This window comes from Protopterus annectens, chromosome 2.part0, assembly GCF_019279795.1.
Source record: "Protopterus annectens isolate FY-2018-M chromosome 2.part0, PAN1.0, whole genome shotgun sequence".
In the NCBI taxonomy this organism is placed as follows: domain Eukaryota; kingdom Metazoa; phylum Chordata; order Ceratodontiformes; family Protopteridae; genus Protopterus; species Protopterus annectens.
Window position 1 is genome coordinate 1,992,283,754 of NC_056728.1, and position 72,089 is coordinate 1,992,355,842.

Genomic DNA, 72,089 nt, shown 5'->3' on the forward strand with positions numbered 1-72,089 from the left:
TTCAGAACTACCCAGGTAGGAATCCATTTAGTGCTAGTTATATTATCATTAGCGATTCTTAGAAGCCTGTTTGAATTTACTATAAAATAGTAAGTTTCAAAATTTGGTAACTCCAATCCACCTCTATGTTTTGGAGTCATTAATTTTTCATATGAGATCCTTGTTTTCTTCGGCTCCCAAATAAATTTAGCTAATTCTTTGTGAATTCGTTTAAAAAATGTTTTTGAAATTACTACCTGAGCAGATCTGAAAATATATAATAATCGTGGTAATATATTCATTTTGATAACTGATACCTTTGATAATACTGGTAGTCGTAGATTCTTCCATCGCCCCAAATCAGATGCTATTTGATCCCAAACTGTTTTAATATTGGTAACATAAAAATCCTTATCATCCGTAGTGAAGCCAATACCCAAGTATTTAATATTATCTTTACACATTATTTGTCCCACAAGAGGCAACAGTGAAAAGGGTTTGGGAGTTCTCAATGGGAAAATACTAGTTTTTTTTTTAGATTAATTTTATAGTTGGAAACTTCTGAAAAATTGTCTATCGCTTTTAGTAACTTTTTAGTGTCTGAGACTGGAGTTGTACAATAAATATTCAGGTCGTCTGCGAACGCTGCCATGGATATTTTTGTTCCGTAAACTAGTGGGGCATTATGGTATATATTCTGTTTAATGTATAGGAATAATGGTTCGATGTATATATTAAATAGTAAAGGCGACAGAGGACAACCCTGACGTGTTCCATTTTTGATTGGTATTCTTTTAGAAAAATTTATATTTATATACAATGTGATGTAAGGATTACTATATAGAATCTTTAAGACTTCAACAGACTCATGAGATATATTAAAATATGGTAAAATTTCAAACAAAAAGTCTATATCAACCCTGTCAAAAGCTTTCTGTGCATCAACTATAAGCGCATACATGTTTAGGTTCTTCTGTTTAGCATAAGCTATTAAAGTATGTAATGTAAGTGTATTATCACTAGTTTGTCTATTTGCCATAAAACCAGCCTGTTCACTAGATACAATATGATGCATAGCTTTTTTAATCTATTAGCTATAATAGAGGTTAAAATTTTCATATCTACATTTATTAATGAAACTGGTCTATAATTGTCAGGGTTTTGAGAATCAGAATTAGGTTTAGGTATAAAAATAGTTTTTGAAGCATTGAGATGGGGATCATTAATTTTGTTTTTCATTATATAATTAAATACACGTGAGAGTATTTTGCCAAAGATATTGTCAAATTTCTTATAGAATTCCGTCATACCATCAGGACCTGGTGACTTATGCGATTTCACATATTGAATTGTATATATCACTTCTTCTTCAGATATCGGTTTAATCAAGTCTCTTTGAATACTGTCCTCTATTCTCAGAAATGTAATATTTTGTAAAAATTCCTTGCTAGTTCTATAGGGGGATAAATCACTGTGCTCACCATATATACTAGTATACATCTGCTCAAAAACATTTATGATATCTTCAGTTTTGAAATAAGTTGTATTTCTAAAATGTATTTCCAAAATTTGTACTGCTGTTCTCGACTGATTAATTATTCTAGCTAATGCCCTTGATGGTGTTTGCACATGATTGGCATGCCTCACTAACATCCTATGTTCCTGAAATGTCAAGTTGCTATTTTGTATTAAGAAGAGATCTTTTTGACATTTAAGTAATTCCACCTCTGTTTGAGTGTTAAAATTTTGAATCAATTCTTGATCAAGTGTCTTAATTTTAGCTTCCAATTTTTGAATATCTCTATTTTGTATTTTTTTATAGTATGACGCTTTTTGCAAAAAGATCCCTCTTATTTGTGCTTTAACTGTTGCCCTATCAATGTCAGGTACACCTTGTTGTTTCTTTAATCTATCTAATAACCCTTTAAGATGACCTATAATTTCATTCAGTATTTCCTCCTTATTTAACAAATTTGGGTTAAGAGACCAGTTAAAACCTCTTTGCCACTGGGCCTCCATTGGATCTTTAGCAAAACTTAATGAAATTTTTGAATGATCTGACAAGTAACGTGCATGTGTAACAACTAAGGGTCCCAAGTTAACCATTATTCTTGAAATCAAAAAGAAATCTATTCTGGACCACATTTTATGACACGTGGAATAAAAGGTATAATTATTTATACTATTACCAGTATTTAAGTACTGAGTAGGATCATATAGTTGAAAGTCTTCCTTAACATCACTTAATACTGATACCACTTGTTTATTAAATGCTCTTTGTGGACAAGATCTATCCAACTTCGGATTCTGATAAGAATTCCAGTCTCCTCCAATAATGATATAATATTTATCATATTGCGTCAAAATTGGATATAACAATGTTATGAATAGATGCTGGTCATTACAGGGTGCATAAACATTTAACAATAAAATAGGTTTATCAAACTGGGTAGCTAAAAGAACAACATAACACCATCTTCCATCTTTATCTGCCTTAGAGTCTAAAATCTTTCCCTTATAATTATTTTTAATAATTATAGCTACCCCAGCACTGTTAGTTTCACCGTCTGAGGCTATTACTTCTCTAATCCATTTTCTTTTTTGGATATCAACCCATTGATCATTAGTTAAATGCCTTTCTTGAAGTAATATAAACATCGCCTTAGCCTGCAACAATAAGTGTAAAATTAACTTCCTCTTCTTTAAGCACTGGAGTCCTTTAACATTCCATGAGTCTACCCCCACATTCAAATAATTGTTATAAAGTAAAAGTTTAAAAGGGAAAACAAAAAGGAAAGGTAAAATAGCTTGAAAAACATACATAATTTGGAAGCATTCTTGACATCCTGCCCTATACCAGTGCCTATCCACTCTAACCCTGAACCAGGACATACATAGGTCTTACATAACATAAAAGACTGAAATGGTCAAAGAAACACAGAAACAAAAAAAACTTAATTTATAAAACCTTAAACACATCCTATAGTGAAGACTTATATTAACTAACCTAACTATTACAAAGTCTATTCTAAACATTATCTAACAAACACTACTGTTGTCTACATCTTGGATTAATTGTTATTGAAAAAAGAAATCATATTAAAGATATAAATTACTGTAACAAAACTTTAGTAATTATGATTAGCACGCTATATATACATACTAAACCTCACCTATATACTCATAAAATAACATTTGAAAAAATACAAATTTAACAAATGGACTAGTTTTCCTTCTATTATAGAAAAAAGCTAAGTTATAACCATATATAAAAACACACATACCTTTAAATAAACATTTTCCTTATTTATACATTATAAACTATTGCTATTTTCTACTCATATAAATTAATATGTAAATAATGTAATATATAGCTATCACCCCTGAGTAAAAGTATAAAGGTTAAATTATATATTATGCAGTTGCAAAATGTATTAAAATCTCTATATTTAACAGTACTGCATACAGCCTTTTAATCTACCATATATAACAGGGTTTATATTAGTAACTAACTGACCAGTGTTTAAAAATGTTCCTATGTGCTTAAATTAACGAAACAGTACATTACTTGATGTTACAATGTCCTTACAAGGTTAAAAACCAGTCCTGTTGGGTTTCTAAGCCTAGAAACCATGCAGAATACTCGCAATGGGGGACCGCTATTACAGACGGACTTCCGGAAGTGCCACATCAAAATCTGCCCCCTCGACAGTCCTAAAGGCATTTCCTGTCTTCTCGTCGACGCAGACAGCTCGTGGAAGCCATAAAACTTCAGAAAACTATCGCAGGTAGCCGAAAACAGCAAAAACAGCAAACCTATTAATCCTGAAGAGGCCTAAAGCATTTCAAAAGAAGACAAAGGATTACCCAGACCGCGAGCCACAGTAATCAGCAAATCCGACCTCAGGCAGCCTGATAGTCCCAACGGAAATACAGTTCAAGTCTCAGAAGCAGGTACACTTTTAAAAACCTTCAGAAAAGTAATTTTTGCTTCATTTTTTGCAGAAACAGAATATTTAATCCCATCTACTGTGAATGTTAATGAATTAGGATATTTCATTTGAAATTTAACCTGTTTATCAATGAGAAATCTGCAGTAAGGCGATAAGGACTGTCTTGCTTGTCTGATTTGCATAGGTAAATCTTGAGCCAGAGAGATTTTGTTGTTTTTCCACATGATACTTCCACCACTTTATTTAACAGTTACCAATATTCTGTTAACATCCTGGTAGTTGAGTATTTTAACATATACAGGTCTTGGAGTATTAGAAGCTTGTTGTTCTCTCAAAGCTCTGTGTGCCCTTTCAATAATGATTTGCTTTACCATGTCAGAGTCATTTAAGATCACTGTAACTATTTGTGTTATAGATGGGATTAAGTCATTATATTGCACCAATTCTGGAATTCCTCTAATAATGATGTTATTTCTCCTGGATCTTGCTTCTAAGTCATTGACTTTGCTTTGAATAGCCTGAATATCCGAATCATGTATACTTGTTTTTTTTGCTAGTAGATTTAGTTTGTCTTCACTTTCAGAAATCCGAGCTTCAGACTTTTCCATTCTTTCAAGTAGTTGGTTGCAAGAGTTTCCAAACATTTGTATTTGGCTAGTTAATTCTTTCAGAGCCTCTTGAATGGGTAATAGGGCAGTTTTGATGTTTTCCATATTTAGTTCTTGATCTAATTTGGTTTTAGTCTCTCGCTTTTGTTGTCCTTGTAGTTTAATAACTTTTTGCCTTTTAGAGAGCACATCTTTTTCCGGTGACCGTAGTTCTGAAAGTTTTGTTTTGGTAGTGGTTGTGTCCATATTTTTTTCCTCTTTCGACATCTTTGTCCAGTACAGAAGTATAAAGTGTATAAAGCCCACGATGCCTTTGTTTGATTTCCTTGTCAGAGCCAGCTAATCTATTATAATCCTGTTGAATAATGTATTATTTTTTTGGATTTTCTTCTTCCTACAAGGTAGTTAGATGAAGTTGTAGTTGTTTTATCGAAGATTTAGTGTTAAAAAGTTCCTAGTATCAATTTAAAGTTTAGATTTCCTCAGGGTATATATATACAGAGATGTAGTTCAGCAGTGTTCACAGAATGGCAGCCATCTTTGAAATCCCGGGTTTCTTAAACTTTTAAGCTGGGTAAATTTACAATCTGCCCATCACAGCATGATGCACTGATGAAATTCATTGTACTTACACAAGTTGTTTATCATTTTTGTCTTGTAAGTTGTTCTGTGTGTTGTGTCTAAGCTGTTTGGTGTTTTGTTCATGGATGAAATAGTGTGTTTCTAGTTATAAGCCAAACCCTATGATATCCAAAATATGTCATTATCATTTGCATTTGCTGAATCTTGATAAATGGAATGCAGACCGAATGCATGCAGTAATTATGTGATTCTGATTTTCTGGTACACTTATTTGTAGGTTGTACTTTTGTTGCTGAAATTCAGTTATGTCCACTCCGTCTTGTGTGCAAATGTGTTTTTACATACACTTGTAGGAGCTAAATTAAGGAAAAGAGAACTACAAAAAAAAAATTCTGACATAAGGTCTGAGGAATGAGGAATGTGTAATTAAGGCTATGTGCTGTATGAAATATCATGACTTGAAAGTGCATCAGTGATATATAATTACTGACACATAACTGCTTAAATATGAATCTCTTTACTGACTATTTTTTATCTTGAAATAATCAATGTAGCATTTTTTTTCTTTGTCCTTCATAATTTGTACACTGCCACTGGCTTTAGACTGCAAACATGCTTGACTTGCAGCTTATATTCAAAATAAGAAGTAAAGATGTTTTATTAGTCCTTGCCAAATTGAAATCCACATCCAACTGCTATGCTGTTTTTGATCTGTGACTCAACCCTTGAGATTACCATCATATTTAGATATCTGCAAAATTCTAACATAAAAGTATTAAAGAAGGTAAAAGTGAAAAGAATAAAGTAAACCATGAGCATCTCTGGGGAAATTTCAACCACAAATTACCCTTGTTGCCCTTTATATAAAAGCTTTGACATTTCTGTGATTTTAATAGGTTCCCAAAGGTCTTGCTGTCGGACAATACAGGAGAAAAAAAAAAGGAAAGAAAGATTCCTCTAAGTAAGGTTTCATCATTGCTTAGGACTACTGTTGGTAGAAAGAACAGCTAATATAGCTGGCGGCAAATGGCAGTCTCAGTAAAGATGTATTATGTATTATGCTTTTCAGGGAAAAAAAAACAAAAGAAAATATCTAATTAAGATGAAACAACCCTAACAGTTAACCAATATAATCACATTGAGAAGCATAACAATAGAAGATTGTTGCCATAAAGTAAGCAGTCAACCCAATTAAACTGAAAAGAGCTTTATTATATTATACAGTTTTATTCATGCAATAGGAAAGCAAGGGATTAATTAGTAAATTCAACTTCCTAAATGTTTATTTATTTCATAGAACACGTAGTTTTGACAGACGGTATCAGCATAGTAAATGACAATCTTTTAAATCCATTTAAGAATAGTTACTGTAGCAAAACATATAGCCCCTGGTGCTTTGATTCTTTAACATATAGCCCCTGGTGCTTTGATTCTTTTAAATATTTAACACCAGTGTCACTGAAATATACAGAAGCAGTGAATTATATGACTCATAAATAGAACTGTAAATATAATACTTGCAAATTTGCAAGAAGCATTTAAGTTAAACAATTGAGAAAGTGGATAGTTATTTGAACTTTGTTGTTGTGTCTTTCGGCTTTTCCCGGTTAGGGGTCACCACAGCGGAACTCCGGTCTGCTAATGATTGGCAGTAGATTTTTACGTGCTGGCTTGCTGGGCCTAATGCACAACCTTCAACGAAGGAACACCCATTCATGCATGTCGCCACACAGAAGATGCTCTAACTGAGAATCGAAAGGGCAACGTCTAACTGTGAGGCGACAACACTACCGCAGCACCACCACCGCAGTAAATATTATTTGAACTTTGTTAGCATTATCAAATCAGTGCCTTTGTCATTACTTTGGCAAATGCATGCATGATACAAACTTTTAAATGACATAGGGGCCCCATTCCTGGCTTTTGAATATTTAAACACAAATGACTTCCATGTTCCTCTTTAAATCTTCACAGTGTGAACCAAAGGTTTTCATGTAAGTCTCTGTACTGGTATCCTGGAGACCTAGGATGTTTACTTTCAGAAATTCCTAATGATGTCACTGGCTTTGCAAGTTGGTGACCAGTTCTTGAAACAGTATGTCTCATTTTAGTAGATCTTGATATTTGTTAGTAAAAAGAAAAAAAAAACAGGAAAAAAAGGATTGATATTCACATACAGAAATGGTCCTGACTATTTAATCCATCTAGTTCCTACCATCAGACTAGAATATTGTCTTTAGTTTTATTGGTGGCCAAATAATTGTTTCTTATTCAATGTAAAATTTGCAAAAGAGAAGGTGCAAATAAATACTTGAATGGCACTGTCCTAGGCAATTGAAAAAGTTTATGGCAGCTACCAATGCAAGCCCAGGGTAGTCATTGCTCATGATCTGAATGCTAGCAGACATTTTTTTTCTGACAAAATAACTGTGCTACTGCATGAAGTAGCAAGTTACATGCATTATTCTTTTGAGGACTGTTCACAGCCAATGCAAAAAATGATGACAGAGATCAAATGAAATCAAGTCAGTATTATTGTGTGACTTTCAGACTCTCAAGGCACAACACAAATAAAAATGATACTAACGTAGAGTAAGCAAGCTCAATACAAAGAACACAAGCATAGAAAATGTCTTAAAAATTGTCATATGAAAAGTAAACACAGTACAAAAATAAGAACAAGAACATGGGACACATCTTAAAATATTACAAAATGCACAAAAACGAATCATGGTTAAATAAGTTTAAATTATGATGTGAACAAAAACATGGTTAATTCCTTTAATGTCTGGAATGACAGGGGAAAATGTTATTGATCAGGGATGAAAAGGATGTTGATGGAAAGATTCCCACAGTTCCAGTGGATTCCCTACAACTTTTATCTGGCTAAGCCAAGGTTTCCAGTGGGGCAGAAGCATCTATTGAATTCACAAAGGTGAAGGTACTCAGATTGTGAAGAGTGTTTGTAAGTATGAAATGACACTATGAGGGTGTTTCTGTATGAGACTGAAGTTATTACAGACACTGAAGGACTGTGGTACTGTGGCCCACAGAAAAAGATGTCTGACCATAGCAGTGTACATCAAGCTGAAAACAGATTTGCATCACCTGCTGGAAAGGTAAGATGGGGGAAAGAAATAGATTACATTAAGCAACAGGACATACTGGGCATTCAATAATCTCCGTGTAGGCTTCCCACAGAGTTTAAGTGTTAGAACGATGATATGAGACAGCACGTAATGCATATTAATGAGGTGCAGCACACCCAAGCTAGGTTTCATGGCTTGCAACAGTGTTGCTGGCTGAGAAACCTTGTAAGCGAACACGTATAGCAATTCCATATAAGGTAGAGCACCTACAGTGAGTAGATTTGCGCAGAATATCACAATAATCAGAAGGTCTTTACAAATAGCTGTCATTCTGTTAGTGCAATACATCTGCACAGTAGCCAACTTAGTGAGAGGACAAATGTCCAGTAACAGGGACATATTTGACATAGGTGTCACATAGGAATGTGTTAGAATGTAACACTCTCAACCACTTAGACCGAGATATGTGTACAAACCCATAAAAGTGGGGGGACAAAGGGCCAGAAATAGGGGCAGATGTTTAATATTGCACTTCCAAAGGAAGTTGCTAGAATACATAGATTGTACATTAGCATGAACTTCCTGAAGAGCATGAAGTTTGAAACTCAAATGTCAGTCTTCAGTTTCTGACTGCACTGTGCAATGACATGCCAATGGTCTGCCAGGAAAAATGTAATGAGGGAAATATCCCAATTATGAGACAAAAACTGCACATGCTGCACAGATCAGGACAGTTGAGAGGTATGCACTCAAATGTATGTAATATTGAGTCACAGCAGTCCAGAGATCATCCCAGTGATATGGCAAAAAGCCACATATTTGATAAAGAAAACACACGGACATTCTGGGAATATCTGGACAGTTGAGAGGTATGAATATGAAGAATATGGTCTGAACACAGTTCAGGACAGTGTACCTACAGTGCAGAGTACTGAGATATCCCATTCCTGGCATGCTGTACTGGAGCTATGTTAATGATCTGTAACAGGACATGGGACTGCCATGTAAAATGATCATTCAGGGGAAATGTGTACATTGAATAGGGACATGCAGATGAAATGTAGGAATGAAAGAGTACAAGTGAAACTCCTGCATATACATCAGAGGAAGAAATGTCAATGGAAGATGGTTGTAGCAGCAGCAACACCAAGCACATATCTATATGGTACAATACAGAGTGCATAGTGAAAATGTGCTGTCTGTGACTGTCACACAAGGTGACATAACAATGTGTAGGATGTGTATATGAAATAAGCATCCTTACATGAACAACGCAGATGACATCAGAGATCTGACATACAGTTGGGGTAGGGTGCATATTGGGAAGCTGTGCAAACTGTTATACCTGAATGTGAGTGTACTCTTAGCAGTGGTCTCCAGCAAGGTGGCGACAGGTAAAGGATTATGGCAAACATTACAATAAACCAACTACAATCATGGACAATATCAGACTAATGCCATCACTAATCCCTTGCCTGTGACGTAACATATGGGATCTGGAGTGATAACAGATGAGCCTACACAAATACACACACACACACACACACACACACACACACACACACAGACACGCACATACACACACACTTGAAACTATTAGGGTACATCTACACTATGAGGGTAGCCATGCACACTGTTTTTGCACTGTAATATCTGCAAGAGGTGTTAGGAGGGACACTGCTATACTTGCATGTGCCAGTATGGGCAATACATGCTAGCTGCCTTCTGTGCATGTCAAATATCTGTGGCACAATCGGCACTGTCATGAATGATATATATGCCACTAATGCCGTCAAACACCTATGTATGCAGTGTGTGCATAAGCTGAACAGATAGCACAAATGCATCTGGTGTAACAACTCTCTAAGTTCAAGAACACTGCATTAATGAGCCTAGACAATATCCCTGGATGCCTTCTAAGTAGCATGAAACAGGACCTATTAGGCCCTCTGGAATTGCTATTTAACTGTAGCCTCCAACCATGCTTCATGCCTCATGAATGGAGAATAGCAACAGTCATCCCTGTGCACAAAGGTGGGCCATTTACAGACCCTGGAAACTACAAAACCATAAGTCTCACTAGTCTTGTATATAAAGCGATGGAAATAATAATCATAGCTATTATTGAGAGTGATATAGTAAACCTCCAGACGGTGGACCCAACCCAGTTTGGTTTTGTCAAGGGCAGGTAATGCCTACTCAACCTGGTGGACTTCATTGAGAAGGTCACCAAAGTGATACATGAAGACAAAATGGTTCACACTGCCTACATTGACATGGCCAAGACATTTGACACAATACCCCACTCAGGAATTATTGACAAACTCAAAATGTTAGGTACAAACCCCATATGTCACCCAGTGGATAGCCAACTGGCTCACAGACAGGACCGAGGAAGTTAGAATTAGGGAGTCCAACTCTGCAAAGAGGCAAGTCACAAGTGGAGTCCCTAAGGGATTGGTCCTTGGACTGCTTTTTTTTTGTCATTTACTTCTCTGAAGCCAAAGTCAATGTCAGTGGTCTCTGGCTGACTACATTTGCAGTTGATTGTAAATTAGGAGCTGTCATTGAATCCAACTCTGACTCAAATGTTCTGCAGAGAGGGCTGACATAGATAAGCAGCTGGTGTTAGAGTCATGGACTAAAACTAAATGCCAAGAAATGCATAATAGTATCCTTCAGGAAGTCATCCACCCAGTTAACTATCATAATGACAACATCCCCTTAAAGTTGATCCAGTAGTCAGGAATTTAGGAACGCACATAGACAGTAATCTAGCCTTTGACCATCATGTGTCCACAGTAGTGAGGAAATCATTCTATGTTGCACAACTTATAAGCAAAGGTATGGCAGTTAAGTCCAAAAAATTCATTGTTTCATTGTATTTGGCAATTATCAGACCTATTATTGAGCACAATGCTCCCTTTGGCATGTACCTAACCAGGCATATCCAACAGCTGGAATGTCCACAGAGGTTCTTCGCTAAAAGAATACAGGGCATACATACAATGTCTGATGCAAACTGCCTCAAGACTCTATCCCTGTATTCTGTCTCCTACAGACTTTTGAGGGGATATCTATGTCTGGCATACAGGGCATTGTCAGACCCCACTCTGCTGAACCTCCTGCATATCCACAAAACAAACAGCACCAGAATTACTGATTCAAAATACTTAAGCCTTACCTGTGATAAAAATAGTACCGACTGGAGAGACAAGTATGTATCCCAGAGACAACCCCATCTCTGGAACAGACTCCCCACCCATGTGAAGCAGACTTCCTCCCAAATCCAATTCAAGTGCATCTTGGACAATTGAATGGGGAACAGGAAATTCATCCCAGTTTTGACACCTATGTCTCTAATGGACACAGGCACCCTGTAAATGTTTCATCTCCCAAGCCCCTGCTTACATTTATCAAGGGTATTAGAACTTGTCAGATATTGAGGATGCATGGCTAGGCTTAAAAAGGCCCTTGTGGTCATTAGCCTAGTAAACACCTAAGAACTTATGAACTTATTAGTGTTCTGCTCCATCAGGCAGTCATGTATATTCCCCAGAAAGAATACCAAGGTATGGCCAATAAGCTGTGTGATAGTGCACTGTGGCAAAGATGGTACATGTCAGTTACACATCACTGGAAGATGTGTAGTGAGGTACATGAAGAAGGGTATATTGCTCACAGTTATTAGTGTGATGACGTCTGGGAACCATGAAGGTATTATGACCTCTGATGTGCATGTCTTTCACATACCAAGTAGTTGCATTACATTCCAGGGAGTATTCATCACTGTAACCTAATGCTGGTGGATGTACCACTTACCCACTACCCCAGGACACAGGTCACATACCTATTGGTCTGATTATAGGGTGTGATGCCCACATTATACTTGGGTGTTGTCATGGCTGTGGTACAAGTCTCTTGTATGTGTAGATACTGTCTGTATTATACTAATTTCATAGCTGGAGTTAATGATTGCCCAAAAGCTGTAGTCCTTCAAGCAGCTGTTTGGACATAGCATGTGCATGTCATCTGTGATGTCCATCACTTAATTAATTGGCAGGGAAAGGCCTAACAGACACCCCCTGATGTACAGAACCTGATCACTGGACCTGAGATACATGTCACGTCACACATTTCAGCATAGTGATATGCCATGTATGTCATACACTGGTCTACCCATTTGGTGATATAGCTTTCATGTCCACATATGACAATGCTGGTTGAATACCTCAGTGTGGATTTTTTTCAGATGCCTTGACTTGTTCAAGTTCCACAAGATAATACTGTCGTCATCATGAATGCCCTTGATGACCTCTTTGAGGACCTCTATCAAATGTAACGGACCTGAGGTAGCAGTAGCAACTCACACAGGTCTGTTGTACACACCTGGAATATTACTAGTGTGCATGTAGAAGAGGTCCATGATGACATGTTGGTCTACCTCACAGTCAAGGAGAGTCAGGATGTCACTATACATGCATGCATCAGATGCTGTTCCCTGGACTCAGGTGGATGAATGTTGATATACACCCTTGTATGGGAACATAGACTGTGTGCAGGGTGTGTTGAACTGTGGATTCAACTGCATTGGGAAGGTGTATGTACTGGGTCATGCCACAGGTGATCGGTGATATTGTCACAGCAAATGGAGTCCATGTGATAGGCTGGATAAAGGTAAGACAGTGCACACTGCCTATTGTGATCTGGCCTAGGGTTTTGACAAAATGACACATACAGGTATCATTGAGGAAACCTCCAAGCTGGGGATTAGTTGATGGGTAAACAACTGGCTCACTGACAGAACACATCATATGAAAGTTGGTGAATCAACCTGTATCTGTAGAGCTGTCACCATTGGCAAACCCCAGGGATCTGTGCTTGGTCCTTCACTGTTTGAACTCGATTTTTTGACAGTTCAGGTAAAAGTATATGGCCTTTGGCTTAACAGGTTTGCTGATTCTTGCATATTGTGGCAAACACTGAGTCCACCAATGGGGATAACATAGTACAGGATGAGCTAACACACACAAATGAATGTTGAGAAAGGTACACAATGTACAAATAAATGCAGAAATGTGTGTTTGTAATGTTGTCCATCTAAAAAGTGGAGTTCCATGTTAATCATAGCATTGACAACAGTCCTGCTATGCAAAAACTCAATGATGCAAGCACTGGGAACACATTTAGATAGTCAATCTGAACTTTGACTACCAAGTGCCCACACTGCTATTGAAAGCCTGTGTTGTGCATGGTTTACCTTTATATCGTTGATCTCAATATGGGCTACACAACTTCCGCGAATGCCGAAATGCAAACATCTCCAACGTCAAATTCCGAATATGCGAATGAAAAACCTCTTCCCTTTTTGACCCATGGTAGCAATGGTGTGGAGGTGTGGTGCGGCCGTAAATGTTGAATGTTTTTCGATGTTTAAAATTTTTCACGATTTCAGTTCGCGTAAACTGCATCGATTAAGTGGCCGTTCGACAAAGTGTGATCGACGATATAAAGGTAAACCATTGTGCACATCAAAAGTCATGTCATCATATTGACATCTTTGGACTGTATGACAGCACTGTAGTCAAACCTCATTACAGAACTAATAAAGTATAATACATATTTTTACATGTACCTCACCACCAGAGACATGTAGTAGCTGGAGAGATCACTGGGCTTTCAAAGCAAGATAACACAGGGCCTACATAACATTCTACAATGTATGTAGATAGAATAAAAGTCATGTCAGTGTAAACTTTACTGTATAGGATGAGGTGACTTCTGCTTGGTCCCCAGGCCAGTCTCTGACCCTGCCCTGGTGGGAGTACTACATATACAAATATATGATATAGCTGATGATGTCAGCAGTGTCTGTTGAGGAGAAGATAACAGTGTCTCAAGTGCTGTAATAAAATGCTGTCTGTAATGTCAAGCTACAGCTCACACACACACACACACACACACACACACACACACACACACACACACACACACACACACACACACACACACACACACACGTATGAAAAGACTAACAAGCCATGCCATTGGAGAAGTAACTGTAGAATACACACATGCACCCAGTTGACTGCAGTGAGAAGAGAGCCCCTACCTAAGTACACAGACTACAGAGCATAGTACTTAACACAAGTGCCACAGCACAAGTCTGATTATACAGGAAGGCAGGTGAACTTATAGTAGATGACATCAGCAGGCCATGTGGGAAAAAAGAGGTCAGGAGGCATGTACGAAATGGATGTGTAGATATGAGCAAGTATCAAAATACTGGCAATCCATGTAATTGGAGAAGTAACTGTAGGATACACATCTGCTCTGATGTCTACCCCCACACACACACATACATTAAGAACAGAACCCCTACCTAAGTACACAGACAATAGAACACAGTACATTATGCAAGCCCCACAGCACAAGTCTAATTTATATAAGTGTGCAGGTGAACTTATAGTAGATGACATCAGCAGGCCATGTGGGGGTCAACAGGTTGTGAGACCTGCATAGGCACATAGGTTCATAGGTCCATAAAAGGCTACTAGCCTAATAGCACTAGGGTGCTTAGAAGTCTAGCTGTATAAAAACACAAGTAACCTTATTGAGCATATTTGGATGTTCATTTTTAGCAGATCATGTTTGTAAAAAGCACCAAATAGAACTGTCTATGAAAGACATAGGTGCCAGCCCAGAGGTGACTTTACAATCACCCAACTTGTTATTAAGGTTGCGCTTAAAGAGAGTCATTGAGGAGCACTGCTTCACATGTAGTGGAAGCCTTTTACAGAGGAGCGTAAATCATTGTGGTATATATCTGTCTCCCCAGTATGTTCTGCTTATTTCACACATTAGATTGAGAACCCTGGGGCAAATTATGGTTGTCCCATTTGAATTGCAGATGCCCATCATTTCCAGAAGGGCATGGTCTGGGACTGCTCTGCAGGATTGTCTGCGTGTTGTAGAGTGATATTTATGTCAGTATTTCCATGTATGTCATGTTTTGAAGTCTTGGAGTCTCAAACATACAACCTTGTGTTCTTTACAATTGATGCAGGTATCTGCTGAGGTACAGAGAGATGTGAACATTGTACTGCATTACTGATGTGATAAGGGTAGACTACAGCAGAGGTATGACTACCCTGGTCTTGGATGTGATGTCCATATGTATGATGTGTGCAATGCAGATTGTGTGTTTCACCACTATGGGCACATATAAATGAAAGTGTAGATTACTATCAACATGTTTTCCCAAGTCTCACAACACAGTGTTGGAGCTTAGCGGGGTACTATGTGTATCATGATTTGCAGGGTGCATTATCGACAAAGGTAACAGAGTCATTGTATGCTTAAAGTTTAGTCCATGAGTTTGTTACTAATCATCAATCTGTGTCAGCCTATTTTATTATGTTACCATCATTGGGGGTCTCTATATGAGTGTGTCCAATTAACAGTCATTTACATACTTGATAAACCACAAGCAATCTACTGTTGCCTGTGCTTCATGGAAGTATTTCCCAAACAGTTGAGGGTCCAGCACAGATCCCTGTGGTATTCCACTGTTGAGTGGGCTAGTGTTGGAGGTACAGTCCCAATTTTGAGAGTATGTGTTCTGCCATTCAGCCAGTTGGCTTTCCATCTATTACTGTATGGCCTAATTACCAGATGGGAGATCTTCACTATGAGACATGAATGGGTGATATTGTCAAAGGCCTTGGATATTTCAACATAGGCAGTATGTCCTGTTATCTCTCATCCAGGTCTTTGGGGTCAGTATCCAACACGTTCACAAGGGTCAATAAGCAACATCTACCCTTGATAAAATCAACATGGGTAGGGTAAAGTGTATTGAAGGTCACCTATGTCCCTGTGGATATGGCTCATGCTGATTCCTGCAGTAGCCTTGCAAATAAGGATTTTTAGGCATATGGTCAATAGTTATAGTTCTGCATGTTACCAGATTGATGTACATTGCATAGCAGACATTTGATATTGCATTTTGCAGTGTGGTTGATATATGTGTGGAAAAAGTACTGAGACCCCAGGATTGTAGTGCTTGGGTGGGGTGCCAACACATGGATGTATTTTTAATATATGACATATAGTTAAATAGGGTACTCATGTTGTAATGTTTTTACATGTAACTTCATGTCGTACAAAAGAAATGGACCGTAAACAGAAGTAATACAGCATAATATATACATTTCCATAGAGTGATGAGCAGCAGTTTGCGCAATGATTAGCAAAGTGTATATGCACGCAAGATGCACATGTTTGTGCACTGTTAAGCATTGTGCAAACGTGAACCACATTGCTGAAGTCAGATAGTTAGTACTGAGTCTGTGGAATATACCCACTGCTTAAATGCCTCTGTGACAGCACTTGTTAATGCAGTTAACGCAATGATACATTCCTTTTTGGAGTGAAATGGTACTGGGTTAGAATACAAGTAAATCTGACACTTTTAAGTACTTTTATATTACTGTTACTGTGCATTGCTATGTGATGTGCACCATCTTGCAATAATGCATTAAAGAAATGAAATGGGGAGTATAGAACAGTGGCGAAATGGGGAGCAAGCAGGGGGGGGGGAGAACAGATGGAAAGCAATACAGAAAATGTGCAGGAGGAAGGTAGGCTAGAACCATAGCTATCCATTTCTTCGACAGTAAAAACTGGTAATATATGCAGACTATTAGTTGAATTGTTGTATAGCCAATTGGACCAAATCAAGTATGTAAAAAAGACACATGTATGAAATGGAGAGCTATGTATGGGACATTTTTTTTCTGGGGTAGGTGCTCATTTCTTTTTTGAAGAGATTGGACTTTTGGAGAAGGGAACTAGGTATGTCTGGGTCTGGTAAGTTGAGTAGGTGAGGAAGCAATTGCAGACAGACAAGACACAGGGATGGTGATAGACACAAGAGGTAGGTGGACAACATGCATGGGGTAAGGATAGGGACATCCATGACCCATGCTCGTCAAGATGGGTGACAGTGAGAATGAGTCCTCACCCACTGTACTGTCATCACTGCCCGCTGACTCCGCCACTGGCTACAGAGCTAGACAGCTCCTTCACCTCCTCCTGCTCCTAAGTGAAATGAGGGAGAGCCAAACCTCCATCTGGAGTAGATGTACACCAACAGTGTGGCACACAACCCTGAGCACCATCTCTGACAGTTAAGCATGGATGATAAACTCACCATCTCTGTCACTACTCCTAAATGGAACCACTGAACTATCCTCCAAGGCAGGACTACCTAAGGGGGCAAGTAGTGCAGGGACAGCAGAGGTGGTGCTGCCAGGTTGGCTCCCAGATGTGCTGGGCAATGGTGCTGGGGTTGGTGGAGTGGTGACACATGCTGTATTGTGGAGCATTTCATAATGTGGTACACATGGATGAAATGGACACATTTTGATGCCACATAATATAAAACAAACAAAAGAAAGATAAGGGTTGGAGTGAAAAATAAAAAAAAGAGTTAAGATTACTACTGTCATATGTAACATGCAATGCATTAATACAATTATTTGCCTCTGTTATCTTAGCCTTTATTTTTAAAACTACCACCCCCTAACAAATAACTATTACTTTTAAGACTACCAACTCCTATTGGATGGACACTATACTACAGATTGCAGCAAGTGCTCCTTTACATGTGCATATATTGCACAAATGGATGTTCCAATTATATAGATTACAGTTTACAGCAGAGCATGAGTGCCACTGGTATAGAGCTTTTACTGTAAACCTTAAAGGTATGCATAATTGAATAATTCACATTATTGTATAGCCTGGAAGGGTGGTATTTGAACACACAGCCTCTAACTAAAGTCTAATATCGTGCTGTTGGTTTGTGCTACAGACTAATGCATGCATACTTGCTTTTACAGTTGAGATATGAATGCTCACTTTGATACAACTGTATAAAATACCAACAAGCTATCTTTAACTTTTAATGCTACAATAACACTACTCTTCTGCTGTATACATGCCACATGCCTCTATCATCCTGGCCAGTCTAGTGCCATTGGTCCTAACATTGCACGTCTTTTCCATGGCAGCTGTAGAAAAAAAAACAGAACAGAGTAAAACACCTTTATGAATAACAGTCTTGCCTATATTCAGCTTTTAAGCCTTACGAGCACTCTCTGTAGTTGATACTTACACATCTCTGGGATGTCCTCCTTCCTAAATTCCTTGACCAAAGCATCATGGGTACCCCTCTTCCTCACCTGGAGGTTATTGTAGTGATGCCTACATTGATCACCACTGTGAGGGATACCTGTGGCACTGGTTACAGCCTGGGCCAAACTATCCCTAGCCTCTGACTTATACTGGGACTCAAATTAGTCCCTCCTGCAGTAGCCTGGCACTGTGATGTTTTACTAGGACTCTAACAAAAAGCTTGGACTCCTGGACACCCCATCTCTGAGACTTAAATCTCACATGCTCTCAGAAAATACCTGCCATGTCTACCATGGATCAAGAGCAATGGAGAATGGTTTCCCACCAGTTCCCATTATTATGTTTACTGGGAGTATACATATTGTTTGAAAATGTTGCACACTACTTACCATCACACAAATACAATGCTTGGGGTTACACACTGCCAACCAATGTTTTTGAGCAATGATAAGAAGTGGACAACAGTGGAAAACAATGCAATTTCAATGTTATTTGATGCACATGCAGTTATATATGTATGTTTGGCAAATTTGAAGGCCATGGCAGATCAGAGAACAGAAATATACTTACAAGAATATAGTACATAGTATACCAACAGTCATACATTTGATAATAAATGGATAATACATAGATAGATGAATAAATAAATAAATGACACAATATTTGTGTCTCAGCCCTCATACATATAATTAATGTCAGCTACACTATGGCAAGTGTTATAAGTGAGAGTGATTATAATGGGAAGTGGAACAACATTAAAAGTGTATGAAATATGCTACACTCAAACCCAGGACCATGTGTATGACAGTTCTACACTTACACCTGTTGCCACAAGATGGTTGAAAATATACTTGCCTGCGTTGCAGTTCATTGCTATAAACTGCAATGTCACAACAGTAAAACAAAGGTTTCACACCCTGTAGTAGAACCCAGGACCATCTGTACTCCAGCCCTACACTGTCACCTGCTGCCACAGGGTTAGTTACATGACATTCCCTATCTTACTATTTATTCTTAAGGTCTCGTTGTTAACCACAGCTCAACATCACTAAGTGGGTTTGCGCGATGCTCAGTAGTATTAATTGAATGCATCCAATTTCTATTTTTGGCTGTCTGGATCCTGTCTGCTTACAGGGTGGGCCAGTATGTGCATTGCTGCACTTTGTGTGCACCAAGTAAACACAGCTAAACCTGGCATTCATTTTTATCAATTTTCCCTGTTTGCACTAAGCAGCTCAGCATGCAAACTCTGGAAAATAAAAAGGAGACAGAAAATGATTTGAACTGAATGCCATCTGACCCCAGAAAGGAAAGTATCAGTTCATTAACACCTGCTGCCAGAGTCAGTTAAGTAGCAGGTGTCTTTCTTAGACTCAAAACCAAGTTTCAGACTTTAGCAATGCGGCTTGCATTTGTACACTGCTTAGCAGTGTGCAAACAGGTGTATCTCACATGTGTATACACTTTGTTAACCATTGTACAATGGAAAACCACATATAATAAAGTGCTGCTGTTGTTTATTGCCCATTTCTTGAGTATGACATGACATTACATGTTGAAACATTAAAAAAGAAGGTCCTATCTCACAGTATGTCACATATTTACAATATACTCATGTGTTGCCCCTCAACACTGCAACCCTGGTGTCTCAGTATTTTTCCACACATATATCACTTGTTTGCAGGTTCAAAGTTCCATGAGTATATTTATGGCTGAGCTATCCAGATAGAAACTGACCAGCAACCTCTAGTCACTATTTTGAAGAAGCCTATGCTGTCTGCTCCAGCAAGACTACAAAGAATGATGCTCAAATTCCAAAAGTATAATTTCAAAATGGTCTATACGAAAAGCAAACTTCTTTATCTGGCTGATACCTTCTCCAAATCACCCAGAAATACCATGGAACAGTTTGACACAGAGAATTTTGACTTTGATGTCATGGAAGTGCATAATTATTCCACCACAGGACTTGGTGAGCTGAGAGATCATATAAAGATTCATCCAGTTTTGCAAAAGCTCAAATCACTTCATCAATGTAGGATGGCAGTCAAAGCAATTTTATGAACTGCCAGAAGTGCAACCTTACTTTCTATACAGAGATGAGATGCTGATGGAGGATGGCATAATTTTCAAAGGTCCAGAAGTTATTGTTCCTACTTCTTACAATGTGAATACATTCAAATTTTGCATTGTGGCTACCCAGGTTCCGAGTCTACCAAAAGAAGGATGAGAGGACTAGTATTTTGGCCTTCTGTATCAAAAGACATTGATAATGTGCTTTCTTCTTGTTTGGCATGCAACAATGATAAGCTGCATTTGCACAAAGAGCCACTTCAGCTAAGTCAAATTCCTGAACTACCTTGGTCAACAGTAGCAACTGACAATATTTGAGTGGAACAATCAGCATTACTTAGTGTTGGTAGACTGTTATTCAAACTGGTTTGAGACTGATTTGCTACTTAACCTAACATCCAGTGCTGTTATTACTAAGATGAGATGCCATTTCTCATTCCATGGTAGTCCACACAAAGTTATTTCTGATAATGGTTCTCAATTTACTAGTCAATTGTTTCAGAGATTTACAAAAGAGGGGGACTTTATTCATGTTACTAGTAGTCCTGAATACCCACAGTCAAACAGCTTTGCTGAACATGCAGTACAGAGTGCAAAGCAATTACTGGAGAGGTCAAAGCGTAAAAAAAGCAATATCTTCTTGAATTTACTTAATCTCAGAAATATACCCAGTGACAACCTACTTGGTTCGCCTGCTCAGAGACTTCTATCTAGGCAAACCAGAACAACCTTGCCTATCAGTTCTTGTTTGTTGGTGCCTAATGCTAAAAGCAACATAGCAATCAAAGCCCAACTTTTTTAAGAAATGTTCTCAGAAGTCCAGCTATGATAAAACAAGCATATTTCTTTGCCTGTTAAAAGAAGAAGAAACAGTGAGGATACAAATGGCAAAAGGCTTTGACTGAATTGGTCAAGTGAGAGGTACATATATTGAGCCAAGATCCTACTTAGTGGAATCTGAGGGTATAGAATACAGGAGAAACCACAGACATCTTCTTCCTGTATCAGAAACAATATCACAGCATCCTACCTGTGATACAGACTCTAAATCTCAGAGCAATCCTGACATTGTTCATACCGAAGAACATGTCTCAGTATCCATTCCTGTTCCTGATGATGTCCCAGATGTCTCCAAAGTTGAACATTCCTTGAAGACAGTCCTAGTTGCAAGATCCAAATCTGACTTTTATGTTACGTGATCAGATTGTGTTTCCAGACCTAGTGTAAAATACACAGCAACCTGGACAAAATTGTTTTATATGTGTCTGATTTTGTATGATTGCATGTCAAATGATTAGTTCTGTATAAGTGCATGCCAAAAGATCTTCTTCTTCTTTCAGCTTTTCCCGGTTAGGGGTCGCCACAGCGGATCACCTTGTCCGCACATTGAATGGCAGTGGAGTTTTACGGTGTCGAGTTGCCAGCCCGGCGCCCAACCTTCTACAGAAGGCACACTCACACGCACACCTAGGGCCAATTTAGAGTGTCCAATCCACCTGCAGCATGTCTTTGGGATGTGGGAGGAAACCGGAGCACCCGGAGGAAACCCACGCGACCACAGGGAGGACATGCAGACTCTGCACAGAAGGCACCCCAGCTGAGGATCGAACCAGAGAACCTCTTGCTGTGAGGCGGCAATGCTAACCACTGCACCACCGTGGCCGCCCAGAAGTGCATGCCAAAAGATAATTTCTGTAAATTGCATATCATCGAGTATTGTCATTTTGTATATGGACTATTTCTCAAAGAGGGAGGATGTAAAGCAGAGCATGTGTATGTATCTTTAAGAAATATTTCCAGATGTAAGCACGTGCATATAAATAGTGAGCATGTGCAGGCAGCAGTACCATTTTTAGAGAACAGCCAGCGTGTTAACATGTCTGATTTTGGTTGTCAGTCTGTTTATAAGTTTATTTAAGTTTAAGTTACAAAGCCTCATTTCCGATGTGTTTGTGTGTAATAAAGCTGCTTGAACTTATCCCAAAAATGTTTGTCTGTTTTATCCTGACCAGACAAGTGACAGAAACTACTTCCCTGAAGTGCAGACAGTGGTAGATGACCTGTGGTTTATCACATTTGCAGATAACTGTTAATCAGACGCACTCACATAGATTCCCCCAGTAATGGTAACATATTACAGAAGGAGCTGACAGAGGCAAATGATTGGTGCTAAACTCACAGACTGAACCTTACAGCAAACAATGTCTCATTGTCCCCTTTGACAATGAAGTACCCCTGCTAATTATGATATACATAGCACCCCTCTCAGCTCAAATAGAGTGTTGTGAGATTTGTGACCACATGTTCATAGCAATCCACACTTTCATCTCTATGGGTCCATAGTGTTGAGACACACATTCTGCATTGCACCCTCATATATATGGACATCACATCCAAGACTAGGGAGGTCATAGCTCTGCTGTACTCCATCTTTATCAGACCACTAATTGAGTACAAGGCTCTCTTCTGCGTGTACCTCACCAGACAACTGCAGCAATTGAAGAAAGAATAGAGGTTTGTGACTGGGAGAATGCAGGTCCTCCAAACATCACATACATGGAAAGACTACAAGGCCTGTCAATGTACTTAGTATTCTGCAAGCTGCTGAGAGGTGACCTATGGCTGACCTACAGAGAAGTCTCACACCCTGTCCTACTGGAAATGTTGGGCATCTACAAATCAAATGGGACAGGAATAACTTGTCCCAGGGTTCTCATCCTAGCCTGTGACATAAACAGAACATGCTGGGGAGAAATATATATATATCCCCCAGTGACTCACACTCCTCTGTAATAGGCTCCCACTGTATGTGAAGCAATGCTCCTCAATGACCCTGTTCAAGTGCAACCTTCACTATTGTTTGGGTGATTGTAAAGTCACCTCTGGGGTGACACCTATGTCCCTGATAGACAGGCCCAGTTGTTGCTGCTCACAAAATCACTCTGTTATCAACGGCCATCTAAATATGCTTAAAAAGGGCACTTGTGTTTTTACAGTTAGGCTTCTATTGCCTCATGTATACTAACAACCATTTACTCCTAAAACTTACAAATATATACCTCTCAACCTCCTAGAGCAAGAAATCTGGACAAAGCTTAAATAAAAGTGGGACAAATGCCCCAAAATAGGGACAATGTTTAAATATTGCTCTCACAAACTTAGAAAGTTGATAGAATAGCAGATTTTGCATTAACATGAATTTTTCTGAAGGGTTTGAAATCTGAAATTCAAATGTATGTCATTATTTTCTAACTTCAGTCTTTAATGATTTGTCACTAAAGTGTCAGAAATAAACAATTGTATGAAAAATGGACCAAAAATATAAAGCAAAAATCTGGCCATTCTGCAAAAATCTGTACAGATGAGAGGTATGTGAGATGCAACTATACAATGAATCTAGAATAAATGCTTTCTTTCTCAGGTAACAACAAAGCATATATCAAACAGGTTATCAGCGCACACACTTCACCTCCTCAGCAAACCAAATGCACAACACATAACCCCACATACACAGGGGCACTCATTAGAAGCTTATCAAAAGAGCATAGAACTCACAAATGCAAACCTTCTACACAAATTACAGTCCCAAAGGATCATACAACACATACAAACAAATGTATCATTGGTGTGTCACCCATTTAGCCCTAAAGGCAAAACACCTGAAAACCAATGTTTTGGTCATAATTGAATCCATAGTGAAACACACAGATGTCTCCCTCACCAGGCTGTACAATTAGAAAGTCACGGTCAGCTGCCTGTCGGGTGCCAGGATCCAGAAAGTCATGCATGCACTCAAGTCTCTCAACAAGCACAGTTACACCTCTATTGTACTCCAGTCCATGATGGAATAAAAGACTTGAGACGTACCTCACTGGATTATATGAAGAGAGATATGACTGAGCCCTAAGATTGTGTGTCCAAGATAGGTATGTCCATAGCAGCATTCTACCTTCGCACAGAATGATGCCTCAGTACAAACAAAAGAATTATCACCTTCAGCAGTTGGCTTAGCTACTGGTGTCAGTCCAGGAGGGACCAGCATTTCTCAGCCTGGGATGATGTGGTGGACAGACCATCACTGCTTTATCAGGGATGGTCTTCATCTGTCACCTCTTTCCTTTTGCTTACTGGCCAAGGTGTTTGCCTCCCCATAGTTCCTTTTTTAGGTAATGTGACAAGATCAAAATTCCTGATGTAAATATATTCCCAAAGACAAACTCAAGGTTATGCCGTTTAATGCTTGGAGTGTAAATCAGAAATTACACTCAATGGAGGCACTACTTACCTGGGAAGATGTTGATGTCTGTGCAGTCACAGAGACATGGTTTAGGGCCACAGAGAGTACTCCAGCCATGAAAGGCTATAATGCCTTTCACACATGCAGGCCACAAAATGAACATGATAGAACCAAAGAAGGAGGTCTATCCATCTTCATGAAAGACAAACATGCCTCAGGACTGGTTAAGCAGTACAAATCCCTAGAGTTACTCCAAGTCCAACTAACTGTAGAAAATATCCCCCATCCCCATCATTGTTATTTACAGATCCACCAACATGAACCATGAAAACCACAAAGTGTCTTCCTGGACCTACTTAAGTCACTCACAACAGTCGAACACCATAGGCACGGGTGACATTAACTGTCCTTCCATTGATTGGGTTACATACATGAGCTCAAACATGCTCACCCTAAGGTTTCTGCACTTTGTTAACACAAATGCTCTGGAACAGTTAGCCCACACCCCCACAAGGAGATGCAATGTCTTTGACTTAGCACTCACTAACATGGGGCATCGCTGCACCACCCCATGTGTGACACCCTCTCTGGTAAGGTCTGACCATAAATCAGTCATGTTCAATGTAACAATCATATCTGACCCCCCTCCTCCCCCAAGGATACAGAAGGATGAAAAGTTTTTCCAAAGCAAACTGTAGCCTCCTAAGTGATGGCATAAGTAGTTTCAAGCCTCCTGCCACCAATGCCCTATATACATACCTTTACAAGTGTATAGACTTAGCCGTATCAGAACGGATCAAAACTTGCTTACAGAAACCAAGTACCCTGGTGGACATCTAGCATAAACAGATTATACAACAAGAGAAAGAAAATGAAGTCCAGGAGTTAGAGGGAACAGTCCATAGCTTGAACAAGCAAATGAGACATCTTGTAAAGTCCACAAAAGCTAATTATGAAACCAAATCAGCATCCATAGCAAAGAATGATCACAAGGCATTCTTTAGCTATGTCTGTAATGTAAAAGAGAAGGCCGAGCTTTGCAATGAATTCATAGTGGGAATGCTTAGCTTTCCACTGAATTCATAGGGAACAGAACCAGTCATACTGAACCTGAGGACATTGCCAACCTGTTCATAACTGCACTCTCCAAGGACAAAAACACAGCCTCTATGGGACCAGATAACATCCTAGGCTGCTTACTAAATGGTGTAAAGCAAGAGTTAATGGAGTCAGTGGGTACTCTCTTCAACTACAGTCTAAGTACTGCCTTTGTCCCAACAGAGTGGAAAACAGCAACTGTAATTCCTTTGCACAGAGGGGTCCCTCAACTGACCAGGTGAACTATAGACCCATAACCTTGACCAGCCTTGTCTGTAAGGCCATGGAGAGAATCATTTTGGACCTTATCAACAAGGACATTGGTGACCTTCAAATTCTTGATCCAACCCAGTTTGTCTTCATTAAGGGCAGATCTTGCCTGTTAAACCTTGTAGAATTCTTGATGGGTGTCACCAAAGCCCTGGATGAAGGTAAATTGGTACATACTGCCTATATGGTCTTGGCCAAGGGCTTTGACACAAATCCCCCACTCAGGCATTGTTGAGAAACTCACCCAGCTGGGGATTAACCCATACATCATTAGATGAGTAGCCAACTGGCTCACCAACAGAATGCATACAGTGATAGTTGGGGATTCCACCTCTACCAACAGACCTGTTACCAGTGGTGTTCCACAAGGGTCTGTGCTGGGCCTCCTACTGTTTGGAATCTAGTTCTCAGAAATTAAGGTGATAACAGATTGCCTGTGGCTCAGCAACTTTGCTGACAGCTGCAACTGTGTGCAATCATTGAATTTCCAAACAATGTTAAACATAAATGATTGTTGCCAAAACCACAGACATAAACTTAACCCAACACATATATTGTTATCCTTTTCTGCAAAAGAGAGGTCCCTATGAATTACAATATTAATAATACCCCCTAAGTTCCAAACCAATGGTGACAGATTTGGGAATTCAGTTTGACAGCAAGTTCATCTTTGATCATCATGTGTCCACAGTGGTAAGGAAGGGCTTTTACATTGCACACCTCATAAGTAAGTGCATAGCATCCAAGACTAAGGATGTTATCAATCCACAATACTCATCTCTCATCAGACCAATACAATGCCCCCTTTTGCTTGTTCCTCACCAGACACCTTCAGCAGCTGGAGAGACCTAAGAGGTTTCTCACTAAGAAAATCCAGGGATTTCAACACATGACCTACATGGACAGTCAGAAAGCCCTATCACTGTATTCTGTATCATACAGACTGCTGAGAGGCAACTTGTGCCTGGCCTACAGAGTACTCTCAAACCCTGCCTTAATGGAAATGCTGCTCCTCCACAAATCAAATGGGACAAAACTCGCTCACTGTATTTACCTTAACCTAGCCTGTGACATCAATAGGACATGCTGGAGAAACAGATATATCTTCCAGAGATTGCCACTGCTATGGAACAAACTCCCAATATATGTGAAACTGAGCTCCTCAATGACCCTATTTAAGTATAACTTGGACAACTGGATGGGAAATCATACATTTATCCCAAGGGTTTCACCTAGGCCACTCTTAGACAGTGGCAACCAGTGCAGATCATGGCTTCGCAAATATGGACTACATATTTTCGTCTATAGGGAATGATGGAGAACTTCACTAGGCTTGAAAAGGCCCTAGGGCTATTAGTCTAGTAACCTCCTATGAACCTATAAACATAGGGCCATTATGCTAGTAGCCTCATATGAACCTATGAAGCTATGAACCTATGCAGGCCTGCCAACATCTTGTCTCACACATGGCCTGCTGATGTCATGTACTATAAGTTCAGGTGCTAATTTGCAAAAGTCAAACTTGTACTGTGACATTTGAGTTAAGTAGTATGTTCTGTAGTCTTAGATAGGTAGGGGTTCTATTCTCACTACAGTCAAGTGTATGTACTATTGCTTGGTATTACAGAGAGGCTTTTAGCACAGCATGTGGGAAACTATTATTACAATATTCACAACAGACACTGCTGGTGTCAACAGCTATCAGGTTTTTGGATATGCAGTCATCCCACCAGGGCATTGTCAGACAGTGGCCTGGAGGCCAGGCAGATGTCACCTCATCCTATACAAGACAGATTACAATGACATGGCTTTTAATCTAGCCACATACATCATGGTACGGTTTGTAGGCTCTGTTATCTTACTGAGAGAGCCCTGTGGTCTCTCCAGCTGCTGCATGTGTCTGTTGAGGTACATGCAAAAGAGAGCATTATATTACTGTTCTGATGATGTTTGACTATAGTGCTGTCATACAGTCCTAATATCTGAATATGATAGTGTGACATGATGTGCACCCTACATTTATCATGGAAAATCATTAAAGAGAGAAATTAGAAAGTAATGATACACATTGCAGTTTCTGACTTCACAACCCTTACAAGAGCATTCACTATAAAGCTGTGAAAATTTGATGCTATCAGTAGTATAACTTTCCAAGGCCAATATCCAAGTCAAAGGTACAATGAGCAGTTGTAACAATGCACATGCAGATATACTAAGCACTAAGTTTTCTATCCACCCTGAGTATCAGACACAAATTTTGTATCCCTGAATACAAAATATAGAAAACAGGGATATGACACAGTTATCATCACTTGCACAAGGTATTGTGTGCGGTTATTACAGAGAGAAGTTAGAAAGTATTGACACACATTGCAGTTTCTGACTTCACAACCCTTACAAGATCATTCACTATACAGTCATGAAATTTTAATGCTATCAACTGTCTAACTTTCCAAGGCCAATATAAGTTAAAGGTACAATGAGCAATTCAGCAACACAAATCAGATATACTAACCATTAAGTTAGCTATGCACCCTGAGCATCAAACACAGCTTTTGTATCCCTGAATCCAAAAGACAGAAATCAGGGATATGGCACAGTTAACATCACTTGCACAGGGTGTTGTGGGGGGGGGGGGCAGTAAGCTTAGACTGACCCAAAAGGTTGATGAGTGTGTGTGAGTAAGAAGGAGAAGAAGGCAGACATTGAGATAAAACAATAAATGGCCAGTGAGACAAAATGAGTAACTGTTGCGTGTGTCTGTAGGGGTTCTCTCAGAGAAAACTGGTGTGTAAGTGTCTGCATGAACACAGCCAAGCTGTATTTTAGCTGAGGTGGCAATTCATCATCGTCGCCCCAAACCATGAGAACTGGCTCTGCCAGGAGTTGCACTGGCACCTCCATTCCCAATATTAGATGCAATGCTGGTTCCTGAACATGACTGATGTCTGTTGGATGAGCTCCCATGATGGGGGTGCCCAGGACCATGACCCCATGTCCTGTCACATCTGGGTGTGGACAGCACACTCATTGATAGAGCAGTGGAAGTACTGCCACTATGGGACCATGATCAGGCATGGCCATGTTGGCTGACAGTGGATGATGTGACTGATCTATGCTCATGACAGATGTCCTATCACAGACACTTCTCATTCCATGACAGACACCCCTCAGTCCATCACAGACACCCATCATTCCAATATGTCATTCATCCTATCCAGTGAATCAGCAACATGGTGGAGGCAGTCACGCATGTCAGTCTGTCACATCCACAACCTTGAGAATTTTTCTGGTGCACGTATGGAAACATGCCTGTGCCTCCATGATGGGTCTAAACATACACTGAGTGGCCCGGGAAGTGACACCTGCATCAGGTGGAGAAAAGACAGCAGGCCCCCTCTGAGCCCCCCTTCAATCCTTCTGTGTGGCACCTCACCCACACTTAGGCTATGCCCAGACTCAACAGGCACTTAAGCCACAGTAGCTACACTTCCCTGATCAATGTCCTTACCTCCACCTGTCCAATATCTGCAGGCTCAGTGGACCGGGTAGGCATAGCCCTACTGGCTGTGTCTGATGGAAATGCAAGGGATGACTGCATATCAACCTCTGTCTCAGATTCAACCTCTGCACCCTCTGACTGTAGCTCAGTTTTTGGCCATCATCATCATCAGAGTCTGCTGATACACTGAAATCAGGTGGCACTGTACCCACACTCCCACTGTTCTGATCACCTATGATAAAAAGCAAGAAACACATGAATATATTAATAAATACACCACTGTAATGCAATATATGCTAACAAACTAATTATGCTGCCACTATTACAGACAGTACAGCAATACACACAACTGGCCTGAGATCAAAATCACACACTGCAATATTTCTTTAAATTGCTCAGTAGTACTGACATAAAAAATATTTGGTCTGCCATCTGCAGAAGACATACTGTGCTGTAGTCCAGATGGTCCTGGAAAAAGTTAAGCAAGCGGTAAGGGAAACATCATCACAATTAACAGTAACATGTTGAGGTAATACATTTAGCCCTTTATATGTGCAGTAAGTCTACTTTCAACAAGAACATGGCTGACAACTCCAACCTAAGAATATAACTGTAGGGGTTTTCAATTATCCCCCAAAAAGACATGTGACACAGAAATAACTTATTTATTTCAATTGTTTTACTATACAAGAGTATTCAACTGACCAGATAACAAAGCCTACCTAGAAGCTCCTCCTAGTCCACATCCAGTACATGCTGTTCTATACTCTCCTGCCAGCTCTCTGGATCTCTGATATTGGCCAGGAGCTGTTCATTGGAGTTTAGTGGTGGTTCCCAAGCAAGTCCTCCCCTGGTAGCCATTTGGTCATGGCCCACTGCAGCTTCTTGCCTCCATGCAGTTGTGATTATGTCAGTGGCCCTGTGGTGCACCTGTTCATATTGTTCTGCCATGGCCACGCATGGCATTGATATTCTGGAAAATTTGCTGCCATATTTGCATCCTGGTTCATAGGTTCATAGGTTCATACTAGGCTATCTGCCTGAGGGCATTTACAAGCCTAGCCCATAGTTTTGTGGCTTACGCCACCCCTTTAGTATGGGGAACTATACCCATTATTTTGCTGTGCCTCTGTCGAGCAGTGACACTGAGGTAATCCCTGGGGTATATCTGCGATCTCCCATCCATTGGTCAAGATTTCTCTTGAACAAGGCCAGTGAGGTGCTCTGCCTCACATATACCGGGATTTTGTTCCACAGCATAGGGAGTCTTTGGGTGATGAATCTATCCCTCCAGCACATCCTATTAATAGCCGTGTCGAGGTTTAAGTCTCCCGCTCTTGTGGCTCTGACTGATCTAGATTTTTTGAGGTGAAGCATATTCATCAAATCTGGGTTTGACATGGCCTTGTATGTTAGGCAAAGGTCACCTCTGAGCAAGCGGTAAGCGACTGAATAGAGCTGGAGTTCTTTCAGTCGGGCAGCATAGGACAGATGTTTGAGACCCTTTATCCTTTTGGTGAGGAACTTTTGTGGCCTCTCCAGCTGCTGCAAGTGTCGGGTCAGATACATTCCGAATGGGGCATTGTACTCAATCATTGGTCTGATGAGTGATGAGTATAGGGAGACTATGACCTCCCTTGATCTAGATGAGAATCCCTTCATGATAAGGTGGGCAATGTAGAAGGTCTTCCTAACTACTTTAGCTACATGGGTGTCGAATGACAGACTACTATCAACCTGGGTCCCCAGGTCCCTGATAACTTCTTCTGTGCTCAGTGGATTGCCACCTATTTGGTAGCTAGGGGTAACCTTGTTTTTCCCGAAGGGTATGACTATGCATTTTTTGGCATTTATCTTTAGGCCATGGCTCTGGCACCAGTTATCCGTTTCTGTGAGACCCTTCTGAAGGATATCTGTGTCAGATGTGTTTTCTACTATGGTGCCCAGTTTGCAGTCATCTGAAAACTTTGTCAGCCATAACCCTCCTGTGTTTGCTTGTACTTCGGAAAAGTAGATGCCAAACAAGAGTGGGCCCAGGACTGAGCCCTGTGGTACACCACTTGTGACAGGCTTTGAGTCTGACATGGCGCCAGCAACTCTGACCCTGTGGGTTCTGTCACTCAGCCAGTTTGCAACCCATCTTGTGATGTATAGGTTAACATTTAAGCTGATGAGTTTTTCAATGATACTCGAGTGGGGTATTGTATCGAAGGCCTTCGCCAGATCAAGGTAGGCTGTATGGACTGCCTTTCCCTCATCAATGGCTTTGGTGACTGTTTCGAAAAAGTCAACCAAGTTTAGAAGGCATGATCTGCCTTTGACAAAGCCAAACTGGGATGGATCCAAAGTCTGCAAATTCCCTATGTCTTTATTTATGAGGTCCATTATGATCCTCTCCATGGCTTTGCAGATAAGGCTTGTCAAGCTAATGGGCCGGTAATTTCCAGGGTCGGTGGAGGCACCGCCTTTGTGAAGTGGGACCACAGTTGCAGTGCGCCACTCCTGGAGTGCGTATCCAGAGGTAAGACTATGATTAAACAGCTGTCCTAGCTGTGGGTTTAATTCCTCATTGAGTTCGTGGAGCACACAGCCGGGGACACCATCAGGTCCCATGGATGCTGTGTTTTTGCTTTGGAGAGAGCAGTTCTCACTTGGGCATTGGAGATGTTTGGGGGCTGCAATCGCTTGGTATAGATATCTCTCCTTTTGGGGTGAGGGGAGAAGTTTGCACTGAACCTGTCAGCCAATATGTTGGCAATGTCTGTAGGATCAGTAATCTTCACATCATTTTGAACTAGTTCTGAGCATATCTGGGAGTTTCCTCCCAGGTTTCTAACATAGCTAAAGAAGGCCTTATGATTGTCTTTTGAGTCTTTAGCTATTTTTCTCTCAAAATTTGCTTTGGATGATTTTATGAGAGCTCTTAGTTTTTTACTTATAGTGATCAAGGGTGTCTTACCTTTTAAGGATTTTGCTCTATCTTGTAGTAGCTTCCTCCTTTTCTTGTAGAGTTTGTTTATGGCTGGGGTCCACCAGACTGGACGCTTGCCTTTGGTACAAAGAGTCTTTGTTTTGCTTGGGATTACCTTATCCATGCAGTCCTGCAGGTGCTGGTAGAAGGCATTTGTAAGTGATTCAGCGGCTTGAGTACTGTTTTCCGCGGCTCGGGGCCTTAAAGGAGACCACACTAGTCTTTAGAAGTGTGAAGTGGGCTTTCGAGAAGTTCTTTACTGTGGTCTTTTTATTTCAGGTGGGGTGGGATGAGGACCTCCAGCGAGATTAGTTTGTGATCTGATCTCACCAGTGAGGGGTATACTTCGGTGTTGAACATTGTGCTCCCATGTTCGTGATGATGAGATCAAGTATGTTTTCTCCTCTTGTGGGGATGGTGACTAGTTGTTCCATGGCATTTGAGTTTATGAATTCCAGGAACTTTTGGGCTAGGGTGTTTGGGCTTGAGTAGTGTTCCCAGTCTATATTAAGGTAATTGAAGTCACCTAGTATGATGGTGTTTGGTGATACATTTATCCCCTCTAGTGTTTTCAGGAAGGCCATGTGAGGTTCCTGAGTTTGTGAGGGTGGCCTGTAACATGCTACAATTTGCAGAGCAGTCTTGCCTATGGTTAATTGCACCTGGATGGTCTCCAATGCATTGTGCGTTGCCACCAGTCTTGAGGTTTGGGTGTCCTTGATGAATATGGATACCCCCCCTCCTTTCTTGGTATTGTCCGGATTTTGGGGCCGGAACGCATGATATGAGGTAAAACCTGATAGTGCTGGGGTGCTCTCAGGAGCCTTGAACCAGGTTTCTGTCACAGCACAGACATCGATGTTCTCCATACCGAGAAGGGCCTCGAATGCGTGCATTTTGAGATTTAGACTTCTGGCATTGAGCAGCATTACCCTTAGTTTTTTTCCTTTTTTGTGTTCTAGGGTGGTAGGTTTAGAATTTGAGCCTTGCCTAAAAGGCACTATGGGGTGGCAAGAGCCTTTGCCAATATCCGAATCCCAGGGTGACAGGTGCAAGCCGTCCCTTGCGAAGCAGCGTGGCTTGTCCAGCATGTCATCCCAGGCAGACAGACATTGGATCCCCTTTGAATGACACCAGAGTTTAAGCCAATTGTTAAAGCTGATCATCTTATCTCTGTATTGTGGCATCATTCTTGGTGAAGGTAGGATACTGCTCAAGGTCAGGGTCATACCTGCCTGGGCTACATAATCAGAGAGCTCCTCAATGTCTCTTTTCATGTAGTCCAAGGAGGTACTTCTCAGGTCGTTTACACCAGCGTGGACAATGACTGAGTCATATTTGTACCTGCTGTTGAGAGACCTGAGTGCTTGCGTTATGTGGTGGATTCTAGCGCCCGACAGGCAGCTTACTGTGACCTTCTCCTTACTCAGTCTGGTGAGCGGGATGTCAGTGTGTCTGACTATGGAGTCACCAATGACTAGTGTGTCTGGCATTGTGTTTGGCCTTAAGGGCTGTGACTGTTTGACACTCTGACTGTGAGGTCTATGTGTTGCAGGTGTTGTGTTCTGAGGTGGTGGTTGTTTGGGTGTCTGCTTTGGTGGCCTCTGCTGTTTTGGTAGATTTTTGATCAGAGCCTCCGAGTATGTCTTTGTGTGTTTATGTGTATGATTTGAGGTTGTGATGGTACTATGTGAGACTGGGTCTATAGTGTGTGTGGTAACCTTCTCCTCCTGACTGGTCTTGCCAGTCCTATGTTGAGAGAGCTCAGCCTCCAGTTTGGCCGTATAGTTGCATCTCTCGCATGTATTTGTGTTTTGTGGGAGGAGGAGAGGGTTGTCTGTGTACATGAGGCAATTGTAACATTGCCTCAATATTCCCAGGTTCACCAGCTGAGCAGGAGAGGACACTAGCAACTGATCCCTCGACATGCTAGAAGGTCTAGACAAAAAAACTTTAAACAAGATTCCGGGGGAAGTGGGTGACCGAGAAATGGGGGTTTGCCTTTTTGGGGTGCTATCTATAAGAGTGCCGTATCAAGGTAATAAGTACTGTAGGAGCAAGTGCTAGGTTTAACAGATAGAGAATAGTCTACTTGGAGTCAAGTAGAGATGATCTTTTTAGTTATAGGATACGCTGATTAGATCAGTAGTATAGTTCGAGGAAGGTAGTTTTAAGGGAAAATTTGAAGAGTGGACTTTAGGTAGCCCGAATAGTTTAAACCTGCTTAACCGGCGCTTCCCTAGTGTGCAACAGTGGCAACTCCGCGCTAAATGGCGCTAAAACGCGCTTTATAGCAGGGGGCTGGAAAAGACAGGAAATGACCCAAAATGGCCAATAGACTACAAGTTACTGCCTTAAACCACTCCTCTAAGGACAAACAGGCAGCTCAGTACTCCCCACTCTCACTGGTGAGTAAAGAAACTTCCCCCTGACCAAACAAGGAAAATGGAGAAACACAGGAACCAAGACAAAGCCCAGGGATCAGCAAAATCTGGTCTCTGGAACACTAGTTAGGAAAGTATGGAAAACAAGGATATTTTTTGTTTTTTCAAGTTTTTTTACAGAAAAGCAGAAAACACAATAAATGCTATGATTTTCGACTAAATGCTATCAAAAGCTAGTACACTTGAGTGTATTAGCCTGTAGTTTAACTTTTAGGCAAAACTTAAACTAGCAAGTGCAGTAAACAGTTTTAGCTTATAAACACAGTAAAAACAGTGCAAACTTTGATAGAACAAGCAGAAACAGTAGTCAAAATGCACAAAAAGTCGAAAAAAGCCAAGAAAAATACTTAAAATCTGGAAAGGTAGTCTAGATATGGTTACCATATCTCCCCATCCCCTTTCCAAGAGAAATGCACCATGTTACTGAAACCCATCCACAGTATCTTGACTTGATTTTTGGCATTGGTGAAGGGGGAGGACTCTGTGGATTGACATGCTTGAGTGGCATATTATTAGGTATCCTAAAAGACAACTGAAGTAGAATATACATTAAGTATCACATAACTACAAAATAACTGTTTTCAAATAAACAGAAAATGTAGCCAGTCAGCATTAACCACTGGAGAAACATAAAACTCTCTACAGATGTGAAATACTAATAACAGGCAGGATGCAAAACAAGGAGAGTAACAAGCGCAACATATCCTTGTTTGTCCCATAAGAGTAACTCACCTTTGCCCCCACCCCCCCCATAAAAGAATAGGCAAATGACCAATTTTGCTAACAAAACATCTTTGAAATGGTAAAAGTGTTATCAAAGGACCTGTCCCTGGAACATTTGTACATATTTATCACACAGCATTCCATTTTCATGTACTGGTAATCATGTGTATCTCTGAAATGGCTTGACAAAAATGCCCATGCCATCAGTTCACTTCTAGCTAATACATACAGATAAAAGTGTAAAAGCCTTTGTTTCACAATATTCTTAACTGCATTCCAGCATATGCAGTATGTAGGTGACAAAATGGGAGCATACCTGCTGAAGTTCAGTACTACTCTGTACAAATATATCCTGAAGAAAAAGTGTTTTGTAGTCTTCCAAACACATACAACTCTCCTCACCATCAGTTTGGCTCGCTACAGGGTTGCCTTTTTATATGGTGTAGATTATTAATGGAAAGCATCTGTCTTTGTCTGTGTTTCATAGATGCTAATTACAGCATAAGCAGCAGAACTGCATACTAATCAACCAACCCAACATGGTGGAACTATTCAGCAAGCTATAAAGCATCCATGTAGACTCCCATACCATTTTTTCTGAGGATTTCAAAACTTTCGGAGTACAGACCCAGAAACTGTACACAGACAGAATGCTAGGGATTGCTGCTGCTTTCATCCATTTGCATGTGCTACAGATTGAAGCCAATGGCTACTGCTGCTAATAGGCTTGGGCTGAGAAGAAGAAGAGCTTTCAGGCTGCCCTGTTTAACATTTCACAACCTACATGATGTGGAAATTGTAGAGCGCTGCAGAGTGGACAGGGAGACACTACAGGAACTCTGTGACCTCTGCCACCCTCAACTTAGAGCCTGAGCCACCTGAGGGGAACCAATCACAGTGGAAACTAAGGTGTGTGTAGCCCTTAGAATCTTAGCTACAGGTACCTATCAGAGACCAACAGGGGACATGCTGCGGGTGTCACAGGTATCAACTTCCAATATCCTCCACCAGTTCCTGTATGCTATGGTTCAACATGCCAGTGAGCACATATATTTTCCACATAGTTTTGAGAAGGGGACCATAAATATGCAACAGTTCTACCAGGGAGCACACTTACACTGAAGTACTGTGTGCCACATATTGCACTCATGTAGAAATTAAGCCACCACCTGTGGAACAGGGTAGGCTGTACATTAACAGAAAGGGCTACCTACTCTATAAATTGCCAAGTTGTGTGTAATGGAAAGGGAACCATCTTGAATATGTGTTGGCAAACCTGGTAGTTACCCTGACTCACATAACTGGCACACCTCCCAACTGTACCAGATGTTTGCTAGAGGAAATATCCCACAGGGTCATTTACTGCTGATGACACCCATTAGAAATGCACACACACCCAAAGAAGAATGATCAAACCAGAAATGTCATAAAGCATGTGTTTGGACTGTGTAAGTCATGGTTGCAATGCCTAAATACATCTGAGGGAGCCTTGCAGTACAATCCATGGACACGTAAAGAACTTTTCACAGTATATGCCATGCTACACAACATAATCCTGAGGAAACAGCTGAATCAGGATCAGCAAGGGGAAGAGAACACATCCCACCACCAATGCCAAGGTCACAATAGTCACAGGCAGATGAGGAGTCAGAGGAAGAACCACCAGTTGCTGTGGGTGTAGGCAGATATAAGCATGCTCAGTATACCCTTGCATTGGCTAGGAGACAAAGCATAGTGCACTCACTCACCAGCTAGGGGCCTAAAACCTTCCTCCTAATCACACAACCTTTACTTCCTCATGTATTGGCTGTGTACTACATGCATCAGACGTAGTCAAGCCTGAACAAACACTGTGGTAATTGCTGCATTTACAAGGTACATCCTGAACCTGAAGTATATTGTTTAGTAATATTATGGCATATCCTTGTATTTCATCACTTGTTACAGTAAGCAAATAAAAGTTGGAGATTTGTACAGAAATTACCTTAACATGTGACAGCAGAGACTTATTTGACTTATATATGTCCATTAATAAGTAGAAGGCCTCAGGCATCAAATATTCACACAGTCATAACTCTCAAAAGTACTGATGATCACTGCATGCCCAGAGTTTAGCACCATACCTTTGTACTGGAATATCATTAAACAGAGAAGTTAGAAAGTAGTCTTACATATTGCAGTTTCTGACTTCACAGCCTTCACAAGATCAAATAACAAACAGGATGCAAAACAAGGAGAGTAACAAGAGCAGCATATTCTTGTTTGTGTCATAGCAGTAAGTCACCTTTGCTCTGCCTCCCCCCAAAAGAACAATCCAGTTTTGTCTGTGGCATAAGATTAACTGAAGTGTGTTTGACCCCCAAAGAAGCATATGCTTGTTTGTGCTATAACAGTAACTCAGATTTGTTTCCACCCTCAAAAGAACAATGTACCCTTGTATGTGCCATAACAAAAACTCACCTTTACCCCCCAAAAAAGAGCACTTTGTGCTAATTTCTGCCATCCAACCTGCCCTTCAGTTGTTAGCAACTGCATATCGTATTATTGCCAGTTAATATCCTCCCACATTTTAAGGCTAATGATATAGGGGGGGATTCGATAAAGCCTACATGATCATTTTTGACCATGTGCACATTGCAGCTCAATGCACACACCGCTGTGAATAGTTTTAGATTCAGTGAACTCCACATAACTGCACACACACACACACACACACACACACACACACACACACACACACACACACACACACACACACACACACACACACACACACACGCACACAAACACTGAAACTTCCATGCCATGCAAATTATAGCATAAGTAGCTGAAATGTATGCTAATGAAGCAAATCAACATGGTGGAGCAATTCAACAAGCTGTAAAGCAACCATGTAGACTCCATGCTCATGTTGGCCATATATTTGAAAGTTTTCCAAATACAGGTATGGAAAGGAGTTTACACATAAACATGACCAAGTAAAAGTCCATAGATTTGTACAGAACAGACTGTAACATGTAACCCCACACACATTATGACATTATCAGACATGGTGGATGCTAGACAATTAGATTAACAGTAGCAACAAATCCTTTTTAAGTGCCATGACATAAATGCATGTTAGTACCACCACCCTCAAATGAAGAATGTACTCATAAATAATATACACAGGTAAAAGTGTAAACCCCATAAAATATACTATTCATACTGTCATGTAAGCATATACAGTATGTATCTGATGGCATACAGTCAACTTGATCAAAACCTGCATGCCTCTGTGCGCATATATATATATATATATATATATATATATATATATATATATATATATATATATATACTGCAGTAATACCCTCCCTTGACTTTAGGGGGTGAGAGGGGGGGTAAAGTTAGCACTGAACCTATCTGCCAGGATGTTGGCAATATCAGTTGGTTCTGTATATTTAGTGCTTGTGCTGTAACTCAGAGCAGATCTGAGTGTTGCCATTGAGATTCTTGACATAGCTGTAGAATGCTTTGTGGTTGTCTTTAGAATTAGTGTTGATTTTGTTTTTGTAACTAGCTTTGGAGGATTTTATGAGGGATCTCAGCTTCTTACCGAGGCTGACCAGGGAGTTCCTCCAATCATGGGATTTTACTCTTTTTTTCAACAGTTTTTTTTCTTCTGTTGTAGAATTTGTTTATGGCAGGGCACTACCAGATTGGCTTCCTTTTTTTGGAGGATAGTATCTTGGTTCTGTTAGGGATAGCATGATCTATGCACTAGTGTAAGTGCTTATAAAGTGCATTTGTGTAGGATACAGCAGTCGTACCTCTATTGTCCGTCTGCATGGGTGTCGTGAAGTTTGCCACTTCTGTCTTAAGAAGCATGAAGTTGGCTTTGGAGAAATTCTTCATGGTGGTTTCTCTAATGGGAGTTGGGGGCGGGATTTGGATGTCTAGACTGATTAGCTTTTGGACAGATCTGACCAACGAGGAATTGACCTCTGGTGTGGAACACCGGTCGCACAAGTTGGTAATGACCAGGTCTAGGATATTGCTGCCCCTGGTGGGGGTGTGGATAACTTGATCCAAGGCATGGGAATTTATGAATTCCAGAAAACTTTGAGCAAAAGAGTTGGTACATGAGTAGTTTTCCCAGTTAATGGTGGGGTAGTTGAAATCGCCCATTATTAGGGTGTTGGGTTGTACCCTAATATTTTTCAGTCTATCAAGAAATGAGGAGTGGGAATCCTGAGGTATGGTAGGGGATCTGTAGCAAGTTACAATTTGGATTGTGGTCTTGCCCAGAGTTAATTGCACTTGGATTATCTCGGATGAATTATGCTGAGCAACTAGCCTGGAGGTGTGGATATCCTTAATGAATATGGACACGCCTCCACCTTTAGTGTTTTGTTCCAGGTTAGGTGGCTAAAAAGTGTGGTATGAATTATAGCCTGGTAATGCAGGGGTGCTCTCTGGAGCCTTGAACTAGGTCTCTGTCACTGCACAGACGCCATTCTCCATTTTAAGGAGTGCCTCAAGTGAGTGCATTTTGAGGCTTAGAGTTCTAGCACTGAGTAGCATTACCCTCAGATTTTGCTTGCTTGTACCTGTTACAATGGTGAATTTGTCATTTCAAACATGCCTAAAAAAGACACTATAAGGCTGGCAAGAGCCTTAGCCAGTATCCGGAATCCCAAGGGCGATAGGTGCAGGCCATCTTTGGCAAAGCATTGTGGTCTTTCATATTGGTGTTTATGGCCCATTTCCTTTGTAGGACATCAAAGTTCATGTGGAAACATTGCAAATTGAGGGCACATTCTAAGCACGTTATATATTCACAATACAGGCACGTGTTGCCCCCCCCCTCCCAGCAGTATAACCCTGGGGTCTCAGTATTTTTTTACACACATGTATAATGTTGTGTGCTCCCTCATGGATAGGGCCAGTCAGTGGTGCTGACAACCTTGCTCTGCTAAACTCAAACATCCAACTATGCTCACTGAGCCTATGAATCTATGTGCCTACGCAGGCCTCCCAACCTGTTGTCCACCACATGGCCTGCTGATGTCATCTACTATAGGTTTATATGCAGCCATGTAAAAGTCTAACTTACACTTAAACAGGATCATGGAGGAGCTCTGTTTTACATGATTGGGAGTTTGTTCCAGAGGAGTGGCAATCTCTGGGTGACATATCTGTCTCCCCAGCATGTCCTGTTAATGTCACAGGCTAGATTAAGATCCCTAGAACAAGTGAATCTTGCCCCATGTGACTTGCGAATGTGCAGCATTTCTATTAGGTCAGGGTCCGAGACTAGTCTGCAGGCCAGGCACAAGTCAACTCTCAGCAGCCTATAAGATGCAGAGTACAGTGGCAGGGCCTTCATTCTGTCCTTGGAGGTCATGTGTTGATGGCCCTGAATTTTCTTGGTGAGAAACTTCTGAGATCTCTCTAGCTCCTGCAAGTGTCTGGTAAGGTACATACAGAAGGGAGCATTGTACTCTATTAGTGGTCTGATGAGGGATGAGTTCAGGGGAGTTATAACATCCTTAGCTCTGGATGTGATGCCCTTACTTATGAGATGCACAACATGGAAGGCCTTCCTCACCACTGTTGACACTTGGTGAGCAAAGCTAAGATTGCTATCAACCTGTGTTCTTGAATATCTCACCACAGGGTATGAGCTAAGAGGGGTAATGTTAATAGTGTAATTTGCAGGGAATCCCACTTTGATGAAGGAGATGATGAGCATTTATTTTTTGCATTTAGTTTAAGTCCATGGCTTTGGCACCAATTATTTGTCTGTTTGAGCCTTTTCTGTAGCATGTCAAAATCACTGGGGTACTCTATGATTTCACCCAGTTTGCAGTCATCAGAGAACTTGGTAATCCACAGACCGTCTATTTTTGCCTGGACTTAGATTCCAAACAGTAGGGGGCCCAGCACAGATCCCTGTGGTACACCAGTGATAAGGTAACTAATCTGCTGGTAGAGGTGTAATCCCCAACTTTGACTGTTTGCATTCTGTTGGTGAGCCAGTTTGCTACCCATCTTATGACATATGGGTTAATTCTCAGTTTTTTTATTTCTCCAAATCTTTTGGGTTTCTAATACCCTGAAGGGAATGGACCCATTGTTGAATGTGACACAAATCCCAATACCGAACAGAAGCAGGACCCAAAAACTTTAAGTCGAGTAGTTCTTTCAAGTAGTTTATTGTAAAATCCAAACACAAATTGTTTACCATTACAAGTATACCACAACCAGCAAAAAGGCGTGTGACTGTTTCCAATTCGGTTCTACAAAACCTACATTTGTCTCTTTCTCCCATATGTTCAATGGATTTTGTAAACCAGCGTGTACGTAGCCCACTATCTTGGGCTGCCAATATTAACCTTTCATCTCTTGGTTTGAATTTGCCTCTCCTTAACCATTCCTGCCTTCGTTCCTGATCAGCATGAGGTTCTTCCAGACATTTTCTATACTTGCAACTATATTTATGCTTTTTTCCACATTTCTTGCCTTCTCATCTGGTCCTTCACCTTATATTCTTTCTTTTGTTTTTTGCACATTCAGTTGCTGCCTGATTTTAATCTACTTCTGGTTTGATTTCCATTCCTGCTTGATGCCTATATGCTTCTGCTAAATTAAGCAGAGACGTCATCTTAGATTTATTCTCCTCATGTTTCAAAACTGTCAGTACATTTGTGTCTTGTGAGGTCAGCAAATAAGTGTGAAGTCCCACAATTGCAGATCTATAAATATGTAATCAGTTTCAAGGAGGCCCATCCCTCCTTCAGAACAGGGAATATATAATCTTGGTATGCACTGATTTTAATAAATCATTTGGTGAGCATGAAGCATCCTTCTTGTTTTCCTAATTCCCAGCTGTGTGAGCTTCTCAATGATGCCTGAGGGGGGGGGGGGGGAGTGATTATGTCAAAAGCTTTGGCTAAGTCAAGATAGGCTGTATGAACTGTTTTTCCTTGGCCTTTGGTGGCATTTTCAAATAAGTCCACCAGGCATAATAAGCATGATCTATGTCTTTGATGACAAGGTCTATGATGATTCTCTCCATGGCCTTGCAGATAAGGCTGGTTAGGCTTATAGATCTATAGTTAGCAGGGTCGGTTGATGGACCCCCTTTCTGCAAGGAAATTACAGTTGTTGTTTTCTAGTGGGACAAATCCAGTACTTAGACTGTGGGTGAAGAGAGTGCCAAGTGGTTCTGCTATGTCCTGTCTTAGATCATTTATTAGGCAGCCCTGGAAGTTATCTGGTGCCATAGAGGCTATGGATTTGGCCATGGAAAGTGCGGGTATGATCTGCTCTTTGGAGATACTAGGTAGAGAACTGGTGACATGTATACTTTAGGGTATGTCTAGTGGGGACAGGAGGGTGAAGTTTGCATCAAATTTGCCTGCTAGTAGGTTAGCCGTGTCCTCGGGGTTTGTATGAGTGTTACTGTCCACTACTAGTTCAGCACAAGGTTGGGCCTTCTGTTTCAGATTTCTGACATAGCTAAAGATTGCTTCATGATTAGCTTTAGCTAGGGATGCTAGTTTAGCTTTGTAATTACCTTTAGAGGACTCTGCAAGATATCTAATTTTCTTGTTCAAGCTGTGTAGGGTGTCCTTCCTCTGCTGAGTCAGTTCCCCTCTTGTTCTTAAATATTAGTTTCTTCCACTTGTTGTATAACCTATTTATACTTGACGCCCACTAAGGTGGCTTTTTTTTTTTTTTATGAGGACCTTGTTTTGATACGTTCAGGTACAACAGAGTCTGTACATTTGTATAGGTGTTTATACAGGGCATTTGCGTACATTTCTGTATAGCAGTCGTTGCTGACAGTGGTAGCAGGGGGTTTGCAAGTATTTATGGCATCACTTAGGAGGCTATTGTTTGGTTTGGAGAAATCTGTCATCCTTTTTGTTCTTGAGGGGATCGGGTATAATTGTTCATTCGAACGAGACTGAATTATGATCAGATTACTAGGGAGGGTAACATGCAGGGGGTAAAGCAGAGACCCCCTATGTTGTTCCAGAGGATTTGTATTAAAGTCCAGGAACCTTAGGTTGAGCATGTTTGTACTCGTATATGACTCCCAATCGATGGAATGATAGTTGAAATCACACATGGCCAAGGTGTTTGGCTGTATAGTGAGTAACTCAAGTAGGTCCAAGTAGGAAGAGTGGTTTTCGTGGATCATGATAGTGGACCTATAGCTAACAATGACATGGAAGGGAGTTTTTCCTACAGTTAGTTGGACTTGGAATAGCTATGTGGAGTCATATTGTTTGCCCAGTCTTGAGATGTATTTTTCTTAAATGAAGATGGATACAGCTCTGTCTTTAATTCTTTCACGTTCATTTTGAGGTCTGATTGTGTGGAAGTAAGTTATTGTAGCCTTGAATGGCTGGAGGGGCTCTCTGCAGCCTTGAACCATGTCTCTGTGACTCCACATGCATCAGCATCATCTAAAGTAAGGAGTGCTTCCAGTAAGTGTAGTTTCTTATTTAGATGCCTTACATTAACCTTGAGTTTGTCTCTAGTAAAATTTTTTTTTTTACATCAGGGAATTTAGTTGTTATGAAATTGCTTAAAAAAGGCACTATGGAGGAGCCAAGTACTTTTGCCAGTAACTGAAAGCCAAGAGTCGACAATTGAAGACCATCTCTGGCAAAGCAACATGGTGTGTCGACAATATCTTCCCAGGCTGACAGATACTGGATCCCCCTGGATTGACACCAGAAGCTAAGTCAATTCTTGAAGTCAATCATTTTTTGTTTATATTGAGGAATCATCCTGGGTGAAAGTAGAATGCTGCATATGTATGAGGGTAAATTCTATCTGCAAGAAGTTGGCGTAGCTATGGGCACTTGTTGTGCCAATAGCTATGCCAACATTGTGATGGCACAATGGGAGAACAAATATATATTACGCTCTGAATTTGCCTCTTGTGTTAAGTTCTACAAGAGGTTTGTGGAAATCTCTTTTTTTATTTGGACAGGCAGTTAAACACGGTTGCTGGATTTTATTGAGTACATTAATGAGACTGTCCCATTTCTGAAATTCACTCATAGATATTCTAGGAGAGAGATGGATTTTTTAGATGTAAGTCTTCTTGTTGATGACTGTTATAGGCTCACAACTACTGTGTTCAGGAAGAAATGTAGAAAGAATAGCATGCTACATAGGAGTAGCATGCATCCTGGACACATCTTTAGGAATGTACTCAAGGGACAAGACATGCGTGTGTCGCACCTGAACAATAAGGATGATGTGTTCGATAGTGATATTAAGCAGTTGAAAGGGGAATTATGCAATAGAGGTTATAGAGAAAGAGAGGTAGATAAGGCATCACAGGAAAGCAATATACGTAGAAGGAATAAAGTTCATCCTTTCTACTCTGAGAAAGCGATGCAGGTGTTACAGGAGACAAGTCAGACAACAGAGGTTTTACCTTCAAGGAGGGATGTACCTGTATTGCTTCACTATACTAGCGACATCAGTAGTGTTTTACACATCATAGAGAATAATTGGTCCATTTTACATTTAGATGAAGGATTAAGAGGGATCATAGGAGAGAAACCTAGATTTTTAGCAAGCAGTTGGCCTCATATGTTCATAGGTTCATAGGTAGTTACTAGGCTATCTGCCCAAGGGCCTACCTAAGCCTAGCCAACAAGGTTCTCTGGCTTACGCCACCAAAGAAAGTTATTTTCCTGTGCCACTATCAAGCAGAGACACAGAAGTGATACCCGGGGTGTATTTCCTATTTCCCATCCACTCATCAAGATTTTTCTTGAAGAGTGCTAATGAAGAACTTTGCTTGACATAGATGGTTAGCCTGTTCCAGAGTATGGGAAGTCTCTGGGACAGGAATCTATCCCTCCAGCATGTCCTGTTTACTGTGGTGACAAGGTTTAGGTCCCTAGAGCATGTAGCTCGGAGGGATTGGGATTTCTTTAGGTGTAGCACGTACAACAGCTCTGGGTTTGACATAGCTTTATATGTTAGGCAGAGATCACCTCAGAGTAGGTGATATGCTACGGAGTAAAGCTGGAGTTTTTTGAGGCGGTCAGTGTAGGGCATTTGTTTGAGGCCAGTAATCCTCTTTGTGAGGTACTTCTGTGGTTTTTCCAGCTGCTGCAGATATCTTGTGAGGTACATTCCAAAAGGGGCGTTGTACTCTATAATGCGTCTAATGAGTGTCAAGTAGAGGGGAACAATGACCTATTTTTTCCTGGATGAGAACCCTTTTATGATGAGGTGTGCCATGTAGAAGGACTTCCTGACTATTGTGGCGATGTGACTATCAAAGGAGAGACTACTGTCCACCTGGGTCCCAAGGTCTCTTATCACACATTTGGTGTTAAGTAGATTGCTGCCTATGTGGTAGTTCATGGGTACAGAGTTTTTACCAAAGGGGATGACACTGCACTTTTTGGCATTGAGCTTGAGGCCATGGTTTTGACACCAGACATCTGTCTCAGCAAGGCCCTTCTGTAGGATGTTCACATCATTTAGGGACTTGACTATGGCTCCTAGTTCGCAGTCGTCTGCAAACCTCATTAGCCAGAGGTCTTCTGTGTTAGCCTGTACTTCAGAGAAGTAGATACAAAACAGGAGAAGTCCCAGGACGGAACCCTGTGGTACTCCACTTGTCACTGCTTTGAGGTCAAATTTGGAGTCTGCAACTTTTACAGTGTGGGTTCTGTCAGTGAGCCAGTTGGTAACCCATCTCGTGACATAGGGATTTATACCTAGTTTAGTTTGTTTAGCTATAATTCCGGAATGAGGGATGGTGTTGAAAGCCTTAGCAAGGTCAAGATAGGCCATGTGAACCACCTTACCCTCATCTACGGCTTTGGTGACTGCCTCAAAGAAGTCAATCAGGCTCAGGCATAAAAGATTCAGACACTGATACCTCTCCAAAGTACCGATGATCACTACATGCCCTCAGTTTAGCATCATATGTTTGTAATGGGAAATCATAACAAAGAGAAGTTCGTAATGAGAAACATTGCAATTTCTGACTTCACAACCCTCACAAGATCAAACAGGCAGGATGCAAAGTAAGGAGAATAACAACAGCAAAAACAACATATCCTTGTTTGTTCTATAACAGTAGCTCAGCTTGGGTCTACCCTCCTTGAATGAACAGTGTACCCTTGCATGTGCCATAACAGAAACTCACCATTGCACCCTCCCAAATGAACAGTATATGCTTGATTGTGCCATCCAACATGCCCTTCATCTGATGGTAACTGCATATCATAGTATTCCCAGTTAATATCCTTACACATTTTAAGGAAAATGATATAGACTGGCTTATTCACTGCATGTGTCTGAGTACTGGTCAGATAACTTATAGATGACCAAGAAATACAGAAAGGTAAAATAGAGCTGTATATTTACAAGCAATAATCATAACAGGTTGTGTGATCACTAAGTGCACTACATCCAAATATATTAAATATAATACATTTACAAATAAGTTATGCCTTGATATCAGTGAATATTAGTTGTACTTGGCTGTTTAAGAAATTACTTCATTTATTTGCTGCAAAGCTGCTTTTGTGGCAAAGATGGATAAGGCACCCATCCTGTTTTCTGATGGTGCACTGGAGTGAGACACTGATAAACACGAAAAAAGGAACTATAGCAAGCAAACGGCACACAAATAGAAATGCCAAATTCTTTAATACAATGAAGCGCTTTTCGTTTGACACAATGTACAAACTTCTTCAGATGAATAAACTACCTTACCCAAAGGCTTTAAATGCTAAAACAATTAATCACTCAATTAAACAATAAAACAATGAAAACAACAATAATGCACTTTTAAAGAGAAACAAACACTTTAAACTACCTGTCATACAACACATATCCTTACTCTACGATCGGTCATTGTAACAATACATTAAATCAATAAATTACATAACATTACACATCTCATATCACAATACCTACTAAATATAGATTAAAAAGTAAAATAAAAACTTATTAAACTAAAAATTAAGATGATATTATATAAAAATAATAAGCTTCAAAATGCTGCTAATAGAGCAGCCTTCATTCAAACCAGGCACAGTGTGCGCATTTAACCTGATCTGCCAGCCTAATTCCAGCTCTTTCAACTTTAAGGCTGCAGGACCACCTCGGGGATCCTGACAAACCTGGTCAATCACCAAAAATTTAAAACTATGGTCAGGATAAGATGAAATATGCTTAGCCAAAGCATTTTCAGATTTATTTTTTCTCATAGCATAATTATGTTCATAGAGGTGCTCTCGAAGACGCCTCTCCATTTTTCCAATATAAAAGGCCAAACAGGCTTGGCACTGAGCTAGATAATCTATCATTCTAAATTGCAATTCACTTTGTGCTTTAAAGTGCACAGATGATCATGTACCTTGAATCTATTAGATTCGATAATATATTGACAATAACTACAAGATTGACATTTGTACATGCCAACAGTTCTACTGCACCGTAATTGACGATGTTCAAAGAAAGCTTTAAGATTTTTAACTTTTTTATACGCTACTCTGGGTTGATCACTGACTCTATGAAGAACACTTTGGTCACTCCTAAAAAGTGTCCAGTTCTTACATAGAATACGGAAACAATCCTTACTATTGATACTAAAAGTTGTGATAAACATAGGCCCTTGTGCCTTAGACTCAAGAAGAGCATTAGAATCATTTGCTGACAGGGGGACAATATTCTCATCATGTTGATGTTGTAGAAGAACACCAGTATGAGGACCACCATGATTATGCAGCAAAAATTCTTCTTTATTAGGGTACAAAAAGAGATGAGCGCTTTCACATATGGACTGTACGCTTCTTCAGATCTATTTAATTGTAACTAAGCTAGTTCTTTATATAGTACATATAATTGACAAATTGACAAATTACATCAATTAATCACTTAGTGTAATAATTACATAATTGAGTGCAGAAAGCTGTTGTATCTAGTAAAGTTTCAATGCAGTTTCTGAAGGAATCATAAAGCTGTCTCACTCTATATACAAACAAAATTAAAAACAAACATAAAAAGAAATATGTGAAATATATACATCTTCCTATCGATGTCACTTAAAAAACCTCAGTTCTTGAATGAGTTCATGTTGATGTTGTGTGTGGACACTGTCTAGAATCGGTTTGTACAAATGTCTGGCACGTTTACTTGAAACCTCCTCAATGATGCCATCAACCATATAGTCTGGGTACCCACGATGTAAGAACATACTCCTTAAAAGGTAGCATTCAGCTTGAAAGTCATCGTCAAGAGTAATAATGTGAGCTGCCCTAACCAACTGGCCCTTTACAATAGCCCACTTCTGATGGTAGGCGTGGCAACTAGAGTAGTGTAGAAATCAGTTGGAATATGTACTCTTGGGTTGGTTTGGGCACTGGAGTGAGAGTTGGGATCTGGACATATGTAAACATATCTCTTGTGTACTAACATTTTCTACTTGGTATGTCATAGACTGATTTTCCTCATTTCAACTATTTTGCCATTATTTATTTATTTATTTTTTTGGGGGTGTGTCACTGTTTGTGAGATGTGCCGCTTAGCACAAATGTGTTTGGCTCTGACTTGCACGTAGAGTGGCACTGCACAAACTGGTCAAATGGCCCACTCATGTAGCAGACAGGACTCAGACAGCCACACACATAAATCGGATGCATTCAATTAAGACTGTCTGCCATTGCACAAACATGTTGCCAGGCAGTGTGTACCCTTGAGTTCTGCGTTTACATTATGGTAACCCATGCACAACATTTCCAAATGTTACAAAACCAAAAAGTGCTCACTCTCAGTAAGTGCAATACCTGAAATTGGCAGGAAAACAATTTTCTCCATTCATCTTGATCTGTAGTAGGCATGGCAGATGTTCATTGAGAGGCTTTGAGATTTCATGCACAAAGATGAGGTCCAGGATTCCAAAGTGTTTGTTGGACTCCTGAATGAACATGGGCCCAGGCTTTTTGCTGATGAACTGTCATGGCATGGATTACAAGTCAGTGCCATGGAATAGTCTTGCTCGGGCTTTTACCAGTGCTACCGGTATCCTCTGCATTGGTGAAAATGCAGAAATCACTACAGAGACCTCTGTATGAGGAAGTGGGATGCCCTCAACCATTGGATCGAGGAATGTAGGACTGGAGGCACTTCACAGATGTGTAAGTATCACTTACAGAGATGACTTGTAAGAGATAAAAGCTAGATATAGACAGGACTGGTATTCATAATGGTATTCTGTTCTGATCTGTTTTTCTTTTCTGCAGCCATCACAAACCAGGAACTGAATATGTGAACCCATGCCACTAGATTGGCATGGATGCAATAAGATGTGGTATGTATGCATCTGAACAGTACTGTTATTTTAGCATTAAAAGTAAACATAACTTTATTGGTCATGAGGGTGGTCACTGTTGGGCACCGTGTTTGTATGATGTTAAGTTATGCACAACAGTGGCAAGCACTGCAATTTCAGGATTATTTGTATACAGGCACTTGTGTAAATGTGCTAGTCAAATGGACCATGTCTATCTTCTCCTACACTTACAGCTACTGACACAAGAAGGTTGAGAAAATAGTTTTGTATGTTGCATTTCATTACTATAATCTGCTATAAAATATATATATTGTAATCCTAAGTGATGTTCACCAGCTTGTCTACAGTAAAGGAATTTGTCAATGAAATTGTCAGTGTTTGCAACAGATTTTAAATATTTGTCAATGTGTGTAACTTTCTCTTAATATTGTTGCATGCGGATCTTTTCTCCCCGGGCCTCTGCTGAAAAAGGACATGTGTCCAGTCAGATTTTCCCGGTATACAAATATAAAATAATAAATAAATAATAAATAATCTGCAATCTCACAACAGTAAAACAAAATTTGCACACTCTGTACTAGAAACCCAGGCCATCTGCACTCCACACCAACACTTAGCTGCTGCCACAGGATTAGTGACATAATATCTTAGTATTCATTGTAAAGTTCTCACTTTTAATTGCAACACTGCTTACTGTCATGCGATGGCCAGTAGTATTAATTTAATACATTCGGTTTATGTTTGTGGCTGTCTGAGTCCTGTCTGCAATCTGGGTGGTCCATTCCTCCAGTTTGTGCACTTCACAGAAACAAGGTGAGCACAGCCAGACACATTTGGCTAAGTGGTGCACTGCGCAAAAAAAAAAAAAAAAAAAAAGGAGACATACTTGAAATGAAGAAAAACAATCTAAGACTGTGCCCTAAACAGATTTTAATGAAGACAACTCAAGTAAGGGAAAAGCAATTGCTGTGCTGTCCTACAGTCCGCTTTCACACCCAGGAACCTTACATGGAAATGGTATTTGCATCATATTTTCCAAGTGTCCAGAATTAAACAGTGTCCAGATGTTTGCTATTTTTGGGCTGTTCCTTGTAAAAAGTGTGGTTTTCTGGAAAATCACTGAAGATTGAAGTCAGTACATAATGACATATATTTTTGTTTTGTACTTCATATCCTTCAGACAATGCATGCTAACACAAGTCCTATTATTCTACATACTTTCTAAGGTTATCAGAACAATATATTATATCTGTCCTTATTTTGGCCTTTTGTCCCCCCATTATTTTAGCCTTTGTTCCGATTTCTTGCACTAAAAGGTTGGAATGCACAATCCACATGCAGACTACAGGTTTCATGGCCAGCAACTCTAGTGCAAGCCGCAAAACCTTGCTTACTCACGCCTCACATCAGTAATATGCATGATGGGATGCAGCATAATGAGGAATATCGCATGTGTGAAAACACTTTCATGTAGGCTCTGCGCAGAATCCATAAGGAGATTATTCAATCCAGGGGATAAAATAACTTACACACTGCATGCCTCAGTGTACTTGTCAGATAAGTGATGAGTGACCAAGAAACACAGAAAGGAAAAACAGAGCTGTATATTTGTAAGCAATAATCATAACAGGTTGTGCGATCACTAAATGCACTATATCCAAATATATTAAATATAATGCATTTAAGCAATAACCCATGCCTGGATGTGGGTAATGCTGGATTTACCCACGGTTGGTGTGGTTAGGTCATGAGGGCATAGCCCGAGTGGCCAAACAAAGACAACCGTGGGTAAATCCAGCATTACCCACACCCAGAAGTGGGTTATTGCTATTATACAATGACATTATTTAAGAAAAAAATACTTACTTTTCTTAAATAATGGCATTGTATAATGCCTCTGTGCTGCTCTTCCACAGCTGTCTGGTATTCTGTGGCAGTACTGATGTACTGCGCATGCGTATGCTTACACAGTACATCAGAGCTGTGGGTGGAAGCAACGGAGAAAGCAAGATCTCCGTTGCTTTTTAGAAACTGTCTCGCTATGTTAAAGGAGTTTAACATAGCGAGACAGCTTTAAAAAAGCAATGGAGAATCTCTGTTGCTTTTTTTAAAGCTGTCTCGCTATGCTAAACCCATTTAACATAGTGAGACAGCTTTAAAAAAAGCAACAGATAAAGGAAGATCTCCGTTACTTTTTTTAAAGCTGTCTCGCTATGTTAAACTCATTTAACATAGTGAACAGTTTCTAAAAAGCAACGGAGATCTTGAGTTCTCCATTGCTGTGAAAAATAAAAAAGACTCATACTAATGGAAAAAGTCTGGGTGACTGGAACTTTTTCCATTAGTATAAGTCTTTGATTTACAACGTGCACACTGACCAATAAGCATGCACGTTTTGGAATATTAATGGGGGGGTCATTGTATAATTACAAATAAGTTATGCTTTGATATCAGTGTACATTCAGTTGCACTTGGTTGTTTAAGAAATTATTTCATTTATTTGCTTCTTGTGTGGCAAAGATGGATAAGGCACCCATCCTGTTTTCTGATGGTGCAGTAGAGTGAGAGTTGAAATCCAGAGCTATGTAGAAATATCTCATGTGTAGTAACATTTCTACTGCGTATGTCTTAGGCTGCTTTTCCTCTTGCCTACTATTTCTTACTTTTTATTTTTCTTTTCGTTTTTTTTTCTTTTTTGTGCGATGTGCCACTTAGAGCAAACACCGAACTGGAGAAAAAGAATGTCAGGCTTGGCTGTTCTTATCTTGTTTGTATGAAGCACGGCAGTGTGCAGATTGGATAAATGGACCACCCAGAAAATAGACAGACAAAATAGAAGCTAGATACATTTAATCAATGTTGTTGCCTGTGACAGCAGGTATAAGTGTAGGGCTGCAGTACAGATGGTCCTGGGTTCCAGTACAGGGAGTACAACTTGTTTTTCACTATTGTGACACTGCAGTTTATTGCAATGAACTGAAACATGAACAATTATTCCAATCCAGCTATGACCACTGTATACTTATCTCTCTATTGCTGCTCTATGTCTACATCTCTTATGAACCTCTGACAGTAGGATCTGTAAGCTACCTAAAGTAAATTTCTAACTTAATCTTTCATGGGAACCACTTCAGAGTATAAACTTGCATAGCAAGCTTTCTATTGTATGAATGTGTCTCTACCTTATATATACTTGTCTTCTTTCAGGGAGTAGGATCTGTTGTTGTATCTTTCAGCTTTTCCCGGTTAGGAGTCGCCACAGCGGAACTCCGGTCCACTAATGATTGGCAGTAGATTTTTACGTACCGAGTTGCCAGCTCTGATGCACAACCTTCAATGAAGGTACGCCCATTCACGCATGTCTCCACACAGAAGACGCTTTTAGCTGAGAATCGAACAGGACAATGTCTTACTGTGAGGCAACAATGCTGCCGCAGCACCACCACCGCAGTGAGTAGGATCTGTAAGCTACCTAAAGTCAACTTTAACCTAGTCTTTCTTATTAACCTCTACAGAGTATGAACTTGCATAGCAAGCTTTCTACTGTATGACTAGCAAGATGTCCACTGCATGCACATGTTTCTACTTTACAAATACTTGTTTTTCTTTCTTCTTTTTTATAATATGTTAGTTATATGATGACTAAGCTGCTATGTAAAATTACATTCTAGTCTTAAAATTGTACTGTACCTGAAATTGCTATTATCTGCTCTGAGCTAAAACAGAATGTCATTAAATATACTCATTCCAAGGATATTGCTAATATCCTGGCAGATTGATTCAGTGCCAACTTCACCCCCCTCTCACCCCTTAAACAACCCATCTCAATACCGGAAGATTGCCAAATTCTGGTAATAATGGCCACACAGGTAAAAAACACACTCTCCAAAGTTAAGAATACATCATCCATAGGACCAGATGACATCCAGGGCTGTGTACTACATGAACTACAATATGAACTGGCACCTCACCTAAGTGTCATGTTTATTCATAGCCTCACTTCAGGTTTCGTGCCCACTGAGTGGTGCACAGCTACAGTTATCCCACTCTACAAGGGGGGATCCATCTTGGATCCTGGAAACTACCATCCCATCAGTCTGACAAGCCTCATCTGCAAGGCCATGGAGCATATAATCATGGAACTTATAAACAAAGACATTGGCAACCTTCAAACACTGGAACCCACCCAGTTTGGGTTCATGAAGGGTTGATCTTGTCTCCTGAACCTGATTGACTTCTTAGAATCCATCTCCAGAGCCATGGAAAAGGGTAAGGTGGTCCACACAGCCTATCTAGACCTCACCAAGGCCTTTGTCACCATCCCCCACTCTGGAATCATAGATAAACTTACCAAGCTGGGCATTAATCCCTACGTCACCCAATGGGTTGCCAACTGGCTTACTGACAGAACCCACACTGTAAAAGTAGCCGACTCCAAATCCAGCTCCAGACAAGTGACAAGTGGAGTACCTCAGGGTTCAGTCCTCAGACCGCTCTTGTTTGGCATCTACTTCTCTGAAGTACAGGCCAACACTAAGGGACTCTGGCTAAGAAAGTTTGCAGATGACTGCAAATTGGGAGCCATTATTGAATCCCCAAATGATGTGTACAACAAGCTTAAAATGGAAAATATTTTTAGAGATTTAGACAGATATATTACCAAAGGCTTAGACATTAAAAACTCAAAAATCGAGAGAGATACTAACGACTACAAAAATAACAGAGTTTACAACCATTTTAGGGAATATAAAAATATGAAATCACAACATCACACTCGAAACACAAACATAGCAGGGAATGGTAGGAATTTTAGTACAAATTTTAATACAAATGGGAATATTAATTCACATTCTAACTTTAATGATTTCAACGCTGATGGTGACCACGAATCACGCTATCGTGGCAATTTTGACAACAATGATGAGGCACAGTCAGTTTTTTTAGAGCAGCCAGCCCTAAGGAGATCAGAGAGGATAAGGGAGAGGCAGGGCAGCCAAAATTATTATGTTCAAAGGAACTACAACAATGGAGGCAACAGAAGGGGCAGATGGTAGCACAAAGTGAGACACAATGTAATGTGGAGGTTGATAATTTTGACGTTACATCAGGTGGTACTTTGTTAACACTACATTTAAATCCAGATGTTGGAGCTGTGCAACAAAAGACTACAAGGGTTAACACTGGTATGACAAACCTAACTAACGGAATAGAAGTTATTAACTACATGGGTTTCAATTTGTATAATTTTACTGACAAGACATTCGACACCACACATTTAAAATTGTTTAGTAAAGGATTCACTTTTGTGCCAACCTTCAAGTTAGACATCGGTGAAGTCCTGATTAATTTAAAAACATATACCAGGTTATTGAATTTAAAAGTTTTTTTTCATGATTCCAACTCAACTACATTGGATGGAGGACTCACTCTTAAATGTCATAGTACGTTTATACCACCTCAGAATCTCATTATACACATATTTGAAAAACTTTGTGAAACACACATAAGAAGGATACTAAACGAAAAAACTAGTATTACATACAATCTAACTCCTGCAGAACGTTTTTGTTTAAAAGAGCTCACTAGTTCTAACAAGTTTAGAATAATGAAACCAGACAAAGGAGGTGGTGTAGTTATTATGTTGACTTGTGACTATATAGATAGGATGGTCAGATTATTGGACGATGAAAGCACCTATGTTAAGGTGAATAGACACGAAGTGGACAAGGCCTATACTAAAATTGACTGGCTGCTTTATGAATTTTTGATGGATGGAATGATTGATGCACAAACTTATCATTATTTATCAGTGGAATTCCCAGTAGTACCTTCTATTTTTGGGATTCCAAAAATTCACAAACATCTCGACAATCCTCCCTTTAGACCTATAGTCTCCGCTAAAGGATCAAAGACAAAGGCTTTGGCTTCTTATATTGATTTTAAGTGTAAGAAAGTTTTGACAGACTTTCCCCACATTATTAGAGATTCGTGGCACTGCTTGGATTTGTTACGTGCCTTTGTCAATTCTTTCAATGGTCAATTTGATTTTTGTATGGTTACCATCGATGTTGTTAATTTGTTCAGTGTGATTCCACACCAAGAAGGCCTTGAGTTGTTTGAAATTTGTCTCAACAAACATAGTGGTTACAGCAACTCTGAAATTAGATTGTTGTCACAGATGTTGGAATTAGTTCTAGAAAATAATTTCATTTATTTTAACAGTCAACATTATAGACAAAAAAACGGTGTTGCAATGGGGGCCAAATGTGCCCCTATTTATGCTAATTTGGTGCTGGCAGCATGGGAGGAGGAACATGTATTTACTAGTACTTATTGGAGTAATATTTTGATCTATCTAAGATTTCTTGACGATATTTTAATCTTTTGGAAGGGGCCTGAGATTGAGCTTAAAGAATTTATTACATACATTGGTTCAACGACTAGTTTTTTGAAATTTACTAGCCATACTTCTGTTGAAAAGATTAACTTTTTAGATATCACAATCTCATTTCAAAATGGTAAAGTAGAATCTAACATTTATCGGAAAAAAACCTACTCCAATTCATTTCTACATTTTGACAGTAGCCACCCGAACCACCAGAAAACGAATTTAGTTAAGGGCCAGATGGTGAGGCTGTCAAGATTAGTGAGCAACGAAGAGGCCTTTTCAAAGGAGCTTATCATACTGAAAAACATGTTCACCGCTAGAGCTTATCCAGAGGAGTTGGTATCAAGAATTGGTAATAGTGTAAAAAGTAATAGGACAACACTATATAAACCCATTATACACTATGGATTACCATTTAAAGACGCATCTAATATTAGGAATGTTGGACATGACACTTTTATCATTCCCTTTAACGAAAAATCTCAACACATAGTTAAAGTGATGTACGACTCATGGAACATTATTACAGAAATCAATGTTGAGTTGGGGAACATACTTGGTAACAAGCCAAAATGCACTTTTAGTAAGGGGCGAAGTTTAAAGAATTTATTTGAGAAACCCTTAAGTAATGAAATGTACACGAGATCCAAAATGTACAAATGTGGTAGATGTCGTGCATGTAGGTTCATCAATAATGGACCATATTTATCTATATACAACTATGAAAAAACAATTAGATGTCCAGGAAGTTGTGATTGTAACACCTGCATGGTTGTTTATGCTGCTACTTGTACAAGTTGTCAGGCCTTCTATATAGGAAAAACACACAGAAAACTAAAAACTCGTATCATAGAACACACCAGTGACATTAGGATAAAGAAAGAAACAAGTGCCTTATATATTCACAGTACGGTGTGTGTCAATTTCAAAAAATTTTTATTTTTTGTTATAGATAGAATACCACAATACAAGTTGTACAACGGGGGCGATATTAAGACACTTTTGGAAGCCAAAGAATGTATTTGGCAACTAAGATTAAACGCCAATAAGTGGCCTGGTATCAACGAACAAGTCTCCATTACAAGTATATTGAAGTTAAAATCACAAATTATTTAGTAGCCAATCACACACCCACAATGTTTTACTTATTTATATTATACATATTGTATACATTTTTTCTACCTACATATGTTTCTCACAGCTCCTTCATTTATTTGTACAATTATTATATATACATACAAAAATAGTCACGTAATTAGATATTATCTATCTAAAGGTACAATAAGTTTGTACATATTTTCTTTAATCATTAAAACTATTTGTTACAAATTATTTAAACAATTTTCTTATTCCCATTTTTAATATGTTTCATTCATTTTATCTACACAATTTATTAAATTTAATAATTATTGGTACAAGTCATCATGTCAATGTATTATTATATAACTTATTCTTGTTAAACACTATTAAAATAAAATAAAATAAAATTTATTAAATTTAAATGTAATGTTAATATAAATATTAAATTAAATTAGATTTTAATAATAAGGTTCACTTAGTTTTTTAATTTTTGAATATTTAATATTTAATATTTATTATTTATTATTTATTATTTAATAATTATTATATATACATTTATTACATTTAATAATCAACACTATTGGCAAAAAGGTTTATTGCATCAATTCAATACTACACAATTTATTTGAAATTATTTTGTGATATAAACATAAAAATAGATTTAAATAAATTTATATAAAATGTTTACGTTAGTGTGAGGGTTTGTAGTATGAACAAAACATTTTTAAAAATTTTATAACAAAGTGACACATGGTTTAAACTCTTGGTTAACGTTTGCATTAGTAGTTTTATTTTAACTTATTTTAAATGCATCTCTCATTCACTGCCAACATAACACAAACCTCTGTTAATGAGTGTTGATTGACCTAATTATGCAATTAGAGCAATCAAAGTATTTGTATTTAAGGGACGTTCTATGCTAATATATCTTGTACTCTGATGATGCCCTGACATGGAAGGGTGAAAGCGCTTAGTACTGCTGTTTATAACTGTTTTTACTGTTTTCGTTGTGGTCCAGTTTTATTCGAAATAAAGAAGATTGTGCACCAAACTCTAGGAGTCAAGGTTCTGATTGTTGCTGCTTACTAGTCTTGGTTGGAAGTTTGTGGTACCACCCAGAAAATAGACAGACAAAATAGAAGCTAGATACATTTAATCAATGTTGTTGCCTGTGACAGCAGGTATAAGTGTAGGGCTGCAGTACAGATGGTCCTGGGTTCCAGTACAGGGAGTACAACTTGTTTTTCACTATTGTGACACTGCAGTTTATTGCAATGAACTGAAACATGAACAATTATTCCAATCCAGCTATGACCACTGTATACTTATCTCTCTATTGCTGCTCTATGTCTACATCTCTTATGAACCTCTGACAGTAGGATCTGTAAGCTACCTAAAGTCAATTTCTAACTTAATCTTTCATGGGAACCACTTCAGAGTATAAACTTGCATAGCAAGCTTTCTATTGTATGAATGTGTCTCTACCTTATATATACTTGTCTTCTTTCAGGGAGTAGGATCTGTTGTTGTATCTTTCAGCTTTTCCCGGTTAGGAGTCGCCACAGCGGAACTCCGGTCCACTAATGATTGGCAGTAGATTTTTACGTACCGAGTTGCCAGCTCTGATGCACAACCTTCAATGAAGGTACGCCCATTCACGCATGTCTCCACACAGAAGACGCTTTTAGCTGAGAATCGAACAGGACAATGTCTTACTGTGAGGCAACAATGCTGCCGCAGCACCACCACCGCAGTGAGTAGGATCTGTAAGCTACCTAAAGTCAACTTTAACCTAGTCTTTCTTATTAACCTCTACAGAGTATGAACTTGCATAGCAAGCTTTCTACTGTATGACTAGCAAGATGTCCACTGCATGCACATGTTTCTACTTTACAAATACTTGTTTTTCTTTCTTCTTTTTTATAATATGTTAGTTATATGATGACTAAGCTGCTATGTAAAATTACATTCTAGTCTTAAAATTGTACTGTACCTGAAATTGCTATTATCTGCTCTGAGCTAAAACAGAATGTCATTAAATATACTCATTCCAAGGATATTGCTAATATCCTGGCAGATTGATTCAGTGCCAACTTCACCCCCCTCTCACCCCTTAAACAACCCATCTCAATACCGGAAGATTGCCAAATTCTGGTAATAATGGCCACACAGGTAAAAAACACACTCTCCAAAGTTAAGAATACATCATCCATAGGACCAGATGACATCCAGGGCTGTGTACTACATGAACTACAATATGAACTGGCACCTCACCTAAGTGTCATGTTTATTCATAGCCTCACTTCAGGTTTCGTGCCCACTGAGTGGTGCACAGCTACAGTTATCCCACTCTACAAGGGGGGATCCATCTTGGATCCTGGAAACTACCATCCCATCAGTCTGACAAGCCTCATCTGCAAGGCCATGGAGCATATAATCATGGAACTTATAAACAAAGACATTGGCAACCTTCAAACACTGGAACCCACCCAGTTTGGGTTCATGAAGGGTTGATCTTGTCTCCTGAACCTGATTGACTTCTTAGAATCCATCTCCAGAGCCATGGAAAAGGGTAAGGTGGTCCACACAGCCTATCTAGACCTCACCAAGGCCTTTGTCACCATCCCCCACTCTGGAATCATAGATAAACTTACCAAGCTGGGCATTAATCCCTACGTCACCCAATGGGTTGCCAACTGGCTTACTGACAGAACCCACACTGTAAAAGTAGCCGACTCCAAATCCAGCTCCAGACAAGTGACAAGTGGAGTACCTCAGGGTTCAGTCCTCAGACCGCTCTTGTTTGGCATCTACTTCTCTGAAGTACAGGCCAACACTAAGGGACTCTGGCTAAGAAAGTTTGCAGATGACTGCAAATTGGGAGCCATTATTGAATCCCCAAATGATGTGGATACTCTACAAAACGGCCTTACAGAAACAGATGGTTGGTTCCAGAGCTATGGGCTCAAGCTCAATGCCAAGAAATGTATAGTTATCCCCTTTGGAAAAAAACATGTATCCGTGAATTACCACATAGGTGGCAGTACACTAAACACTGAAAGTGTGATAAAAGACTTAAGGACACAGGTGGACAGTGGTCTCACCTTTGATAACCACATTGCCACAACAGTCAGGAAATCCTTCTATGTGGCACACCTCATCACTAATGGCTTTTCATCCAGAAAAAAGGAAGTCATTGTCCCACTGTACTCATCATTCATTAGACCCATTATAGAATACAACGCCCCATTTGGTATGTACCTCTCAAGACATCTGCAGCAACTGGAAAGGCTGTAGAAATACCTCACTAAAAGAATCACAGGCCTAAACCAGATGTCCTACGCTGACCACCTTAAAAATCTCCAGCTGTACTCTGTCACATATTGTCTACTCAGAGGCGACCTCTGCTTAACATACAAGGCCATGTCAAACCCAGAGCTGTTGATCATGCTACACTTAAAGAAATCCCAATCCCTCAGAGCCACACACTCCAGGGATCTAAACCTTGTCATCACAATAAACAAAACATGCTGGAGGGATAGGTTCCTGACCCAGAGACTCCCCAGACTCTGGAATAGACTGCCCATGCATGTCAAGCAAAGTGCCTCTTTGGTCCTCTTTAAAAGGAACCTTGACGATTGGATGGTAGAAAGGAAATTCACCCTGGGGATCACGTCAGTCACCCTGCTAGACAGGGGTCGAGGGAAGTAAATAGTGTGGGAAGAAATAGCCAGTGGATTGCTATGGCTAGGCTTGTAGAGGCCCTGGGGCTGATAGCCTAGTACCAGCCTATGAACCTATGAACCTATGAATCTGTGTAGTGGATTATCTGCTTAGTAGATCTTACCTCCCCAAGCCTCTACTGAAAATAGACATATATCAAGTTGAACTAGCGTGGTTAACAAATGTAAAAAAAAATAAATAAAATAAATAAATAAACTGTCTTGTGGCAACAGGTATAAGAGTAGGACTGCCATACATGTGGTCTTGGGTTCAAATACAACATATTCCATACAGTTTTACTCATGTTCCACTTCCCATTATAGTCGCTCTCACTTATAACACTTGACATACTGTAGATAATATTAATTATATGTATGAGATACTAATATTGTCTCAGTTATTTATTTATTTTTTTATTTACCTATGTATTATCACATTTATTATCAAATGTATGACAGATTATACTGTGTACTATCTTCCTGTAAGTATATTTCTGCCATCTGGACTGGCATGGCCTTCACATTTGCCTAACACACATTTGCAAAAAATGGGATAAAGGGGTTGTGGATGAATGGATTTCTAACAGGTGACTTATGTTTTATGTTACTTTCAAAGTATACGTCATAATCTCAGAAAAGCACACATACTTTAAAGAGTTTCATTAATGTTTTTCTATATCACGCCAAAGTTGCGGGTTAAAACAGGTAACTTCCTACAACAATGCACTCTAATACAAGTTTACGAAGATGCAGACTGTACTATGCAGTTGTAAAATGGCAAAAAGACTGAATGAAAGATGACTCAAACCTCTAGATCTAAGAAAGATACACGTAGGAAAAGAAATCACATGCAGCTAGCACACTTGCCATTTTCTGAACATGGCAAAGAGGTAGTTTTATTTTTCAATGTGGTCCCTTGCAACAGAATCAAGTAAAAGCAAAACAATGTTGGGTAACTGCAAGTGCCCAAAAAGCAAGATGCACAATTTGTTTCATGGAATACGGTTCAACATAGTAGATGGGGATAATACAAATCAGGGCGTGTTCATTTCTCGCAGTATTACACTGCATGGTGAAGTTCTAAAATCAGTCTGAGTGTACTACAGTGCAACACTGGGCAATGTTGGCAGAGTGCTTAAGCATTTTAAATCTTGCTATAAGATTTCTTTTGTCACTGCTTTGTAGTTGGTAGGATAATGATAGCTAAAAAAATACCGTTTTCCCACCATGGAGTACTGCCTTCCAGTGATATCTCTACAATCCGTATAGCAGAAAATAAAATTTGTCCATTTGTATTACATCACTGACACTTAAGTTAATGTATGTACTGTCTAAACTATGTAGCTACCAGGAATACTGAAGTTAAAAGCATTTCATTGTTGTGTAGTAGCTAATAGTGTATCGTACCGCTCCCATTCGAGCTGGATACATTTACTTTCTCCTCTCCTCTGGCGGCACAAAAAAAAACGGACTTCATGAGTCCGGTTTTGATGAGATTTTTTTAACTGGACAATCTGTCTGAAAACCGGACAGTTCGGTCAAAAACCGGACAGCTGGCAACCCTACTTCCAGGGTGATGTAAGATTCTGCATTTTTGTCTTGAATTTGTACCAAATGAAGTAGACAGCTTTTCTTTCATTCTTCTTCTCGTCATGAACTTGGAATTAACAGTCCTAGTGGTGGTAATGCAGTCTTTTTATATTGAAGAAAGGCATAGATAACTGTCTCATTTAGAACAAATAACACATTTCTTTATGAGTTTCTAAAGTTTGAATATTTTTTTTTTCTGTACATCTGATTGCAGATACCTTGGTAAGAGATGATCTGCTTAAGTTTCTGTTGCAACAAAATGTAGGAAATTATTTCGGCTAGCAAACTGTGGAACATTACAAATGTGAAAAATGTGACGGATACTGCATTCTGAAAAGAAATACCTGTAGTCATGAAAATAACTGACTATGAAGTTATAGCTCTCAAAATGAGGGCTTCTGAATACTCTGAATGGCAGTCAGTGAAGAAAATACATTCCAAATAAATTACCACCTACTTTACTTCATAGTCTGAAATTTGGGTCTATATTACTAGAGCGAAACTCCTTTTGAGTGAATACCAAAACACCAACACAAATTGTACGAACTGCGAGAACACCAAACACACTAAACCGCAAAATTTTAAATCTCGAACTGTCATAGTTGGCCAACCCCACCACCCACTGCATACTGCCTACCCAAACAAAATAAATAAACCACATACATACACTAACCAAACCCTACTTCTAACCCTAAAGTAAAGCACCAAAACACTACTTATAACCCTACACTAAACCCCACATACACAGCTATCTATGCACTATCCTTAACCCCTCCCTAACCCTAAGGTCCATAACTACCGCACACTTCCCCTACGAAAATATAAACAAAATAAATAATCCACATACATACATTTACCAAAACCCTACTCCTAACCCTACACTAAATCTTACATTCATTAACTATCTATGCACTTACCTTAACCCGCACCCTAACCCTAAGGTCCATAACTATCGCACACTTACCTTATGGAGCTATACCACAGATGTGCCAACCATGGTAATTCGACATTTCCATATTCGCGGGTTTGGATGTTCACTGTAATGCCGGTTCGCGCAATACATGTTGACGTTTCCAGATTCGCTTAAACGGACTTTCACTCTCATAATAGGAAACCTAAAATTTCATAAGGTATCGTATTATCATTGGTCTTGCTCTTATGATGTACATTACAGATGTGTTATTTTATCTTAATTTCTATTTTATAAGATGTATCAGACCAAAGCATTGTGTTTCATATCCTTTAATTTTGCTTTACAATGCCCATTTGCACTTAATGGATTCTTTCCAACATTTGATTACATAGTATATTTGGTAAATCAGTTTCTTAGTAAAATGCTTAAAGTATTAATTTGCCTTTTGGCTTTATATCTGGCCAGACTGTAAGCACCATGTTTTTACATGTTTTGTTTCTAAATCATAAATAGTGTGATAGATAAGTCCTAAATGAAGTTGTTGGGCCAATAAATAAGCTAACATATTGCCCCAAAATAATGAAACATTAGAACCCAAGTTTTTGCCAGCACTCTGTGGTGCCAAATCACTGTACACTACAGTCTTCTTATGTATCACAGACAGCACTGCATAATCAGCAAATCAATGTTTCTACAATCATGTGAATAACTGCCACCATGTATATGCAGATTGTGCCCTCTGTGATTTGGTAAATCATTGACTTTACAAATGTGAACATGTTCCCTGCAAGTTTGTTAATCACTGACTCCATAAGCCTACAAATCATTATGACTGAATAGATTACAACCTCTTCTGATATACACATAATATGGTCAATAGGAATTATCATGCCAAAGTGTTCAAACAGCAGACCTTCTCAATATATATTCTACTGATATATTGACACAACTTGGAACAATGAATTACACCATTTTTATACAGACAATATAGTTTTCTTTGGTCTAATTGCTTTAATCTGTGACAATAAAAAGCAATAAAGTAGCTTTGGAAAAGAGTCCCCACAAATTAAAAACATCTCTGCATGATTGCCTTTGATAATATTGCATTCTGCTCTGGTTGTTGTTGTTGCGCCTTTCGGCTTTTCCCGGTTAGGGGTCGCCACAGCGGAACTCCGGTCCGCTAATGATTGGCAGTAGATTTTTACACGCTGAGTTGCCAGCCCTGACACACAACCTTCAACGAAGGCACGTCCATTCACGCATGTCTCCACACAGAAGATGCTTTAGCTGAGAATCGAACAGGACAACGTCTTACTGTGAGGTGACAACGCTACCGCAGCACCACCACCGCAGTTGCATTCTGCTGAGCTTAAATAAGTGTCCCATTCACACACAGCTGCTCTGTTCAGTGACATTTCATGCTGAGAAGATAAATATCACTTTATTTGCAACTTCCACTTCAAAAACATTATTTCTATTTTCCTACTTGTGAAAAATAGTTTGGTGGTCCATATGACTACTTATCCTGTAGATAGCCAAACCCTGATCAAGGTTTGTATGTCTACATGATAAGTAATGACATTCATCAGGAGATTCCTATGAACCTTAATTTCTAGTAAAAAATGATGGCTAATATATGACAAGTTTCTTTACTGGTTTACCGAAGTGCTAAAACTTATCTTTAATAACAACCAGATAAGTGCTTGTTAAGAAGCTAAAACATATAAAATACACTAATCACATCATCTGTAGCCAGGTAAAAGAACAATGTAACGTGACATTTTTTCTGCCAATCCAGAAGGGATACTTTAAGGACTGCATTTCTGTGCCATTGATTCCATCTGTCTGCCAATGATGCTGATCAGTTGTGTGGCAGGGCTGACACAATGGCAAATTACTTTGCTGGTCACAAATAAAATGGTAAAAACTCACTGGAGTCCAAAGTTTTCAGTGTACACTGAAAGAATTAGATTTTTCATATATATTATACTTTTGACAGGTTTGGTCACAGAATTGTGTTTTGATATTTATATTTCTTTTGATTTTCCATTTAGGAGTGTAACTCTAGTTTAGGCACCTTTTTGTCATTTTCCCTCAATTTATTGCACTTTTTTGTCATTTCATGCCTGCTATATCATTAGCTATGTTCAGTAATATAACAATGTTCACTCAGTGGTTTAGTGATGCTATTTACTATTTGTGTTTCTGCTTTAATTTTTGGCTCGAGATCCTCTTAGTGTTTACAGTAAAGCAGTCATTGTTCCCTTCAAGTTTATAAATGTCTATGTCTCAGGTGTCCCTGATTTTGCAGACTACCTTTGATTTTGGGTCATATTTTCCCATGTCCTTCATAACGGATTTTCTGGTAAATTGCTGAGGAATACAATCATTCAATAATATAAGTCATTCATTTTTTATGCTTCCTATTGCTCAGAAAATGCAAGGTAAAGCAAAACCCATTGATCTTTTAACTCTTGAATGAAAGAAATATTTCAAAATTGTCTCTGATTTTGGGCCTTTGGCTTTCCATTAAAATCTCAGGAAGAGTTGAATTCTGCAGTAGATGACGCAAACCCACTTAAAATATTGTTTTAAAGTTTCTGCCTTCATTTTCACTTTATTGTGATTCAGAGATATAAACCAAGCAGGAAAACGCAACAGCAAACAAATCCATCAATCTACAACTCCTTTTTTCCCATTTTTGCACATGAGGATGGGGTGTCACTTCAAAAATGACAATGATCTAGAGCCAAGGCTTACACCACTGGATGGATAGCCCTGCCATGGTAGTACTTCAATACCACACAGTCACATACACACTCACACTTATGGCCAAATTTAGAATGTCCAGTCCACCTTCTGCATGTCATTGGAATGTGAGAGGAAACTGGAGCACCCAGAGAAAACCCATGATAATGCAGGGAGGACATGCTGACTCCACACAGAAGGTACCCCAACTGAGAATCAAACCATGTAGCTTCTTGCTGTGAGACAATGAGACTATCTTCTACTCTACTGTGCCACCATTGGAGCAAACGGATGTACAACCATATGTTTTGCTATCTTGGCAACAACTGAAAGAGCAAGTCAGAATCACATGACATCCCTCCCACAGACATAACCTTATTGGATCACAAAGTTTGTACTTTCTACTTCAGTGAACATCTTGTCACACTGGTGAAGTTTTGCATTTTGGTGCAATCTTTGACATATTTTGGCATGTTGCAATAGCTTCACTCAAAACTGAAAGAAATTATTAAAATGTTGGCGCTGACTAAGCATGACTTATAAATGAACCAGGCAGTAATACTGCAGAAACAAATTACTTTGCACCACTGCCAAATAAAAGTAAGCTGAACAAAACAAAGGCTGATAAGGATTGCACTAATATTTTAAACCAAAGAATTGTGTAGTTACAAGTACTGATAACGAGTTGTATTTTACTTGTGATAACATCTGGAAAAGTTAACCAACTGTCTTCTAATAGTTCATCATCATCATCAATCACCTTTTTCCCACTTTTCTACATGGGGTTTGGATATTGTGTCAACTGTCACCATCTTTCTCTATTCAGTGTCACTCACCTGCCTTCTTTGACACTCAGAGATCTTCTCTCACACAATCCATCCACCTCATTGCTGGACACTCTTTTTTCCGGTTGCCTTCTTCCTGTCTGTCCCAAATCTTCTTCACTGGATCATTTTCTGCTTTACTGCACATGTGCCAGGGCTACCATAATCTGTTGTCTTTTACCTCTTCTGCAATTAAAGCAATTTTGGCTTCTTCACTTATGTCAACATTTATTTGTCCCACAGTCTGTTTCCTACCACCTGTCTCAGGCACTTCATTTCCATCACTGCTAGCTTCAGCAACTGCACTCCCTTTACTGCCCAGGTTTCTGTACCATACAGTAGTACTGGTCACACCACTGTTTTGTACATCTTACTTTTCAGCTTCTTTGGCATTCTTCTGTCATATACTTCACCTGACCAGTTGGCTGCAGTCTCTCTGATTCTAGCTTTGATTTCCTAATTCAGACTCCCCTTCTCCTCTACCACACCTCCCAGTTACTGGAAGCTGTTAACTTGTTCCACTATTTTCCATTCTATCCCATTATATATTAATAAATTTGATGATTGTTCCAAAGACATAGAACATATCATTAAGAGAAATTGGGACTTCTTTGTCAACGACAAAATTGGGAGACAAATATTTAACGGACCAATAAAATTTATATATAAGAAGAGTCCTTCTTTCAAAAATATATTAGAAAATAAAAGAAATATTGAAACATACAAAAGAGCAATAGAAGGGAATTATAGATGTGGGACATGTAGCACATGTAGTCACATTTATGAAACAGGTACTAATATTAGGATCAATGAATGTAATATCAGGATAAGTGGACATTATAATTGTTTTACAACATATGTGGTATATATAGCTTTGTGTCAACAATGTAAAGCCTTTTACGTGGGAAAAACAAAAAGAAAATTTAGAGAACGAATTAAAGAACATTTATTAGATATACAGCACCACAAAAATAGTAATGCTCTAGCAAGACACATTATAGAAAATAATGATCATAAATTCAAATTTATGGTGGTCAATCAAATTAAACAGGATCTACAAGGAAGAATAACCATGTATCATTTAGATATGGAAGAACTTAAATGGCAGATTCAACTTAATTCATGTATACCTCCGGGTATAAACGAATATATGACCATCATGCCATTATTAAAATTGAACAGAATATACAATAAATGATATATGGTATTACATACAACACTATATCATATTCATTAATATTAATTTTATTATAAAATTGGTTACATATAGTTTATATAGTTTATATACATACATAGTTATTATATTCATAGATTAGGATAATTCATAATATAATATGTTGGTATAATTAATTTAATAAATATTAGATTGCATACTATAAGTATATAACATCATATATACATCAATTGTATTTAAATAATATATGTACATTATATATCTCACTATAATAATATTGGGTATACTGGCTATGTTTATACATGCATACTAGTTGTACATCTGTATTTTTATTTATTTTTTTATACATATTTCATCATATATAATATACTCATAAGGGATAGTTTAGCAATATATAGGTCTCAGTTGAGTATATTAATATACGCACAGGTACACATTATATAATACATTTTGGATAAATTATTCATTAAATAGGTTCCTATATATGTATTTACACAAACAAGTAATTTATAGTTAAAATAAATAGTTTAGGTACCTAATTAGTAGTTTTTAAGAGTACTTAGTATATTACTTTAGAATATATATATATGTATATGTGTTAACATTGAATGAATATGTTTGTATTTAAACAGAATGAATTTTTTTATAAAAATGCCATTTCCTTTTTAAGAATTTTTGGTGGGAAATTAGGCTATTAATAGAGTGATTATTGAATAATTGGCAATGTATAAAATGAGTGAGTTGTAAAGAGAGTTTGTATTCTGAAGAAGTTCGGAAGGACGAAACCTGGGTCAATAAAGCAGTGTTCGTACTGGAGTTTGTATTGTGGCTTTTTCGAGTTGGTTGGTACCTTACAGTTTTTGGTTTTTGAGTCTGCTTCATCTCCTTATTGGCACCGGCTTCACCTTGCTTTCTACATCATTGCTGGACACTCTTTTTTCCGGTTGCCTTCATCCTGTCTGTCCCAAATCTTCTTCACTGGATCATTTTCTGCTTTACTGCACATGTGCCAGGGCTACCATAATCTGTTGTCTTTTACCTCTTCTGCAATTAAAGCAATTGTGGCTTCTTCACTTATGTCAACATTTATTTGTCCCACAGTCTGTTTCCTACCACCTGTCTCAGGCACTTCATTTCCATCACTGCTAGCTTCAGCAACTGCACTCCCTTTACTGCCCAGGTTTCTGTACCATACAGTAGTACTGGTCACACCACTGTTTTGTACATCTTACTTTTCAGCTTCTTTGGCATTCTTCTGTCATATACTTCACCTGACCAGTTGGCTGCAGTCTCTCTGATTCTAGCTTTGATTTCCTAATTCAGACTCCCCTTCTCCTCTACCACACCTCCCAGTTACTGGAAGCTGTTAACTTGTTCCACTATTTTCCATTCTATCTCAGTTCTCAGCTTCTTCTTAACTCCACCATTTGCTGTAATTACAACTGTCTTATCTGTACTCAGATACATCCCATGTGACTTCAGTTTTGTATTCCATTCCCTATCCTTTGCTGAAGTGATTGCTCAGTGTCTGCTTGTAATGCCACATCATCTGCATACAGCAACTTTGTTGATCTGTCCCCTCCAACCTATTTGCTAATGTAGTCCGTCACCAGTATGAACAGCAGTGGGCTCAGAGCTGAACCCTGGTTCACACTCACTCTGACTGGAAACACTTCTGTGAGACCTATTTTTACTTGAGTCACTGCATCCTTGTTCACAGCTTGCTCTAATTCTACAAATGTATCTGGGACATTAAACCACCACAGGACTACCCAAATCAGCTTTTTTGGGAACTTGTATACTTTCTCCAAGTCTAGGAATGCCCATTTGGACTCTTTCCCCATCTCATGCTTCTTCTGGACTATCTCTCTCACTGCAAACATTGGGTCAGTTGTGCTGTATCTTGATCTGAATCTGAACAGCTCATCCAGTCTTACTATCTACTACTCTGCATATTTGTCTATCAATCATCCTCTCCAGAACTTTCATGTACTGTGACAGGAGTTTGATACTTCTGTACTGCTCACAGTTGTGGATGTCCCCTTTGTTCTTGTATACTGGCACTTGTATGCTTATACTCTAGTCATCTGGGATACACCTTTCTCTCCACACTGCTATCAGTAACCTCGGGATCTATTTCTCCCTTATCTCACCCAACATGTTTATCATATTTGCTGTGACCTCATCTGAGCCTGCTACTTTCCTTAAATTCATTTTCGTCAGTGCTGTCCTTACTTTTATGATGGGCTCCTCCTTTTCTCTCATCGTAGGCTGTATCTGGGGTAGTATAGCTTCTGTGGGGTATTCTTAATTCAGAAACTGCTGTTAGTAGTCCTTCCATCTGCATTTGATGTTGTTGGACTGGTGAGTAGATTGTTGCTGGTATCCCTGATGCCTTGTTCTTTGGCCTTGCAACTCCTTTCTTAGCCGTTTTGTTTGCCAACAAGTATTCCTTCCTAGCCTGGTCTGTCTTTGCTATCTCCCACTTTTTCATGCACTCCTGCTTTCTTTTGATGACTTTCTGGACTTCTACATTCGACCACCAGCTTTCTTTGTGTACCTTATTTCTGTACTTGGTTCAGCCACATATCTGTTCTGTAGTCCTCACTCATGCTGTTTTGAGGTGCTGATGCCATTCTTCTTCAACTCCAAATGTTTCATCTTGTTCCAGAGGTGCTGGATCCCTGAATAATTCATTGAACTGCTGTACTTTCTCTCTAGTCAACTTCCAGGTCTTCAGCCTGGACTCTGATGACCTTAGACCCTTCTCTGACCATTGCTTGCTACTGACTGTGGCAACTAGTGGTTTATACTGTGGGCCAGTTGTTTCACTGAGGATTACTTTGCAATCGCTGATTCTACCCCAGTGCCCTTTCCTTAGTGAGAGGAAATCTACCTGTGTTGCATGTTGGCAACTCTTTTATGACATCTTGTGACTGTCTCTCTTTCTTAACCATTTCTATAGCTACTATCATTTGCCAGACAGAAGTCTAGAATGGCTTCTCCTTCTTTATTCCTGTTGCCCCACATATGTGATCCAAGGTAGTCCTCATATCCTGTTCTGTCTGTCCTTATACGCACATTTAAGTCATCCATTATCATCACCAATTCATGCTGCCCTGCTTTACATAGTAGATTGTGAACTGCTGTCTGAATGCACTCTTTTCCTCACTATCACCATCCTACTGTGGGGCCTAGGGTGAGATCATGAATACTGTCCTATCTTTAGGGCTGGAGTCTGGTTGCCATGGGTCTGTCTCTAATTCTCAACCCTGCTATGGGGCATAGGGTGAGATTATAAGTACTCCCCTATCATTTGGACTGGAGTCTGATTTCTGTGAGTCTGGCACTAATTCTGGTGACATCCCTCACTGTTTTCTGAAGCCTTTCCCTCACCACATTTACCACTCCATTTCTAGCCTGTCCACCTCCTGGGTAGTAGACTCGATCCCAAGTCAAATGGCTTTGCTGCACTGCCCTTCCATCTTATTTAATATGTAAGATGCTTAGCCTCCTCCTTACCATCATGTCATCCACTTCCAAGATGCATCCTGTCAGTAAGCCTATATTGAATGTAGGATGT